Consider the following 70793-nt stretch of genomic DNA (forward strand, 5'->3'; position numbering starts at 1 on the left):
CGAGAATGGGAGGGAGAGAGAGTAGGGGTCGAGACAGGGGGTGAGAGAGGGCGCGCGAGAGAGAGAATGCGAGAGAGAGAGACTATGGGCGGCGAGAGAGTGAGGGGGGTGGGAGAGAGAGAGGGGTGCGAGAGAGAGAGAGGGGCGAGAGATTAAGGGGGCGAGAGAGGGGGCAAGAGAGGGGGCGACAGAGTTGTCAAGAAAGCGAGGGGTCGAGAGAAAGAGAGTGGGGCGAGAGAGAGGGGGGCGAGAGAGAGAGGGGCAACAGATGGGGGGAACGAGAGAGAGAGAGGGGGGTCGAGAGAGAGAGAGGGGAGAGAGGAAGAGGGGCGAGAGAGATAGGGTCGAGAGATAGGACGAGAGTCAGAGAGAGAGAGGGGGCAAGAGAGGGAGAGGGGGCGGTGGAGAAAGAGAGTGGGTGAGGGAGAGAGAGGCGTGAGAGAGAGAGGGGGGCGAGAGAGAGATGTGGTTAGAGAGAGGGGGCGAGAGAGGGATAGTGGGGGCGAGACGGGGAGAGAGAGACAAAGGGGGCGAGTGAGAGAAAGAGGGGGCGAGAGAGAGAGGGGGCAAGAGAGAGAGATCGCGAGAGAGGCAGGAGGTGGGGTGAGAGAGAGCGATGGGGCAAAAGGGAGAGAGGGGAGCGAGAGAGAGAGAGGAGCGAGAGAGAGAGGGGGCCAGAGAGAGGGCGGCAGAAAATGAGAGACATAGAGGGCGAGAGAGAGGGAGGGAGAGAGAGAGGGCGATAAAGAGAGAGGGATGAGAGAGAAGCAGAGGGGGCGAGAGAGAGTGGGGGCGAGAGAGAGTGGGGTGAGAGAGGGATTCAAGAGAGAGGGAGTCAAGAGAGAAAGAGGGATGGGTGACAGAGAGAGGGGTAGGTACGACAGAGAACTGGAGGTGCTGTGTGGACAGCACTAAGGATCAGTTTGGGGGCGGTGTTGGACTGTGTTGAGATTCAGGCTGAGGGCGGGGTTGCCGGTGTTCGGGGTCAGGCTGGGGGCGGTGTGTGGACGACGGTGAGGGTCAGCCTGAGGGAGCTGTGTGAACGCTGGTGAGGGCCAGGCTGGGGGAGGTGTTGGATGGCAGTGAGGGTACGGCTGGGTGTGCTGATGGATGGTGGTGAGGGTCTGGCTGGGGGCTTTGTGCGGACGTCGATGAAGGTCAGGCTGGGGGCAGTATGTGGACAGCTGTGTGATTCAGGCTGAGGGCGGTGTTGGACGGTGGTGCGGGTTAGGCTGGATGTGGGGTGTGGACAACAGTCAGGGTCAGACTGGGTGCACTGTTGGACGCCGGTGAGGGTCATGCTGGCGACAGTGTGTGGATGGCAGTGAGGGTCAGGTTGGAGGCGCTGTTGGATGGCAGAGGGCAAGGCTGGGGGCTGGTGTTGGACGGCGGTGAGGGTCAGGCTGGAGTCGGTGTGTGGACGGCGATGAGGGTAAGGCTGGTGTCGGTGTGTGGATGGTGGTGAAGGTCATGGTGTGGATGGTTTTGGACTGCCGTGTGGGTCAGGTTGGGGGCGGTGTGTGAATGGTGGTGAGGGTCAGGCTGAGGGCAGTGTTGAACGGCAGTGATGTTCAGTCTGGGGGCTGTGTGTGGATGGCAGTGAAGTTCAGGCTGGGGGCGGTGCCTGGACGGCGGTCAGGGTCAGGCTTGGGGCTGTGTGTGGGCGGTGGTGAGTGTCAGTCTGGGGTGCTGTATAGACGGGAGTGAGGATCAGGATGGGGGTGGGTTTGAGCGGTGGTGAGGGTCAGACTGGGGTGGTGTGTGGATGGTAATGAGGGTCTGGCTGGGTGCGGGGTGTGGACAGCAGTGAGGGTCAGGCTGGGGCCGGTGTGTGGACGGCGGTGAGGTTCAGACTGGGGGTGGTGCCTAGATTGTGGTGAGGGTCAGGCTTGGGGCTGTGTGTGGGCGGTGGTGAGTGTCAGTCTGGGGTGCTGTATAGACGGCAGTGAGGATCAGGATGGGGGTGGGTTTGAGCGGTGGTGAGGGTCAGTCTGGGGTGGTGTGTGGATGGTAATGAGGGTCTGGCTGGGTGCGGGTGTGGACAGCAGTGAGGGTCAGGCTGGGGCCGGTGTGTAGACGGCGGTGAGGTTCAAACAGCGGACGGTGTGTGGATGGCGGTGAGGTTCAGGCTGGGGGCGGTGCCTGGATTGTGGTGAGGGTCAGGCTTGGGGCTGTATGTGGGCGGTGCTGCGCGTCAGTCTGGGGTGCTGAGTGGATGGCAGTGAGGATCAGGATGGGGGTGTGTTTGAGCTGTGGTGAGGGTCAATCTGGGGTGGTGTGTGGAAGGCGGTGAGGGTTTGGCTGGGTGCGGTGTGTGGATGGAGGTGAGGGTCAGGCTGGGGGCAGTGTGTGGACGGCGGTGTGGGTCAGGCTGGGGGCAGTGATGGATGGTGGTGTGTATCAGGCTGGGGGCGGTTTTAGACGGTGGTGCGGGTCAGGCTGGGGGCAGTGTGTGGACGGCGGCGAGGGTCATGTTGGGTGTGGTGTGTGGATAGCAGTGAGTTTCAAGCTGGGGCGGTATTGGACGGCGGTGAGTGTCAGGTTAGGGGCGTTGTGTGGACGTCGGTGAGGTTCAGGTTGCGTGTGGTATGTGATTGGCGGTGAGGGTCAGTCTGGGGGTGGTGATGAATAGTGGTGAAGGTCAGTCTGGTGCAGTGACGGGACAGCGGTGAGGGTCAGCCTTCAGACGGTTCATGGATGGCAGTGAGGGTCAGGCTGGGGGTGTGTGTGGACGGCGGTGTGGGTCAGGCTGGGGGCAGTGATGGATGGTGGTGTGTATCAGGCTGGGGGCGGTTTTAGACGGTGGTGCGGGTCAGGCTGGGGGCAGTGTGTGGACGGCGGCGAGGGTCATGTTGGGTGTGGTGTGTGGATAGCAGTGAGTTTCAAGCTGGGGCGGTATTGGACGGCGGTGAGTGTCAGGTTAGGGGCGTTGTGTGGACGTCGGTGAGGTTCAGGTTGCGTGTGGTATGTGATTGGCGGTGAGGGTCAGTCTGGGGGTGGTGAGGAATAGTGGTGAAGGTCAGTCTGGTGCAGTGACGGGACAGCGGTGAGGGTCAGCCTTCAGACGGTTCATGGATGGCAGTGAGGGTCAGGCTGGGGGTGTGTGTGGGCGATGGTGAGGGTCAGTCTGGGGGCAGTGTTGTATTTCGGTGTGGGCCAGTCAGGGGATGGTGTGTGGGTGGCAGTGCGGGTCAATCTGGGGTCAGTGTTGGGCGGCTGTTGGCGGTTTTTGGGCGGCAGTGAGGGTGAGGTTGGGGGAGATGTGTGTATGGCAGTGAGGGAACGGCTGGGGGCTGGTGTTGGACGGCGGTGATGGAAAGGCTGGGGTCAGTGTGTGGATGGCGGTGATGGTAAGGTTGGGGTCCGTGTGTGGACGGTGGTGAGGGTCAGGCTGGGGGTGTTGTTGGACTGCATTGTGGGTCACGGCGGAGGGCGGCGTGTGGACTGTGGTGAACGTAAGGCTTGGGGCGGTGTGTGGACGGCGCTGAAAGTAAGGCTGGGGGCAGTGTGTGGACGGCGGTGAGGGTTATGCTGGGGTGATGTTGGATGGCAGTGAAGCTCAGGCGGGGGGCGGTGTGTGGATGTCAGTGAGGTTCAGGCTTGGTGCTGTGTGTGGGCAGTGGTGAGCGTCAGTCTGGGGTAGTGTGTGGATGGCGGTGAGGGTCTGGCTGGTTGAGGTGTGTGGGTGGCAGTGAGGGTTAGGCTGGGGGCAGTATGTGGACGGTGGTTGAGTCAGGCTGGGGACGGTGATGGATCTTGGCGAGGGTCAGGTTGGGGGCAGTGTGTGGACGGCGGTGAGGGGCAGGCTGGGGCAGTGTGTGGACAGCGATGAGGGTCAGGCTGAGGGCGGTGTGTGGACGGTGGTGAGGGTCAGGCTGGGGGCGGTGACGGTCAGGCTGGGGGCAGTGTGTGAACTGCAGTGAGGTTTAGACTGCGGGTGGAGAAGACTGAGGTGACGGTCAGATTGAGGGTGGTGTTGGACGGCGATGAGAGTCAGGCTGGGGGCAGTATGTGGACGGTGGTGAGGGTCAGGCTGAGGGCGGTGTGTGGGCGGCAGTGAGCTTCAAGCTGGGGCAGTATCGGGCGGCTGTGAGTGTCACATTGGGGGCGTTGCGTGGTTGGCGGTAAGGGTCAGGTTGGGGATGGTGTTGAATGGCGGTGAAAGTCAGTCTGGTGGTGGTGATGGGACGGTGGTGAGGGTCAGGCTGGAGGAGGTGTGTATACAGTGGTGAGGGTCAGGCTTTGGACGGTTCGTGGAAGCAGTGAAGGCCAGGCTGGGGGAGGTGCATAAGCGACGGTGAGGGTTAGTCTGTGGGCAGTGTTGGATGACGGTGTGGGTGAGGCTGGTGCCGGTGTGTGGACGACGGTGAGGGTCACTCCAGGGCCAGTGTTGCATTACGGTGTGGGCCAGTCAGGGGATGGTGTGTGGGTGGCGGTGCGGGTCAAGCTGGCGTCGGTGTTGGACGGGTGTGGGCGGTTTTTGGACAGCAGTGAGGGTCGGTTTGGGGGAGGTGCACAGACGGAGGTGGATGTCAGCCTGTTGGGCGGTGGTGGTGGGTCAGGCTGGGGCGGTTTTGGATGGCGGTCAAGGACAGGCTAGGGGCGCTGTGTGGACGGTGCTGAGGGTCAGGGTGAGGGCGGTGTGTGGACGGCAGTGAGGGTCAGTCTGGGGGCGATGTTGGATGGCAGTGAGGGTACGGGTGATTGTGCTGTTGGATGGTGGTGAGGGTCAGGCTCGGGGCATTGTGTGGACGTCGATGAGGGGCAGGCTAGGGGCGGTGTGTGGATGTCTGTGAGCGTTAGGCTGGAGGTGGGGTGTGGACAGCAGTCAGGGTCAGACTGGGTGAACTGTTGGACGTTGGTGAGGGTCATGCTGGGAGCAGTGGTTTGGATGGCAGTGAGGGTCAGGCTGGGGGCAGTGTTGAATGGCGTGAGGGCAAGGCTGTGGCCTGGTATTGGATGGCGGTGAGGGTAAGGCAGGGGTCGGTGTGTGGGCAGCGATGTGGGTAAGGCTGGTGTCGGTGTGTGGATGGCGGTGACGGTCATGTTGGGGGTGGTGTTGGACTGCAGTGTGGGTCAGGTGGGCGGTGGTGTGTGGATGGCGGTGAGGGTCAGGCTGTGGGTGGTGCGTGGACTGTGGTGAGGGTCTGGCTGTGGGCACTCTTGGATAGCAGTGAGGTTCAGGCTGGGGGCGGTGTGTGAATGTGGTGAGGGTCAGGCTGGGGCGGTGTTGGACAGCAGCGATGTTCAGGCTGGGGCGGTGTGTGGATGGCGGTGAGGTTCAGGCTGGGGGCTGTGTGTGGGCGGTGGTGAGTGTCTGTCTGGGGTGCTCTGTGGACGACAGTGTGGATCAGGATGGAGGTGGGTTTGAGCGGTGGTGCGTGTCAGTCTGTGGTGGTGTGTGGACGGCGATGAGGTTAAGGCTGGAGTCGGTGTATGGATGGCGGTGAGGATCATGCTGGGGGTGCTGTTGGATGCTAGTGTGTGTCAGGCTAGGGCGGTGTATGGATGGCGCCATACTGGGGATAGTGTGTGGACTGTGGTGAAAGTAAGGCTGGGGACTGTGTGCGGACAGCGGTGAGGGTTAGGCTTGGGGCAGTGTGTGAATGGCGATGAAGGTCAGGCTGGTGGCGGTGTGGGACAGCAGTGATGTTCAGGCTGGGGGCGGTGCGGGGATGGCAGTGAGGTTCAGGCTGGGGGTGGTGCCTGGACGGCGGTCAGGGTCAGGCATGGGGCTGTGTATGGGCGGTGGTGAGTGTCAGTCTGGGGTGCAATGTAGACTGCAGTGAGGATCAGGATGAGGTGTGGGTTTGAGCGGTGGTGAGGGTCAGTCTGGGGTGGTGTGTGGATGGCGATGAGGGGCAGTCTGGGGTGGTGTGTGGACGGCAGTGAGGGGCAGGCTGGGGCCGGTGCGGAGATGGTGGTGAGGTTCAGGCTGGGGGCGGTGCCTGGATGGTGGTGAAGGTGAGGCTTGGGGCTGTATGTGAGCGGTGGTGAGGGTCAGTCTAGGGAGGTGTGTGGACGGCGGTGAGGGTCTGGCTGGGTGCGGTGTGTGGATGGCAGTGAGGTTCAGGCTGGAAGCAGTGAGTCGACGGCAGTGAGGGTCAGTCTGGGGCGGTTTTAGACGGTGGTGAGTGTCAGGTTGGGGGTGGTGTGTGGATGGCGGTGAGGTTCAGGCTGGAGGAGGTGCCTGGATGGTGGTGAGGGTCAGGCATGGGGCCGTGTATGGGCGGTGGTGAGCGTCAGTCTGGGGTACTGTGTGGAAAGCAGTGAGGATCAGGATGAGGGTGGGTTTGAGCGGTGGTGAGGGTCAGTCTGTGGTGGTGTGTGGTCGGTGGAGAGAGCCTGGCTAAGTGCGGTGTATGGATGGCGGTGAGGGTCTGGCTGGGGGTGGTGATGGATGGAGGTGAGGATCAGGCTGGGGTCGGTGTGTGGACGGCGGCGAGGGTCAGGCTGGGGGCGGTTTGTGGACGGCAGTGAGAGTCAGGCTGGTGCCGGCGTTTGGACGGCAGCGAGGGTCAGGCTGGGGTCGGTTTTGGACGGCGGTGAGGGTCATCCTGTGGGAGGTGTATGGACGGCAGTGAGTTTCAAGCTGGGGTAGTATTGGACGGCGGTGAGTGTCAGGTTAGGGGTGTTGCATGGACAGCGGTGAGCATCAGGCTACAGATGGTGTGTGATTGGCGGTGAGGGTCAGGCTGGGGCTGGTGATGAATAGTGATGAAGGTCAGTCTGGTGGCAGTGACGGGACAGCGGTGAGGATCAGGCAGGAGGCGGTGTTGAACGGCGGTAAGTATCAGGCTGGAGGCAGTGTGTGGACGGTGGTGAAGGTCAGGCTTCGGACGGTTCTTCGATGGCAGTGAGGGTCAGGCTGGGGGTGGTGTGTGGGCGATGGTGAGGGTCAGTCTGGGGGCAGTGTTGGATGACGGTGTGGGTGAGGCTGTGGTCGGTTTGTGGATGACGATGAGGGTCAGTCTGGGGGCAGTGTTGTATTACGCTGTGGACCAGTAACGGGATGGTGAGCGGGTGGCGGTGCGGGTCAAGTTGGGGTCAGTTTTGGACGCCTGTGTGCGGTTATTGATCGGCAGTGAGGGTCAGCTTGAGGGAGGTGTGTGGATGGCAGTGAGGGCAATGCTGGGGGTAGTTTTGGATGGCGGTGAGGTTCAGGCTGGGGGCGCTGCTTGGACGGTGGTGGGGGTCAGGCTTGGGCTGCGTCGGGGCGATGGCGAGCGTCAGTCTGGGGTGCTGTGTGGACAGCAGTGAGGATCAGGATGGGAATGGTTTTGAGCGGTGGTGAGGGTCACTCTGGGATGGTGTGATGATGGCGGTGAGGGTCAGGATGGGGATGGTTTGAGCGGTGGTGAGGGTCAGTCTGGGGTGGTGTGAAGATGGCAGTGAGGGTCTGGCTGGGCGTGGTGTGTGGATGGCGGTGAGGGTCAGGCTGGAAGTGGTGAGTGGACGGAAGTGAGGATCAGACTGGGTGCGGTGTGTTGATAGTGGTGAGGTTCAGGCTGGGGGCGGTGCCTGGACGGCGGTGAGGGCCAGGCTTGGGGCTGTGTGTGGGCGGTGGTGAGCGCCAGTCTGGGGTGCTGTGTGGACAGCAGTGAGGATCAGGATAGTCGTGGGTTTGAGCGGAGGTGAGGGTCAGCCTGGACTTGTGTGTGGAAGGTGGTGAGAGTATGGCTGGGTGCGGTGTGTGGAGGGCGGTGAGGGTCAGGCTGAAGGCAGTGTGTGGACGGCGGCGTGGGTCAGCTGGGGTCAGTGAGGATCAGGCTGGGGCGGTGTGTGGACGGTGGCGAGGGTCAGGATGGCGGCGGTGTGTGGAAGGCAGTGAGGGTCAGGCTGGTGCAGGAGTCTGGATGGCAGCGAGGGTCCGGCTGGAGGCGGTTTTAGACGGCGGTGAGGGTAATGCTAGGGGAGTTGTGTGGACGGCAGTGAGGGTCAGGCTGGGGGCGGTGTGTGGACGGTGGCGAGGGTCAGGATGGCGGTGGTGTGTGGACGGCAGTGTGGGTCAGGCTGGTGCAGGAGTCTGGATGGCAGCGAGGGTCCAGCTGGAGGCGGTTTTAGACGGCGGTGAGGGTAAATCTAGGGGAGTTGTCTGGACGGCAGCGAGGGTCCGGCTGGCGGCGGTTTTAGACGGCGGTGAGGGTCATGCTGGGGGAGGTGTGTGGATGGTGGTGAGGGTCAGGCTGCGGGCAGTGTGTGGGCGGTGGTGAGGGTCAGGCTGAAGCGGTGTGTGGACGGCAGTGAGTGTTAGGCTGGTGCAAGAGTGTAGACGGCGGCGATGGTCCGGCTGGGGGCGTTTTTGATGGCGGTGAGGGTTATGCTGAGGGTGGTGTGTGGACGGCAGTGAGTTTCAAGCTGGGGCGGTATTGGACAGCGGTGAGTGTCAGTTTAGGGGCGTTGCGTGGACGGCGGTGAAAGTCAGGCTGCAGATGGTGAGTGTGTGGCGGTGATGGTCATGCTGGGGTGGTGATGAATAGTGGTGAACGTCAGTTTGGTGGCAGTGTCGGGACGGCGGTGGGGATCAGGCTGGAGGCAGTGTGTAGACGGTGGTGAGTGTCAGGATTCGGATGGCTCATGGATGGCAGTGAGGGTCAGGCTGGCAGCGGTGTTGCACGGCGGTGATGGTAAGTCTGGGGTCAGTGTGTGGACAGCGCTGAGAGTCAGACTGGGGATGGTGTTGGCCTGCAGTGTGGGTCAGCCTGAGGACGTTGTGTGGATGGCGGTGAGGGTCAGGCTGGGGGCGGTGTGTGGACTGCGGTGAAAGTAAGGCTGGGGGTGTTGTGTGGATGGCAGTGAGGGTCAGCCTGAGGGCGGTGTGTGGATGGCGGTGATGGTCAGGCTGGGGGGATGTGCAGACTGCGGTGAAGGTAAGGCTGGGAATGAGGTGTTGACGGCAGTGCGGGTCAGCCTGGAGGCGGTGTTGGATAGTGGTGTGTGCAAAGCTGGGGGCTGGTGTTGGATGGCAGTGAGGGTCATGCTGTGGGTGGTGTTGGACTGCAGTGTGGGTCAGGTTGGGGGCGGTGTGTGGACTGTGATGAAAGTAAGGCTTGGGAGGAGTGTGGATTGTGGTGAGGGTCAAACTGGGGGCGGTGTGTGGATGGCAGTGAGGTTCTGGCAGGGGGCGGTGTGTGGACGGGAATGAGGGTCAGACTGGGGATGGTGTTGGCCTGCGATGTGGGTCAGGCTGAGGATGGTGTATGGATAGCGGTGAGAGTTAGGCTGGGGGCGGTGTGTGGACTGCGGTGAAAGTAATGCTGGGGGTGATGTGTGGACGGCATTGAGGATCAGGCTGAGGGCGGTGTGTGGACGGCAGTGAGGGTCAGACTGGGGATGGAGTTGGCCTGAAAAGTGGGTCAGGCTGAGGATTTTGTGTGGATGGCGGTGAGAGTTAGGCTGGTGGCGTTGTGTGGACTGCAGTGAAGGTAAGGCTGGGGGTGTTGTGCGGACGGCAGTGATGGTCAGGCTGGGGCGGTATTGGATAGTGGTGTGGGCAAGGCTAGGGGCTGGTGTTGGATGGCAGTGAGGGTCATGCTGGGGGTGGTGTTGGATTGCAGTGTGGGTCAGGCTGGAGACGGTGTTGAACAGTGGTGAGAGTCAGGCTGGGGACAGTGTATGTATGGCAGTGAGGGTCAGGCTGGGGGCGTTTTGTGAACGGCGGTGAGGGTCAGGTTGAGGCGGTGTGTTTGCGGTAGTGAGGATCAGGTTGGGGGTGGTGTGTGGATGGCAATGAGGTCGAGGCTGGAGTCGGTGCATGTGTGGCAGTGAGGTTCAGGCTGGGGGCGGTGTGTGGGCGGTGGTGAGGATCAGGCTGGAGCGGTGTGTAGACGGCGGTGAGTGTTAGGCTGGTGCAAGAGTGCGGACGGCGGCGAGGGTCAGGCTGGGGTGAGTTTTTGATGGCGGTGACGGTTATGCTGAGGGTGGTGTGTGGACGGCATCGATTTTCAAGCTGGGGCGGTATTGGACGACGGTGAGTGTCGGTTTAGGGGCGTTGCGTGGACGTCGGTGAAAGTCAGGTTGCAGATGGTGTGTGTGTGGCGGTGATGGTCATGCTGGGGTGGTGATGAATAGTGGTGAACGTCAGTTTGGTGGCAGTGTCGGGACGGCGGTGGGGATCAGGCTGGAGGCAGTGTGTAGACGGTGGTGATTGTCAGGATTCGGATGGCTCATGGATGGCAATGAGGGTCAGGCTGGCAGCGGTGTTGCACGGCGGTGATGGTAAGTCTGGGGTCAGTGTTTGGACAGCGCTGAGGGTCAGACTGGGGATGGTGTTGGCCTGCAGTGTGGGTCAGCCTGAGGACGTTGTGTGGGTGGAGGTGCGGGTCAAGCTGTGTGCGCAGTTGGACGGTTTTGGGCGGTTTTTGAACGGCATTGAGGGTCAGGCTGGTGGCGGAATGTGGGTGACAGTGAGGGTAAGACTGGGGGCGGTGTGAGATGGCGGTGATGGTAAGACTGGGGTCAGTGTGTGGACAGCGCTGAGGGTCAGACTGGGGATGGTGTTGGCCTGCAGTATGGGTCAGCCTGAGGACGGTGTGTGGATGGCGGTGAGGGTCAGGCGGGGGGCGGTGTGTAGACTGCGGTGAAAGTAAGGCTGGGGGTGTTGTGTGGATGGCAGTGAGTGTTAGCCTGAGGGCGGTGTGTGGATGGCAGTGATGGTCAGGCTGGGGGTGTGTGTAGACTGCGGTGAAGGTAAGGCTGGGAGTGATGTGAGGACGGCAGTGCGGGTCAGGCTGGAGGCGGTGTTGGATAGTGGTGTGTGCAAAGCTGGGGGCTGGTGTTGGATGGCAGTGAGGGTCATGCTGTGGGTGGTGTTGGACTGCCGTGTGGGTCAGGTTGGGGGCGGTGTGTGGACTGTGATGAAAGTAAGGCTGGGGAGGTGTGTGGACTGTGGTGAGGGTCAAACTGGGGGCGGTGTGTGGATGGCAGTGAGGTTCATAAAGGCGGGCGGTGTGTGGACGGCAATGAGAGTCAGACTGGGGATGGTGTTGGCCTGCAATGTGGGTCAGGCTGAGGATGGTGTGTGGATAGCGGTGAGAGTTAGGCTGGGGGCGGTGTGTGAACTGCGGTGAAAGTAAGGCTGGGGGTGATGTGTGGACGGCATTGAGGATCAGGTTGAGGGCGGTGTGTGGACGGCAGTGAGGGTCAGACTGGGAATGGAGTTGGCCTGCAAGGTGGGTCAGGCTGAGGATAGTGTGTGGATGGCGGTGAGATTTAGGCTGGGGCGGTGTGTGGACTGTGGTGAAAGTAATGCTGGGGGTGTTGTTCGGACGGCAGTGAGGTTCAGGCTGGGGCGGTATTGGATAGCGGTGTGGGCAAGGCTAGGGGCTGGTGTAGGATGGCAGTGAGGGTCATGCTGGGGGTGGTGTTGGATTGCAGTGTGGGTCAGGCTGGAGACGGTGTTGAACAGTGGTGAGGGTCAGGCTGCGGACAGTGTATGTATGGCAGTGAGGGTCAGGCTGGGGGCGTTTTGTGAACGGCGGTGAGGGTCAGGTTGAGGCGGTGTTTTTGCGGTAGTAAGGGTCAGGTTGGGGGTGGTGTGTGGATGGCAATGAGGTCGAGGCTGGAGTCGGTGCATGTGTGGCAGTGAGGGTCAGGCTGGGGGCGGTGTGTGGGCGGTGGTGAGGGTCAGGCTGGAGCGGTGTGTGGACGGCGGTGAGTGTTAGGCTGGTGCAAGAGTGTGGACGGCGGCGAGGGTCTGGCTGGTGTGAGTTTTTGATGGCGGTGACGGTTCTGCTGAGGGTGGTGTGTGGACGGCCGCGATTTTCAAGCTGGGGCGGTAATGGACGGCGGTGAGTGTCAGTTTAGGGGCGTTGCGTGGACGTCGGTGAAAGTCAGGTTGCAGATGGTGTGTGTGTGGCGGTGATGGTCATGCTGGGGTGGTGATGAATAGTGGTGAACGTCAGTTTGGTGGCAGTGTCGGGACGGCGGTGGGGATCAGGATGGAGGCAGTGTTGGATAGTGGTGTGGGCAAGGCTGGGGTCTGGTGTTGGATGGCAGTGAGGGTCATGCTGTGGGTTGTGTTGGACTGTTGTCTGGGTCAGTTTGGGGACAGTGATGAAAGTAAGGCTGGGGAGGTTTGTAGACTGTGGTGAGCGTCAAACTGGGTGCGGTGTGTGGTTGGCAGTGAGGTTCAGGCTGTGGAGGTTTGTGGAAAGCGGTGAAAGTAAGGCTGGGGGTGATGTGTGGATGGCAGTGAGGATCAGGCTGATGGCGGTGTGTGGACGGCAGTGAGGGTCAGACTGGGTATGGTGTGTGAATGACGGTGTAGTTTAGGCAGGGGGCGGTGTGTGGACTGCGGTGAAAGTAAGGCTGGGGTGAGGTGCTGACCGCTGTTAAGTTCAGGCTGGGGGCGGTGTTGGATAGTGGTTTGGGCAAGGCTAGAGGCTGGTGTTGTATGGCAGTGAGGGGCATGCTGGGGGTGGTGTTGGACTGCAGTGTGGGTTAGGCTGTAGACGGTGTTGAACAGTGGTGAGGGTCAGGCTGGGGACAGTGTGTGGACAGCGCTGAGGGTCAGTTAGGGGATGGTGTTGGCCTGCAGTGTGGGTCCGCCTGAGGACGGTGTGTGGATGGCGGTGAGGGTCAGGCTGGGGGCGGTGTGTGGACTGTTGTGAAAATAAGGCTGAGGGTGGTGTGTGGATGGCAGTGAGGGTCAGGCTGAGGGCGGTGTGTCGATGCCGGTGATGGTCAGGCTGGGGCCGTGTGTAGACTGCGGTGAAAGTAAGGCTGGGAATGATGTGTGGACTGCAGAGAGGGTCAGGCTGGAGGCGGTGTTGGATAACGGTGTGTGTGAGGCTGGGGCGGTTGTGGATGGCGGTGGGGGTGAGGCTGGGAGCGGTGTTTGGACGTTGGTAAGGGTCAGGCTGAGATGAGTGTTGGTTGACGGTGTGTGTGAGGCCAGGAGCAGTCGTGGACAGCAGTGAGTGTCAGACTGGGGACGGTCTTTCGGCTTTGGTGAGAGTCAGGCTGTGGGATGTGTTGGATGACGGCGTGGGTGAGGCTAGGGCCAGTGTGTTTACGGCGGTGAAGGTCAGGCTGTCGCGGTGTGTGGACGGCAGTGAGCGTCAGGCTTGGGGCAGTTGGTGGCCAGCGGTGAGTGTCAGGTGGGAGGCAGTGTATGGACGGCGGTGAGGGTCATGCTAAGGGCGGTTTGTGTACGGCGGTGAGTTTCAGGCTGGGGACTGTGAGTGGAAGGCAGTGAGTGTCAGGATGGGGTGGTGAGTCGACGGCGGAGATGGGTCAGGCTATGGGCAGTGTGTGGATGGCGGTGAGGGTCATGCTGGGGGCGGTGTGTGCACGGCGAGGACGGTAAGGCTGGGGCGGTGTGTAGATGTCGGTGATGGTCAGGCTGGGGCGGTGTGTAGACTGCGGTGAAAGTAAGGCTGGGAGTGATGTGAGGACGGCAGTGAGGGTCAGACTGGAGACGGTGTTGGAAAGTGGTGTGGGCAAGGCTGGGGGCTAGTGTTGGATGGCAGTGAGGGTCATGCTTGGGTGGTGTTGGACTGAAGTGTGGGTCAGGTTGGGGGCGGTGTGTGGACTGTGATGAAAGTAAGGCTGGCGAGGTGTGTGGACTGTGGTGAGGGTCAAACTGGGGGGCGGTGTGTGGATGGCAGTGAGGTTCAGGCTGGGGGCGGTGTGTGGACAGCGGTGAAAGTAAGGCTGGGGGTGATGTGTGGACGGCAGTGAGGGTCAGACTGGGGATGGTGTTGGCCTGCAATGTGGGTCAGGCTGAGGATGGTGTGTGGATAGCGGTGAGAGTTATGCTGGGGGCGGTGTGTGGACTGCGGTGAAAGTAAGGCTGGGGGTGATGTGTGGAAGGCAGTGAGGGTCAGACTGGGGATGGTGTTGGCCTGCAATGTGGGTCAGGCTGAGGATGGTGTGTGGATAGCGGTGAGAGTTATGCTGGGGGCGGTGTGTGGACTGCGGTGAAAGTAAGGCTGGGGGTGATGTGTGGACGGCATTGAGGATCAGGCTGAGGGCGGTGTGTGGACGGCTGTGAGAGTCAGACTGGGGATGGTGTTGGGTTGCAAGGTGGGTCAGGCTGAGGATGGTGTGTGGATGGCGGTGAGAGTTAGGCTGGGGGCGGGGTGTGGACTGCAGTGTGGGTCAGGCTGGAGACAGTGTTGAATGGTGGTGAGGGTCAGGCTGGGGACAGTGTATGTATGGCAGTGAGTGTCAGGCTGGGGACGCTGTGTGGGCGGCAGTGAGGGTCAGGCTGGGGGCGGTGTGTGGAAGGCAGTGAGGGTCAGGCCGGAGGCGGTGTTGCACGGTGTTGAGGGTCAGGCTGGGGACAGTGTACGGATGGCAGTGAGGGTCAGGCTGGGGGCGTTTTGTAAACGGCGGTAAGGGTCAGGTTGAGGCGGTGTGTGTGCGGCAGTGAGTGTTAGGCTGCGGGTGGTGTGTGGATGGCAATGAGGTCCAGGCTGGATGCGGTGCGTGTGCGGCAGTGAGGGTTAGGTTGGGGGCAGTGTGTGGGCGGTGGTGAGGGTCAGGCTGGAGCGGTGTGTGGACGGCGGTGAGTGTTACGCTGGTGCAAGAGTGTGGACGGCGGCGAGGGTCAGGCTGGGGGCAGTTTTTGTTGGTGGTGAGGGTTATGCTGAGGGTGGTGTGTGGACGGCAGTGAGTTTCAAGCTGAGGCGGTATTGGCCAGCGGTGAGTGTCAGTTTAGAAGCGTTCCGTGGACGGCGGTGAAAGTCAGGCTGCAGATGGTGTGTGTGTGGCGGTGATGGTCATGCTGGGGTGGTGATGAATAGTGGTGAACGTCAGTTTGGTGGCAGTGTCGGGACGGCGGTGGGGATCAGGCTGGAGGCAGTGTGTAGACGGTGGTGAGTGTCAGGATTCGGATGGCTCATGGATGGCAGTGAGGGTCAGGCTGAGGGCGGTGTGTGGATGGCAGTGTGGTTCAGACTGGGGGAGGTGTTGGATCGTGGTGTGGGCAAGGCTAGGGGCTGGTGTTGGATGGCAGTGAGGGGCACGCTGTGGGTGGTGTTGGACTGCAGTGTGGGTCAGGCTTGAGACAGTGTTGAACGGTGGTGAGGGTCAGGCTGGGGAAAGTGTATGTATGGCAGTGAGTGTCAGGCTGGGGACGGTGTGTGGGCGGCAGTGAGGGTCAGGCTGGGTGTGATGTGCGGTCGGCAGTGAGGTTCAAGCTGGGGGCGGTGTTGAACGGTGGTGAGGGTCAGGCTGAGGGTAGTGTTGGATGACGGTGTGGGTGAGGCTGGGAGCGATTGTGGATGGCGATGAGGGTCAGGCTGGGGGCAGTGTTTGGACGTTGGTAAAGGTTAAGCTGGGAGCAGTGTTGATTGACGGTGTGTGTGAGGCTGGGGCGGTTGTGGATGGCGGTGGGGGTGAGGCTGGGAGCGGTGTTTGGACGTTGGTAAGGGTCAGGCTGAGATGAGTGTTGGTTGACGGTGTGTGTGAGGCCAGGAGCAGTCGTGGACAGCAGTGAGTGTCAGACTGGGGACGGTCTTTCGGCTTTGGTGAGAGTCAGGCTGTGGGATGTGTTGGATGACGGCGTGGGTGAGGCTAGGGCCAGTGTGTTTACGGCGGTGAAGGTCAGGCTGTCGCGGTGTGTGGACGGCAGTGAGCGTCAGGCTTGGGGCAGTTGGTGGCCAGCGGTGAGTGTCAGGCGGGAGGCAGTGTATGGACGGCGGTGAGGGTCATGCTAAGGGCGGTTTGTGTACGGCGGTGAGTTTCAGGCTGGGGGCTGTGAGTGGAAGGCAGTGAGTGTCAGGATGGGGTGGTGAGTCGACGGCGGAGATGGGTCAGGCTATGGGCAGTGTGTGGATGGCGGTGAGGGTCATGCTGGGGGCGGTGTGTGCACGGCGAGGACGGTAAGGCTGGGGCGGTGTGTAGATGTCGGTGATGGTCAGGCTGGGGCGGTGTGTAGACTGCGGTGAAAGTAAGGCTGGGAGTGATGTGAGGACGGCAGTGAGGGTCAGACTGGAGACGGTGTTGGAAAGTGGTGTGGGCAAGGCTGGGGGCTAGTGTTGGATGGCAGTGAGGGTCATGCTTGGGTGGTGTTGGACTGAAGTGTGGGTCAGGTTGGGGGCGGTGTGTGGACTGTGATGAAAGTAAGGCTGGCGAGGTGTGTGGACTGTGGTGAGGGTCAAACTGGGGGGCGGTGTGTGGATGGCAGTGAGGTTCAGGCTGGGGGCGGTGTGTGGACAGCGGTGAAAGTAAGGCTGGGGGTGATGTGTGGACGGCAGTGAGGGTCAGACTGGGGATGGTGTTGGCCTGCAATGTGGGTCAGGCTGAGGATGGTGTGTGGATAGCGGTGAGAGTTATGCTGGGGGCGGTGTGTGGACTGCGGTGAAAGTAAGGCTGGGGGTGATGTGTGGAAGGCAGTGAGGGTCAGACTGGGGATGGTGTTGGCCTGCAATGTGGGTCAGGCTGAGGATGGTGTGTGGATAGCGGTGAGAGTTATGCTGGGGGCGGTGTGTGGACTGCGGTGAAAGTAAGGCTGGGGGTGATGTGTGGACGGCATTGAGGATCAGGCTGAGGGCGGTGTGTGGACGGCTGTGAGAGTCAGACTGGGGATGGTGTTGGGTTGCAAGGTGGGTCAGGCTGAGGATGGTGTGTGGATGGCGGTGAGAGTTAGGCTGGGGGCGGGGTGTGGACTGCAGTGTGGGTCAGGCTGGAGACAGTGTTGAACGGTGGTGAGGGTCAGGCTGGGGACAGTGTATGTATGGCAGTGAGTGTCAGGCTGGGGACGCTGTGTGGGCGGCAGTGAGGGTCAGGCTGGGGGCGGTGTGTGGAAGGCAGTGAGGGTCAGGCCGGAGGCGGTGTTGCACGGTGTTGAGGGTCAGGCTGGGGACAGTGTACGGATGGCAGTGAGGGTCAGGCTGGGGGAGTTTTGTAAACGGCGGTAAGGGTCAGGTTGAGGCGGTGTGTGTGCGGCAGTGAGTGTTAGGCTGCGGGTGGTGTGTGGATGGCAATGAGGTCCAGGCTGGATGCGGTGCGTGTGCGGCAGTGAGGGTTAGGTTGGGGGCAGTGTGTGGGCGGTGGTGAGGGTCAGGCTGGAGCGGTGTGTGGACGGCGGTGAGTGTTACGCTGGTGCAAGAGTGTGGACGGCGGCGAGGGTCAGGCTGGGGGCAGTTTTTGTTGGTGGTGAGGGTTATGCTGAGGGTGGTGTGTGGACGGCAGTGAGTTTCAAGCTGAGGCGGTATTGGACAGCGGTGAGTGTCAGTTTAGAAGCGTTCCGTGGACGGCGGTGAAAGTCAGGCTGCAGATGGTGTGTGTGTGGCGGTGATGGTCATGCTGGGGTGGTGATGAATAGTGGTGAACGTCAGTTTGGTGGCAGTGTCGGGACGGCGGTGGGGATCAGGCTGGAGGCAGTGTGTAGACGGTGGTGAGTGTCAGGATTCGGATGGCTCATGGATGGCAGTGAGGGTCAGGCTGAGGGCGGTGTGTGGATGGCAGTGTGGTTCAGACTGGGGGAGGTGTTGGATCGTGGTGTGGGCAAGGCTAGGGGCTGGTGTTGGATGGCAGTGAGGGGCACGCTGTGGGTGGTGTTGGACTGCAGTGTGGGTCAGGCTTGAGACAGTGTTGAACGGTGGTGAGGGTCAGGCTGGGGAAAGTGTATGTATGGCAGTGAGTGTCAGGCTGGGGACGGTGTGTGGGCGGCAGTGAGGGTCAGGCTGGGTGTGATGTGCGGTCGGCAGTGAGGTTCAAGCTGGGGGCGGTGTTGAACGGTGGTGAGGGTCAGGCTGAGGGTAGTGTTGGATGACGGTGTGGGTGAGGCTGGGAGCGATTGTGGATGGCGATGAGGGTCAGGCTGGGGGCAGTGTTTGGACGTTGGTAAAGGTTAAGCTGGGAGCAGTGTTGATTGACGGTGTGTGTGAGGCTGGGGGCAGTCGTGGACAGCAGTGTCTGTAAGACTGGCGACGGTCTGTCGGCGTTGGTGAGAGTCAGGCTGTGGGAAGTGTTGGATGACGGCGTAGGTGAGGCTAGGGCCAGTGTGTGGATGGTGATGAAGGTCATGCTTGGCGACGGTGTGTGAACGGCAGTGAGGGTCAGACTGGGGATGGTGTTGGCCTGCAATTTTGGTCAGGCTGAGGATGGTGTGTGGATGGTGGTGAAGGTTAGGCAGGGGACGGTGTGTGGACTGCGGTGAAAGTAAGGCTGAGGTGAGGTGCTGACCGCTGTAAGGTTCAGGCTGGGGGCGGTGTTGGATAGTGGTGTGGGCAAGGCTAGAGTCTGGTGTTGATGGCAGTGAGGGACATGCTGGGGGTGGTGTTGGACTGCAGTGTGGGTCAGGCTGTAGACGGTGTTGAACAGTGGTGAGGGTCAGGCAGGGGACAGTGTATGTATGGCAGTGAGTGACAGGCTGGGGACGGTGTGTGGGCGGCAGTGAGGGGCAGGCTGGGGGCGGTGTGTGGATGGCAGTGAGGGTCAGGCCGGAGGCGGTGTTGCACGGTGTTGAGGGTCAGGCTGGGGACAGTGTATGGCAGTGGTGTGTGGGCGATGGTGAGGGTCAGTCTTGGAGCATTGTAGTAATACGGTCTGGGCCAGTCAGGGGATGGAGTGTGGGTGGAGGTGCGGGTCAAGCTGCGTGCGGTGTTGGACGGGTGTGGGCGGTTTTTGAACGGCAGTGAGGGTCAGGCTGGTGGCGGAGTGTGGATGGCAGTTAGGGTAAGGCTGGGGTGGTGTTGGACGGTGGTGATGGTAAGGCTGGGTTCAGTGTGTGGACAGCGCTGAGGGTCAGTTAGGGGATGGTGTTGGCCTGCAGTGTGGGTCCGCCTGAGGACGGTGTGTGGATGGCGGTGAGGGTCAGGCTGGGGGCGGTGTGTGGACTATTGTGAAAGTAAGGCTGCGGGTGGTGTGTGGATGGCAGTGAGGGTCAGGCTGAGGGCGGTGTGTCGATGCCGGTGATGGTCAGGCTGGGGCCGTGTGTAGACTGCGGTGAAAGTAAGGTTGGGAATGATGTGTGGACTGCAGAGAGGGTCAGGCTGGAGGCGGTGTTGGATAACGGTGTGTGTGAGGCTGGGGCGGTTGTGGATGGCGGTGGGGGTGAGGCTGGGAGCGGTGTTTGGACGTTGGTAAGGGTCAGGCTGAGATGAGTGTTGGTTGACGGTGTGTGTGAGGCTAGGAGCAGTCGTGGACAGCAGTGAGTGTCAGACTGGGGACGGTCTTTCGGCTTTGGTGAGAGTCAGGCTGTGGGATGTGTTGGATGACGGCGTGGGTGAGGCTAGGGCCAGTGTGTTTACGGCGGTGAAGGTCAGGCTGTCGCGGTGTGTGGACGGCAGTGAGCGTCAGGCTTGGGGCAGTTGGTGGCCAGCGGTGAGTGTCAGGCGGGAGGCAGTGTATGGACGGCGGTGAGGGTCATGCTAAGGGCGGTTTGTGTACGGCGGTGAGTTTCAGGCTGGTGGCTGTGAGTGGAAGGCAGTGAGTGTCAGGATGGGGTGGTGAGTCGACGGCGGAGATGGGTCAGGCTATGGGCAGTGTGTGGATGGCGGTGAGGGTCATGCTGGGGGCGGTGTGTGCACGGCGAGGACGGTAAGGCTGGGGCGGTGTGTAGATGGCGGTGATGGTCAGGCTGGGTCGGTGTGTAGACTGCGGTGAAAGTAAGGCTGGGAGTGATGTGAGGACGGCAGTGAGGGTCAGACTGGAGACGGTGTTGGAAAGTGGTGTGGGCAAGGCAGGGGGCTAGTGTTGGCTGGCAGTGAGGGTCATGCTTGGGTGGTGTTGGACTGAAGTGTGGGTAAGGTTGGGGGCGGTGTGTGGACTGTGATGAAAGTAAGGCTGGCGAGGTGTGTGGACTGTGGTGAGGGTCAAACTGGGGGGCGGTGTGTGGATGGCAGTGAGGTTCAGGCTGGGGGCGGTGTGTGGACAGCGGTGAAAGTAAGGCTGGGGGTGATGTGTGGACGGCAGTGAGGGTCAGACTGGGGATGGTGTTGGCCTGCAATGTGGGTCAGGCTGAGGATGGTGTGTGGATAGCGGTGAGAGTTAGGCTGGGGGCGGTGTGTGGACTGCGGTGAAAGTAAGGCTGGGGGTGATGTGTGGACGGCATTGAGGATCAGGCTGAGGGCGGTGTGTGGACGGCTGTGAGGGTCAGACTGGGATGGTGTTGGGTTGCAAGGTGGGTCAGGCTGAGGATGGTGTGTGGATGGCGGTGAGAGTTAGGCTGGGGGCGGGGTGTGGACTGCAGTGTGGGTCAGGCTGGAGACAGTGTTGAACGGTGGTGAGGGTCAGGCTGGGGACAGTGTATGTATGGCAGTGAGGGTCAGGCTGGGGGCGTTTTGTGAACGGCAGTGAGGGTCAGGTTGAAGCGGCGTGTGTGCGGCAGTGAGGGTCAGGCTGGGGGTGGTGTGTGGATGGCAATGAGATCCAGGATGGAGGCGGTGCGTGTGCGGCAGTGAGGGTCAGGCTGCGGGCGGTGTGTGGGCGGTGGTGAGGGTCAGGCCGGAGCGGTTTGTGGACGGCGGTGAGTGTTAGGCTGGTGCAAGAGTGTGGACGGCGCCGAGTGTCAGGCTGGGGTGAGTTTTTGATGGCGGTGAGGGTTATGCTGAGGGTAGTGTGTGTACGGCAGTGAGTGTCAAGCTGGTGCGGTATTTGACGACTTTGAGCGTCAGTTTAGGGGCGTTGCGTGGACGGCGGTGAAAGTCAGGCTGCAGATGGTGTGTGTGTGGCGGTGATGATCATGCTGGGGTGGTGATGAATAGTGGTGAACGTCAGTTTGGTCGCAGTGTCGAGACGGCGGTGGGGATCAGGCTGGAGGCAGTGTGTAGACGGTGGTGAGTGTCAGGATTCGGATGGCTCATGGATGGCAGTGAGGGTCAGGCTGGCAGCGGTGTGTGGGTGATGATGGGGTTCAGTCTGGGAGCAGTGTTGTATTACGGTGTGGGCCAGTCAAGGGATGGTGTGTGGGTGGAGGTGCGGGTCAAGCTGCGTGCGCAGTTGGACGGTTTTCGGCGGTTTTTGAACGGCATTGAGGGTCAGGCTGGTGGCGGAATGTGGGTGACAGTGAGGGTAAGGCTGGGGGCGGTGTGAGATGGCGGTGATGGTAAGGCTGGGGTCAGTGTGTGGACAGCGCTGAGGGTCAGACTGGGGATGGTGTTGGCCTACAGTGTGGGTCAGCCTGAGGACGGTGTGTGGATGGCCGTGAGGGTCAGGCTGTGGACGGTGTGTGGACTGTGGTGAAAGTAAGGCTGAGGGTGGTGTGTGGATGGCAGTGAGGGTCAGGCCATGGGCGGTGTGTGGATGGCAGTGAGGGTCAGGCCGTGGCGGTGTGTAGACTGCGGTGAAAATAAGGCTGGGAGTGATGTGTGGACGGCAGTGTGGGTCAGGATGGAGGCGGTGTTGGATAGTGGTGTGGGCAAGACAGGGGTCTGGTGTTGGATGGCAGTGAGGGTCATGCTGTGGGTGGTGTTGGACTGCATTGTGGGTCAGGCTTGGGGCGGTGTGTGCACTGTGATGAAAGTAAGGCTGGGGAGGTGTGGGACTGTGGTGAGGATCAAACGGGGGGCGGTGTGTGGATGGCAGTGAGGTCCAGGCTGGGGGAGGTTTGTGGAAAGCGGTGAAAGTAAGGCTGGGGGTGATGTGTGGACGGCAGTGAGGATCTGGCTGTGTAGGGTGTGTGGATCAGCCTGAGGACGGTGTGGATGGCGGTGAGGTTCAGATTGGGGGTGGTTTTTCAGCGTTCGTGAAAGTCAGGCTGGGGGCAGTGTTGAATGACGGTTTGTGTGAGGCTAGGTGTTATATGTGGAGGTCGATTAGGGTCAGGTTGGGGCAGTGTTGGAAGACGGAGTGGGTGAGGCTGGGGATGGTGCGTGGACGACGGTCAGGGTCAGGTTGGGGACAGTGTTGGATGACGGTTTGTGTGAAGCTCGGTGCGGTGTGTGGAGGTCGGTTAGGTTCCTGCTGGGGTCAGTGTTGAATGACGGTGTGGGTGAGGCTTGGGACGGTGTGGGTTCGACAGTAAGGGTCAGGCTGGGGGCAGCGTTGAATGACGGTTTGTTGGAGGCTGGGTGCGTTGTGTGGAGGTCGGTTGGTGTCAGGCTAGTGGCACTGCTGTATAACGTTGTGGGCCAGGCAGGGGACGGTGTGTGGGAGGCGATGAGGGTCAATCTGGGTGCGGTGTTGGACGTCTGTGGACGGTTTTTGGTCGGCAGTGAGGGTCAGCGTTTGGGCGATGTATGGACAGAGGTGAGGTTCAGACTGGGGGCAGTGTTGGACGTCGGTGAAGGTCAGGCTGGTGGCGGGGTGTGGACGGCAGTGATGGCCAGGCTGGGGGCGTTTTGTGACGGCTGGTGAGGGTCAGGCTGGGTCGGTGTGTGTGCAGCAGTGAGGGTCGGTCTGGGGGCGGTGTGTGGACGGAAGTGAGGGTCAGGCTAGGGGCATTGTGTCGATGCAGTGAAGGACAGGCTGGGGGTAGTGCGTGGACGGTGGTGAGTGTCTGTTTTGGGGCAGTGCGTGGACGGCAGTGTGGGCCAAGTAGGGGGCAGTGTTGCACGGTGGTGAGGGTCAGGCTGGGGACAGTGTATGTATGGCAGTGAGTGTCAGGCTGTGGGCGGTGTGTGGACAAAAGTGAGGGTCAGGCTGGGGGCGGTGTGTGGATGGCAGTGAGGGTCATGCTGTGGGTGGTGTTGGACTGCATTGTGGGTCAGGCTTGGGGCGGTGTGTGCACTGTGATGAAAGTAAGGCTGGGGAGGTGTGGGACTGTGGTGAGGATCAAATAGGGCCCGTGTGTGGATGGCAGTGAGGTTCAGGCTGGGGGCGGTGTGTGGACAACGGTGAAAGTAAGGCTGGGGGTGATGTGTGGACGGTAGTGAGGATCAGGCTGAGGGCGGTGTGTGAACGGCAGTGAGGGTCAGGCTGGGGATGGTGTTTGCCTGCAATGTGGGTCAGGCTGAGAATGGTGTGTGGATGGCGGTGAGAGTTAGGCTGGGGGCGGTGTGTGGACTGCGGTGAAAAAAGGCTGGGGGTGATGTGCGGACGGCAGTGAGGTTCAGGCTGGGGGCGGTGTTGGATAGTGGTGTGGGCAAGGCTCGGGGCTGGTGTTGTATGGCAGTGAGGGTCATGCTGGGGGTGGTGTTGGACTGCAGTGTGGGTCAGGCTGGAGTCGGTGTTGAACAGTGGTGAGGGTCAGGCTGAGGGCAGTGTTGGATGACGGTGTGGGTGAGGCTGGGAGCGGTTGTGGATGGCGATGAGGGTCAGGCTGGGGGCGGTGTTTGGACGTTGGTAAGGGTCAGGCTGGGAGCAGTGTTGGTTGACGGTGTGTGTGAGGCTGGGGGCAGTCGTGGACAGCAGTGACTGTCAGACTGGCGACGGTCTTTCATCGTTGGTGAGAGTCAGGCTGTGGGATGTGTTGAATGACGGCGTAGGTGAGGCTGGGACCAGTGTGTGGATGGCGATGAAGGTTAGGCTTGGCGGCGATGTGTGGATGGCGGAGAGGTTCAGATTGGGGGTGGTTTTTCAGCGTTCGTGAGAGTCAGGCTGGGGGCAGTGTTGAATAACGGTTTGTGTGAGGCTGGGTGTTATATGTGGAGGTCGATTAGGGTCAGGTTGGGAGAGTGTTTGAAGACGGTTTGTGTAGCTCGTTGGGATGTGTGGAGGTCGGTTAGGTTCATGCTGGGGCAGTGTTGAATGACGGTATGGGTGAGGCTGGGGACGGTGTGTGGTCGACAGTGACGGTCAGGGTGGGGGCAGCGTTGAATGACGGTTTGTGGCAGGCTGGGTGCATTGTGTGGAGGTCGGTTGATGTCAGGCTGGTGGCACTGCTGTATAACGTTGTGGGCCAGGCAGGGGACGGTGTGTGGGAGGCAATGAGGGTCAATCTGGGTGCGGTGTTGGACGTCTGTGGACAGTTTTTGGTCGGCAGTGAGGGTCAGCGTTTGGGCGGTGTATGGACAGAGGTGAGGTTCAGACTGGGGGCGGGTGTTGGACGGCGATGAGGTTCAGGATGGGGTCAGTGTTGGACGTCAGTGAAGGTTAGGCTGGGGGCTGGGTGTGGACGGCAGTGATGGTCAGGTTGGGGGCGTTTTGTGACCGGTGGTGAGGGTCAGGCTGGGTCGGTGTGTGTGCAGCAGTGAGGGTCAGTCTGGGGGCAGTTTGTGGATGGCCCTGAGGGGCAGGCATGGGACGGTGATGCACGGTGGTGAGGGTCAGGCTGGGGAAAGTGTATGGATGGCAATGTGGGTCAGGCTGGGGGCGTTTTGTGGACGGCGGTGAGGGTCAGATTGAGGCGGTGTGTGTGCGGCAGTGAGGGTCCGGTTGGGGGTGGTGTGTGGATGGCAATGAGGACCAGACTGGAGGCTGTGCGTGTGCGGCAGTGAGGGTCAGGCTGGGGGCGGTGTGTTGGCGGTGGTGAGGGTCAGGTCGGGGACGTGTTTAGACAGTGGTGATGGTCAGGCTGTGGGCGATGTGTGGACGGCAGTGCGGGACAGGCTGGGGTTGGTGTTTGAGCGGCGTTTTAGTTCAGGCTGGGGCTGGTGTGTGGGCCTGGGTGAGTGTCAGTCTGGGGTGGACGGCAGTGAGGGTCAGGCTGTGGATTGTGTTGAACGGCGGTGAAGGTAAGGCTGTGGATGGTGTGTGGATGGCAGTGAGTGTGAGGCAGGGAGTGGTGTGTGGACAGCAGTGAGGGTCAAGCTGTGGCAGTATTGGAAGGCATTGAGTGTCAGACTGGGGGTTGTGTGTGGACGGCGGTGAGTGTCAGGCTGGAGACGGTGTCGAATGGTGGTGAGGGTCAGGCTGGATTGGTGTGTGGCCGGCAGTGAGGGTAAGACAGGGCGGTGTGTGGGCGGCAGTGAGGGTAAGACTGGGGTACAGTTGGATGGCGGTGAGGTCATACGGGGGGCGGTATGTAAATGGCAGTGATGTTCAAGCTGGAGCACATTGGACGGCAGCGAGTGTCAGGCTGGGGATGGTGCGTTTGTGTGGCAGTGAGGGTCATCCTGGGCTGGGGTTGAATGGCGGTGAAGGTCAGTCGGGGAGCGGTGACGGGACGGCGGTAAGGGTCAGGATGGAAGCGGTGTAGAACAGCGGTGAGTGTCAGGCTGGGGGTGGTGTGTGGATGGCAGTGAGGCTCAGCCTAGGGACGGTGTTGCGGTGTGGGCGCGAGTCAGGTTGGCGATGGTGGGTGGACGCCGGTGTGAGTCAGGTTCTGGGTGGTGTGTGGACGGCAGTGAGGGTCAGGCTGGGGACGGAATTTCTTGGCAGTGAGTGTCAGGCTGGGGGTGATGTATGGACGGTGGTTAGGGTCAGGCTGGGGACAGTGTTTAACGGCGGTGAGTGTCAGGCTCGAGGCAGTGTGTAGACAGTGGTGAGTGACGGGGTGGTTGTGTGTGGATGGTAGTGAGCGTCAGACTGGGGGCGGTGTGTCGACCGCAGTGAGGGTCAGGTTTGGGCGGTGAATGGACAGCGGTGAGGGTCAGGCTAGGATCGTTGTTTCGGAGTTGGTGAGGGTCACGCTGTCGGCAGTGTTGATTGACGGTGTGGGTGAGGCTGGGGGCGGTGTGTGGGCGGTAGTGACGGTCAGGCTGGGGCGGTGTGTAGATGGCAGTGAGGGTCAGGCTGGGTTGGTGTGTGGACGGTCGTGATTGTCAGGCTGGGACAGTGTTGGATGGTGTGAGGGTCAGCTGGGGGCAGTGGTGAGACTCAGGCTGGGGGCAGTGTTGGACAGCAGTGAGGGTCAGGCTATGGGCGGTGAGGGTCAGTTTGGAGGCAGTGATGGACAGTTTGGGGGCAGTGTGTGGACAACGGTGATAGTCAGGCTGGGGGCAGTGTGTGGACAGTGGTCGAGGTCAGTCTGGGGGCAGTGTGTGGACGGCAGTTAGGGCAAGGCTGGGAGCAGTGTGTGAATGGCGGTGAGCGTCAAGTTGGAGGTGGTGAGTTGATGGCAGTGAGGGACAGGCTGGGGATGGTGTGTGGATGACAGTGAGGGTCAGGGTGGGGATGGTGAGTGGACGGCGGTGAGGTTCAGATTGTTGTTCGTGTGTGGATGGCGGTGAGTGGCAGGTTGGGTGCGGTGTATGGACGGCGGTGAGGTTCAGGCTGGGGACGGAGAGTGGAGGACGGTGAGTCTCAGGCTGTGGGTGTTGTGTTGATGGCAATGAGTGTCAGGTTGTGGGTGGTGTGTGGACGGCGGTGAGGGTCAGGCTGGGTCCGGTGTTGTGGATGGCAGTGAGGATCGGACTGGGGTGGTGTGTGGACGGCGGTGAGGTTCAGGCTGGGGACGGAGTGTGGATGACGGTGAGAGTCAGGCTGTAGGTGGTGTGTGGATGGCGGTGAGTGTCAGGTTGGGGGTGATGTGTGGACAGTGGTGAGGGTCAGGCTGGGTACGGTGTGTGGACGGTGGTGAGGGTCAGGCTGGAGGCAGTGTGTGGATGGCGGTGAGGTTCATGCTGGAGATGGTGTTGTACGGCGGTGGGGGTACGGGTGGGGGCCGTGTGTGAACGGCGGTGACTTTCATGCTGGGGCGGTGTTGGACAGTGGTGTGGGTCAGGCTGGAGGCCGTGTTGGATGACGGTGAGTGTCAGGATGGGGTCAGTGTGTGGACGGTGATGAAGGTCAGGCTGGGGGCAGTGTGTGAGTGGTGGTGAGCGTCAGGCTGGCAATTGCGTAGAACGGTGGTGAGGTCAAGCTGGGGGTGGTGACGGCAGGCTGGGGTCATTGTTGAGCAACGGTGAGGTCAGGCTCGGTACCGTGTAGGACGTCAGTGACGGTCAGGCTAAGGGCAGTGAGGGTCAGGTTGGGAGTGGTGAGGGACAGGTTGAGGGCAGTGTGTGGACAGTGGTGATAGTCAGGCTGGGGGCAGTAGGTGGACGGCGGTGAGGGTCAGGCTGAGGCGGTGTGTGGACAATGGTGAGGGTCAGGCTGGGGGCGGTGCGTGGACGGCGGTGAGGGCAAGGCTGGGAACAGTATGTGGACGGCAGAGTGGGTCAGGCTGTGGACGGAGTGCTGAACAGCAGTGAGGGACAGGTTGGGGGCAGTGTGAGAATGGTGGTGCGGGTCAGGCTGGGAGCCATGGTTTGCCGGCGGTGAGGGTCAGGCTGGTGTAGTGTGTGCACGGCGGCGATCGTCAGGTTGGGGGCGGTGTGTAGATGGCGGTGAGGGTCAGGTTGGGAACGGTGTGTGGATGGCAGAGTGGGTCAGGCTGTGAGCAGAGTGTGGACGGTGGTGAGGGTCAGGCTGTGGGTAGTGTATGAACGGCGGTGAGGGTCAGGCTGGGGGTGTGCTTTGAACAGCAGTGAGGGTCAGGCTGGGGGCGGTGTGTGAACAGTGGTGAGGGTCAGTCTGACGGCGGAATTTGGACGACAGTGAGGGTCAGGCTGTGGGTGGTGTGTGGAGCGTGGTGAAGGTCAGGCTGGGGGCGTGTGTGGAGGGCAGTGAGGTTCATGCTTGTGGCAGCGTTGCACAGCGGTGGGGCAACGGGTGGGGGCAGTGTGTGGACGGCGTTGAGTTCCATGCTGTGGGCGATGTTCGACGTTGGTGTTGGTTGGTGGTGTTGGTCAGTCTGGGACGTTGTGTGGATGGCGGTGAGAGTCAGGCTGAGGAATGGTGAGGTTCAGGCTGGGGGCAATGAGGGTCAGACTGGGGCGTTGCTGGGCAGCGTTGAGGGACTGTCTGGGTGCGGTGTGTGAACAGCAGTGAAAGTCGAAGTTGGGGGCGGTGTGTGGATAGTAGTGAGGGTCAGGCTAGGGTGTGTTGGACGGTGGTTGGAATCAGTCTGTTGGCGGGAGTGGGTGTCGGTGAGGCTCAGACTGGAGACAGTGCGTGGATGTCGGTGATGATCAGGCTGGGGCTGTATGTGGACTGAGGTGTGGGTCAATCTGGAGGCGGTGTGTGGACGGTGGTGAGGGTCAGGTTGGAGGCGGTGTGTGGATGGTCATGAGGGTCAGGCTGGGGGCAGTGTGTGAAGAGCGGTGAGGGTCAGTCTGAGGGCGGTATTTGGACGACAGTGACGGTCAGGCTGGGGGTGGTGTGTGGAGGGTGGTGAAGTTCAGGCTGGGGGCATGTGTGGAGGGCGGTGAGGTTAATGCTTATGGCGGCGTTGTAGGGCGGTGGGGCAACGGGTGGGGGCAGTGTGTGGACGGCGTTGAGTGTCATGCTGTGGGCGATTTCAGACGTTGGTGTTAGTTGGTGGTGTTGGTCAGTCTGGGGGCGTTGTGTGGACGGCGGTGAGCGTCAGGCTGGGAGTGGTGAGGTTCAGGCTGAGGGCAGTGAGGGTCAGACTGGGGGCATGCTGGGCAGCGTTGAGGGTCAGGCTTGGTGCGGTGAGTGAACAGCAGTGAGGGTCGAGGTTGGGGGCGGTGTGTGGGTAGCAGTGAGGGTCAGTCTAGGGGGTGTCGGACGGTGGTAGGAGTCAGTCTGGGGGCGGGATTCAGCGTCAGTGAGGCTCAGGCTGGGGACAGTGCGTGGATGTCGGTGAGGGTCAGACTGAGGGTGGTGTGTGGATGGCGATGAGGGTCAGGCTGTGGGCAATATGTGGACAGCGTTGAGAATCAGATTGGGGCGCTGTGTAGTCCGCAGTGAGGGCCAGCTGGGGGCGGTGTTGAATGGTGGTGAGGGTCAGGCTGGGTGCTGTATTGCGTGGTGGTGGGGCTCAGGCTGGGGGCACTGTGTGGACGGCGGTGAGGGTCAGGCTGGGGACAGTGCGTGGATGTCAGTGAGGATCAAGCTGGGGCGGTGTGTGGACTGGGGTGTGGGTCAATCTGGAGGCAGTGTGTGGACGGTGGTGAGGATCAGGTTGGAGGCGGTGTGTGGATCTTGGTGAGGGTCAGGTTTGGGGCAGTGTTGGACGGCGGTGAGTGTCAGGCTGGGAATGGTGAGTTGATGGTGGTGAGGGTCAGACTGAGGGTGGTGTGTGGATGGCGGTGAGGGTCAGGCTGTGGGCAGTATGTAGACAGCGTTGAGGGTCAGATTGGGGGCAGCGTGTAGTCAGCTGTGAGGGCCAGCTGAGGCGGTGTTGAATGTTGGTGAGGGTCAGGCTGGGTGCAGTGCTGGGTAGTGGTGGGGCTCAGGTCCGGGGCAGTGGGTGGACGGCGGTGAGAGTCAGGCAGGGGGCGGTGTGTGCATGGCAGTGCGGGTCATGCTGGGGTGGTGATGAATGGTTCTGAAGGTCAAGTTGGGGTCAGCGTGGGTCAGGCGGGGGCCGTGAAGTTCAGACTGGGGGCGTTGTTGGGCAAAAGTGAGCGTAAGGCTGGGGGGCAGTGTGTGAACGGCGGTGAAGGTCAGGCTGGGTGCGGTGTGTGGACAATGGTGAGGGTCAGGCTGGGTGTGGTGTGTGGATGGCAGTGAGGATCGGGCTCGGAGCGGTGTGTGGATGGCGGTGAGGTTCAGGCTGGGGACGGAGTGTGGATGACGGTGAGAGTCAGGCTGTGGGTGGTGTGTGGATGGCGGTGAGTGTCAGGTTGGGGGTGGTGTGTGGACGGCGGTGAGGGTCAGGCTGGGGACGGCGTGTGGACGGCGGTGAGGGTCAGGCTGGGTGTGGTGTGCGGATGGCAGTGAGGATCGGGCTGGGGGCAGTGTGTGGATGGCGGTGAGGATCAGGTTGGGGGCAGTGTGTGGATGGCGGTGAGGTTCATGCTGGAGATGGTGTTGTACGGCGGTGGGGGTATGGGTGGGGGCCATGTGTGAACGGCGGTGAGTTTCATGCTGGGGCGGTGTTGGACCGTGGTGTGGGTCAGGCTGGAGGCCGTGTTGGATGACGGTGAGTGTCAGGATGGGGGCAGTGTGTGGACGGTGATGAAGGTCAGGCTGGGGGCAGTGTGTGTGTGGTGGTGAGGGTCAGGCTGACGATTGTGTAGAACGGTGGTGAGGTCAAGCTGGGTGTGGTGACGGCAGGCTGGGTTCATTGTTGGGCAACGGTGAGGGTCAGGCTGGGGGCAGTGTTGGACGGCAGTGAGGGTCAGGCGAAGGGCAGTGAGGGTCAGGTTGGCGGTGGTCAGGGACAGGTTGGGGGCAGTGTGTCGACAGTGGTGATAGTCAGGCTGGGGGCAGTAGGTGGACGGGAGTGAGGGTCAGGCTGGGTCCGGTGTTGTGGATGGCAGTGAGGATCGGACTGGTGTGGTGTGTGGACGGCGGTGAGGTTCAGGCTGGGGACGGAGTGTGGATGACGGTGAGAGTCAGGCTGTAGGTGGTGTGTGGATGGCGGTGAGTGTCAGGTTGGAGATGGTGTTGTACGGCGGTGGGGGTACGGGTGGGGGCCGTGTGTGAACGGCGGTGAGTTTCATGCTGGGGCGGTGTTGGACAGTGGTGTTGGTCAGGCTGGAGGCCGTGTTGGATGACGGTGAGTGTCAGGATGGGGTCAGTGTGTGGACGGTGACGAAGGTCAGGCTGGGGGCAGTGTGTGAGTGGTGGTGAGCGTCAGGCTGGCAATTGCGTAGAACGGTGGTGAGGTCAAGCTGGGGGTGGTGACGGCAGGCTGGGGTCATTGTTGAGCAACGGTGAGGTCAGGCTCGGTACCGTGTAGGACGTCAGTGACGGTCAGGCTAAGGGCAGTGAGGGTCAGGTTGGGAGTGGTGAGGGACAGGTTGAGGGCAGTGTGTGGACAGTGGTGATAGTCAGGCTGGGGGCAGTAGGTGGACGGCGGTGAGGGTCAGGCTGAGGCGGTGTGTGGACAATGGTGAGGGTCAGGCTGGGGGCGGTGCGTGGACGGCGGTGAGGGCAAGGCTGGGAACAGTATGTGGACGGCAGAGTGGGTCAGGCTGTGGACGGAGTGCTGAACAGCAGTGAGGGACAGGTTGGGGGCAGTGTGAGAATGGTGGTGAGGGTCACGCTGGGAGCCATGGGTTGCCGGCGGTGAGGGTCAGGCTGGTGTAGTGTGTGCAGGGCGGCGATCGTCAGGTTGGGGGCGGTGTGTAGATGGCGGTGAGGGTCAGGTTGGGAAATGTGTGTGGATGGCAGATTGGGTCAGGCTGTGAGCAGAGTGTGGACGGTGGTGAGGGTCAGGCTGTGGGTAGTTAATGAACGGCGGTGAGAGTCAGGCTGCTGACGGTGTATGGACAGCAGTGAGGGTTAAGCTGGGGACGGTGTTGAACGGCGGTGCGGGTCAGGCTGGGGGTGTGCTTTGAACAGCAGTGAGGGTCAGGCTGGGGGCGGTGTGTGAACAGTGGTGAGGGTCAGTCTGACGGCGGAATTTGGACGACAGTGAGGGTCAGGCTGTGGGTGGTGTGTGGAGCGTGGTGAAGGTCAGGCTGGGGGCCTGTGTGGAGGGCAGTGAGGTTCATGCTTATGGCAGCGTTGCACAGCGGTGGGGCAACGGGTGGGGGCAGTGTGTGGACGGCGTTGAGTTCCATGCTGTGGGCGATGTTCGACGTTGGTGTTGGTTGGTGGTGTTGGTCAGTCTGGGACGTTGTGTGGATGGCGGTGAGAGTCAGGCTGAGGAATGGTGAGGTTCAGGCTGGGGGCAATGAGGGTCAGACTGGGGCGTTGCTGGGCAGCGTTGAGGGACTGTCTGGGTGCGGTGTGTGAACAGCAGTGAAAGTCGAAGTTGGGGCGGTGTGTGGATAGTAGTGAGGGTCAGGCTAGGGGGTGTTGGACGGTGGTTGGAATCAGTCTGTTGGCGGGAGTGGGTGTCGGTGAGGCTCAGACTGGAGACAGTGCGTGGATGTCGGTGATGATCAGGCTGGGGCTGTATGTGGACTGAGGTGTGGGTCAATCTGGAGGCGGTGTGTGGACGGTGGTGAGGGTCAGGTTGGAGGCGGTGTGTGGATGGTCATGAGGGTCAGGCTGGGGGCAGTGTGTGAACAGCGGTGAGGGTCAGTCTGAGGGCGGTATTTGGACGACAGTGACGGTCAGGCTGGGGGTGGTGTGTGGAGGGTGGTGAAGTTCAGGCTGGGGGCATGTGTGGAGGGCGGTGAGGTTAATGCTTATGGCGGCGTTGTAGGGCGGTGGGGCAACGGGTGGGGGCAGTGTGTGGACGGCGTTGAGTGTCATGCTGTGGGCGATTTCAGACGTTGGTGTTGGTTGGTGGTGTTGGTCAGTCTGGGGGCGTTGTGTGGACGGCGGTGAGCGTCAGGCTGGGAGTGGTGAGGTTCAGGCTGAGGGCAGTGAGGGTCAGACTGGGGGCTTGCTGGGCAGCGTTGAGGATCAGGCTTGGTGCGGTGAGTGAACAGCAGTGAGGGTCGAGGTTGGGGGCGGTGTGTGGGTAGCAGTGAGGGTCAGTCTAGGGGGTGTCGGACGGTGGTAGGAGTCAGTCTGGGGGCGAGATTGAGCGTCAGTGAGGCTCAGGCTGGGGACAGTGCGTGAATGTCGGTGAGGGTCAGACTGAGGGTGGTGTGTGGATGGCGATGAGGGTCAGGCTGTGGGCAATATGTGGACAGCGTTGAGAATCAGATTGGGGCGGTGTGTAGTCCGCGGTGAGGGCCAGCTGGGGGCGGTGTTGAATGGTGGTGAGGGTTAGGCTGGGTGCAGCATTGCGTGGTGGTGGGGCTCAGGCTGGGGGCACTGTGTGGACGGCGGTGAGGGTCAGGCTGGGGACAGTGCGTGGATGTCAGTGAGGATCAAGCTGGGGCGGTGTGTGGACTGGGGTGTGGGTCAATCTGGAGGCAGTGTGTGGACGGTGGTGAGGATCAGGTTGGAGGCGGTGTGTGGATCTTGGTGAGGGTCAGGTTTGGGGCAGTGTTGGACGGCGGTGAGTGTCAGGCTGGGAATGGTGAGTTGATGGTGGTGAGGGTCAGACTGAAGGTGGTGTGTGGATGGCGGTGAGGGTCAGGCTGTGGGCAGTATGTAGACAGCGTTGAGGGTCAGATTGGGGGCAGCGTGTAGTCAGCGGTGAGGGCCAGCTGAGGCGGTGTTGAATGGTGGTGAGGGTCAGGCTGGGTGCAGCGCTGGGTAGTGGTGGGGCTCAGGTCCGGGGCAGTGGGTGGACGGCGGTGAGAGTCAGGCAGGGGGCGGTGTGTGCATGGCGGTGCGGGTCATGCTGGGGTGGTGATGAATGGTTCTGGATGTCAAGTTGGGGTCAGCGAGGGTCAGGCGGGGGCCGTGAAGTTCAGACTGGGGGCGTTGTTGGGCAAAAGTGAGAGTAAGGCTGGGGGGCAGTGTGTGAACGGCGGTGAGGGTCAGGCTGGGTGCGGTGTGTGGACAATGGTGAGGGTCAGGCTGGGTGTGGTGGGTGGATGGCAGTGAGGATCGGGCTCGGAGCGGTGTGTGGATGGCGGTGAGGTTCAGGCTGGGGACGGAGTGTGGTTGACGGTGAGAGTCAGGCTGTGGGTGGTGTGTGGATGGCAGTAAGTGTCAGGTTGGGGGTGGTGTGTGGACGTCGGTGAGGGTCAGGCTGGGGACGGCGTGTGGACGGCGGTGAGGGTCAGGCTGGGTGTGGTGTGTGGATGGCAGTGAGGATCGGGCTGGGGGCAGTGTGTGGATGGCGGTGAGGATCAGGTTGGGGGCAGTGTGTGGATGGCGGTGAGGTTCATGCTGGAGATGGTGTTGTACGGCGGTGGGGGTATGGGTGGGGGCCATGTGTGAACGGCGGTGAGTTTCATGCTGGGGCGGTGTTGGACCGTGGTGTGGGTCAGGCTGGAGGCCGTGTTGGATGACGGTGAGTGTCAGGATGGGGGCAGTGTGTGGACGGTGATGAAGGTCAGGCTGGGGGCAGTGTGTGTGTGGTGGTGAGGGTCAGGCTGGCGATTGTGTAGAACGGTGGTGAGGTCAAGCTGGGTGTGGTGACGGCAGGCTGGGTTCATTGTTGGGCAACGGTGAGGGTCAGGCTGGGGGCAGTGTTTGACGGCAGTGAGGGTCAGGCTAAGGGCAGTGAGGGTCAGGTTGTGGGTGGTCAGGGACATGTTGGGGGCAGTGTGTCGACAGTAGTGATAGTCAGGCTGGGGGCAGTAGTTAGACGGGAGTGAGGGTCAGGCTGAGGCGATGTGTGGAACATGGTGAGGGTCAGGCTGGGGGTGGAGCATGGACGGCGGTGAGGGCAAGTCTGTGAACAGTGTGTGGACGGCAGAGTGGGTCAGACTGTGCGCGGAGTGTTGGACGGCAGTGAGGGACAGGTTGGGGGCAATGTGTGAATGGTGGTGAGGGTCAGGCTGGGAGCCGTGGGTTGCCGGTGGTGTGGGTCAGGCTGGTGTGTTGTGTGCACGGCGGCGAACGTCAGGTTGCGGGCGGTGTGTGGATAGTAGAGTGGGTCAGGCTGTGAGCAGAGTGTGTACGGCGGTGAGGGTCATTCTGGGGGCGGTGTGTGGACAGCATTGAGGGTTTCCCTGGGGACGGTGTTGATCGGCAGTACAGGTCAGGCTGGGGGCGTGCTTTTTCGACAGCAGTGAGGGTCAGGCCGTGGGCCGTGTGTGAACAGCGGTGAAGGTCAGACTGAGGGCGGTATTTGGACGATAGTGAGGGTCAGGCTGGGGGTGGAGTGTGGAGGGTAGTGAAGATCAGGATGGGGGCATGTGTAGATGGCGGTGAGGTTCATGATTGTGGCGGCGTTGTACAGCGGTGGGGCAACGGATGGGGGCAGTGTGTGGACGGCGTTGAGTTTCAATCTGTGGGCAATGTTAGACGTTGGTGTTGGTTGGTGGTGTTGGTCAGTCTGGCGGCGTTGTGTGGACGGCGGTGAGCCTCAGGCTGGGAGTGGTGATGCACAGGCTGGGGGCAGTGAGGGTCCGACTGGGCGTTGCTGGGCAGGGTTGAGGGTCAGGCTGGGTGCGGTGTGTGAACAGCAGTGAGGGTCGAGGTGGGGGGCAGTGTGTGGGTAGCAGTGACGGTCAGGCTAGGGGAGTGTTGGACGGTGGTAGGAGTCAGTCTGGGGGCGGGACTGGGCATCGGTGAGGCTCAGGCTGGGGACAGTGCGTGGATGTCAGTGAGGATCAGGCTCGGGCGGTGTGTGGACTGAGGTGTGGGTCAATCTGGAGGCGGTGTGTGGACGGTGGTGAGGGTCAGGTTGGAGGCGGTGTGTGGATGGTCGTGAGGGTCAGGCTGGGTGCAGTGTGTGGATAGCGGTGAGTGTCAGGCTAGGAGTGGTGAGTGGATGATGGTGAGCGTCAGAATGGAGGTGGCGTGTGGGTGGCGGTGAGGGTCAGGGTGCAGGCAGTGTGTGGACAGTGTTGAGGGTCAGATTGGGGGCGGTGTGTAGTCGGCGATGAGGGCCAGCTGGGGCGGTGTTGAATGGTGGTCAGGGTCAGGCTGGGTGCAGCGTTAGGTGGTGGTGGGGCTCAGTCTGGGGGCAGTGTGTGGACGGCGGTGAGGGTCAGGCTGGGGACAGTGCGTGGATGTCAGTGAGGATCAGGCAGGGGCAGTGTGTGGACTGAGGTGTGGGTCAATCTGAAGGCGGTGTGTGGATCGTAGTGAGGGTCAGGCTGGGGGCAGTGTATGGATGGCGGTGAGTGTCAGGCTGGGAGTGGTGAGTGGATGGTAGTGAGAGTCAGACTGAGGGTGGTGTGTGGATGGCAGTGAGGGTCAGGCTGTGGGCAGTGTGTGGGCAGCGTTGAGGGTCTGGTTGGGGGCGGTGTGTAGTCGGCGGTGAAGGCCATCTGGGGGCGGTGTTGAATGGTGGTGAGGGTCAGGCTGGGTGCAGCGCTGGGTGGTGGTGGGGCTCAGGTCGGGGGCCGTCTGTGGACGGAGTTGAGGGTCAGTCTGGGGGCGGTGTTTGTATGGCGGTGAGGGTCATGCTGTGGGTTGTGATGAATGTTGCTGAAGGTCAAGTTGAGGGCAGCGAGGGTCAGGCATGGGGCAGTGAAGGTCAGACTGTGAGCGTTGTTGGGCAGCAGCGAGCGTAAGGCTGGGGGGCAGTGTGTGAACGGCGGTGAGGGGCAGGCTGGGGACGGTGTTGAACGGCGGTTAGGGTCAGGCTGGGTGTGGTGTGTGGATGGCGGTGTTTGTCAGGCTAGTGGCGGTGTTTGGGCAGCGGAGGATTAGGCTGGGGTTAGTGTGTGGACTGCGGTGAGGATCAGGCTGTGGGCGGTGTTGGACGGATGGTCCGGGTCAGGCTGGGGGTGCGCTGGGGATGGCGGTGACGGTCAGACTTCGGGTGGTACGTGGAAGAGAGTGAAGATCAGGCTGAGGGCGGTGTGTGGACGTGGTGGTGGTCAGGCTGAGGGTGGTGTGTAGATGGCGGTGAGCGGGAGGCTGGGGGCCGTGTGTTCGACGTCGATGAGGGTCAGGCTTAGGGCGGTGTGTTAGACGGCGGTGAGGGTTAGGCTGAGGGTGGTGTGTGGACAGCCATGGGGTCATGCTGGGGTTTGTGTGTGTTCGGAGGTGAGGGTCAGGCTGGGGGCAATGCGCGATCAGGCGGATGGCGGTGTGTTGGACGGCAGTGAGGGTCAGGCTGTGGACAGTGTTGGATGGCAGTGAGGGTCAGGCTGGGGGCGGTGTGTGGACGGTGGCAGGGGTCAGGCTTGGGGCAGTGTGTGGATGGCGGTGGGGTTCAGGCTTAGGGCAGTGTGTTGATGGCAGTTAGGGTCAGGCTGGGTGCAGTGATGGACAGCAATGAGGGTCAGGATGGAGGCGGTGTGTGTACAGCAGTGAGGGTCAGGCTGAGGGTGGTGTGTGGATGGAGGTGAGGGCCAGACTGGTGGTGGCATGTAGACGGCAGTGGTGGTCAGGCTGGGGGCGGTATGTGGACTGTGGTGTGGGTCAGGCTGGGGGAGGTGTTGAACAGTGTGAAGGTGGTTTTGGACGGCGGTGAGGGTGAATATTGGGGCGGTCTGTGGACGGCGGTGGGGTACAGACTGAGGGCGGTGTGTGGACGGCGGTGGTGGTCAGGCTTGGATCAGTGATAGACAGTGGCGTGGGTCAGGCTGGGGGTGGTGAGTGGACGGCGGTGATGGTCAGGCTTGAGGCAGTGTGAAGACGGCAGTGATGGTCAGGCTGGGGGTGGTGTTGGATGGCGGTGCAGGTCAGGCTAGTGGTGGTGTGTGGACGGCAGTGAGGGTCAGGCTGGTGTTGGTGTATGGACGGTGGTGAGGGTCAGGCTGGGGGCGGTGTGTGGACGGCAGTGGTGGTCAGGCTTAGGTCAGTGCTAGACGGTGGCGTGGGTCAGGCTGGGGGTGGTGAGAGTACGGCGGTGATGGTCAGGCTTGGGGCAGTGTGTAGACGGCAGTGATGGTCAGGCTGGGGGCGGTGTTGGATGGCGGTGCAGATCAGGCTAGTGGTGGTGTGTGGACGGCAGTGAGGGTCAGGCTGGTGTTGGTGTATGGACGGTGGTGAGGGTCAGGCTGGGGGCGGTATGTGGATGGCGTTTGGGGTCAGGCTTGGGCGGTGTTGGACGGTGGTGGAGGTCAGGCTGGGAGCGGTGTGTGGATGGTCATGAGGGACAGGCCGTGGGCATATCGTGGACGGTATTGAGGGTCAGACTGGGGCCGGTGCGTGGGCGGCGGTAAGGGTCAGGCTGGGTGCATTGTTGGACAGTAGTGAGGGCCAGGCTGGGGGTGGTGTGCAGACGGCGGTGAGGGTCAGGCTGGTGGCGGTGTTGAACAGCGGTGCAGGTCAGGCTGGACGTGGTGTGTGGATGGCGCCGGTGAGGATCAGACTGGTGGCGGTGTTGGGCAGCGGTGATGCTCAGTCTAGGTGCTGTGTGTGACCAGCAGTGAGGGTCAGGCTGTGGACGGTTCGTGGACGGTAGTGAGGGTCAGGCTGGGGCTGGTGTGTGGCCGATGGTGAGGGTCAGGCTGGGGGTGGTGTGTGGTCAGAGAGGAGGGTCAGGATGTGGGCAGTATTGGATGGCAGTGAGGGTCAGTGTATGAACGGCGATGGGGGTCAGGCTAAGGGCGATATGTGGACGCTGGTGGGGTCACGTTGGCTATGGTGTGTGTTCAGAGGGGAGGGTCAGGCTGTGGGCAGCATTGGATGGCAGTGAGGGTCAGGCTGGTGGCGGTATGTGGACGATGGTGAGGGTCAGGCTGGTGGCTGAATGCGAACGGCGGTGGGGGTAAGGCTTGGGGCAGTGAGTGGACAGCGGTGAGGGTCAGGCTTCGGGCGGTATGTGGATGGTGGTGGGGGTCAGGTTTAGAGCGGTGTGTGGACGGCGGTGATGGTCAAGCTGGAGGCGGTGTTGGACAGCAATGATGGTCAGGCTTGGGTCAGTGTGGAGGGTGTTGAGGGTCAGGTTGGGAGCAGTGTCTCGACGGCGGTGACGGTCAGGCTTAATGTAGTGTGTAGACGGTGGTGAGGGGCAGCATGGGTCGGTGTTGAAGGAAGTGCGGGTCTGACTGGTGGTTGTGTGTGGACGGCGGTGAGGGTCAATCTGGGGTGATGCATGGATGGCGGTGAGGGTCAGACTAGGGGCGGTGTGTGGGCGGTGTTGGGTGTCAGGCTGGGGTGGTGTTGAATGGTGGTGAAGGTCAGGCTGGGGGTGATGTTGGACTGTGGTGAGGGGCAGGCTGGGAGTGGTGTGTGGACACTGGTGTGGGTCAGGCAGGGGGCTGTGTGTGGACGGCATAGGGGGTCACGCTGGGGGCGGTGTCTGGATGGCGGTGAGGGTCAGGCTGGGGGCGGTGTTTGAACAGCGAGGAGGGTCAGGCATGGGTCAGTGTTGGGCGGCACTGAGGGTCAGGCTGGGGCCGGTGAGGGTCAGGCTGGTGGCAGTGTTATGCAGCGGTGAGGGGCAGGCTATGGGCAGTTCGTGGATGGTGTTGAGGTTTCAGGCAAGAGGCAGTGTGTGGATGGCAGTGATGGTCAGTCTGGGGGCAGTCTTGGATGGCAGTGAGGGTGATGCTGGCGGCAGTGTGTGGTCAGTGGTGAGGGTAAGGCTGGTGGCGGTGTGTGAACGGCTGTGAGGGTCAGGCTGGGGGCAGTGTGTTGACGGTGGTGAGGGTCAGGTTGGGGGCGGTGTGTGAACGGTGTTGAGGGTCCATCTGGGAGCGGTGTGTGGACGGCGGTGATGGTCAGGCTGGGGGGAGTGTTTTGACGGTGGTAAGGGTCAGGTTTGGGGCAGTGTGTGGACGGCTGTGAGGGTCAGACTAGGAGTGGTGATTGGATGGCGGTGAGGGTCAGACTAGGGGTGGTGTGTGGGCGGCGGTGAGGGTCAGTCTGGGGGTGGTGTGTTGATGGCGGTGGGGGTCAGGCTGGGGGTGGTGTTAAATGGCGGTGAAGGCCAGGCTGGGGGCGGTGTTAGTCGGTGGTGAGGGCCAGGGTGGGATCGGTGTGTGGACGGTGGTGGGGTTCAGGCTGGGGGCGGTGTTGGACGGCAGTGAGGGTCAGGCTGGTGTCGCTGTTAGACCCAGTGAGAGGCAGGCTGTGGGTGAATGGTGCACGGTGGTGAGGGTCACGCTGCGGGCGGTGGTGGGCAGTCGCGCGGGTCAGGCTGGGGGTGGTGTGTAGAGAGCGGTGAGGGTCAGGCTGGGTGGGGTGTTGGAAAGCGGTGAGGGTCAGTATGGGGACGGTGTGTGGACGGTCTGAGGTTCAGTCTGGGGGTGTTGTGTGACGGCGGTGAGGGTCAGCCTGGCGGCAGTGTGTGAACGGCAATCAGGGTCAGGTTGGGGCTGGTGAGGGTCAGGCTGGTGCCATTGAGGGTCAGACTGGTGGCGGTTCTGGGCAGCAGTGAGGTTCAGTCTAGGGGCCGTGTGTGAACGGCGGTGAGGGACAGGCTGTGGGAAGCTTGTGGACGGTAATGAGAGCCAGGCCTGGGGACAGAGTCTGGATGGTGGTGAGGGTCAGGCTGGGGGTGGTGTGTCTATGGCAGTGAGAGTCAAGCTGGGGGCGATGTGTGAATGGCGGTGAGCTCAGCCTGGGGGCAGTGTGTTGGACAGCGGGGAGGATCGAGCTGAGGGTGGTGTGTGTACGGCTGTGGGGGTCAGGCTGGAGGCGGTGTGTAGACAGCATGAGAATCAGGCTGCGGGCGGTATGTGGATGGCAGTGGGAGTCAGGCTGAGGGCAGTGTGTGGACGGCAGTGAGGGTCAAAATGTGGGACGAGTGTTCGATGGCAATGAGTGTCAGGCTGGGGGTGGTGTGTGCTCAGAGGGGAGTGGCAGGCTGTGAGCAGTGTTGGACGGTTGTGAGGGCCAGGCTGAGGGCGTTGTGTGGACGGTGGTGAGGGTCAGGCTGGTGGGGGTGTGTGAACGGCGATGGGGGTCAGGCTTGGGGTGGTGTGTAGACGGCAGTGGGGGACAGGCTTGGGGCGCTGTGTGGATGGCAGTGAGGGTCAGGCTGGGGGTGGTGTTGGATGGCAGTGAGGGTCAGGCTGGGGGTGGTATGTGGACGGTGGTGTGGGTCAGGGTGGGGGCAGTGTGTGGACGGTGTTGAGTGTCAGGCTGGGGCCGGTGTGTGGATGGCAGTGGAGTTCAGGCTTGGGGTAGTGTATGGACGATGGTGGGTGTGAGGCTTTGGGCGGTGTGTGGACGGCAGTGGGGGTCAGGCTTGGTGCGGAGTGTGGACACAATGTGATACTTTCTGACTCTCTCTGACACACTTTAAAACAGACTGTGACACCCTATGACACTCGCCAACACACTGTGACATCTCTGACCGACTGTGACACTCTCTGACACATGGTGACATGCTCTGAGACACGATGTGACGCTTTCTGAATCTCTATGACTCTCTGAGACACACTGTTGCACTCTCTGACCCCCTCTGACACTCTCTAACTGACGGTGACCCTCTCTGAGACAAACGCTGACCCTCTCTGACACTCTCTGAGAAATAGTATGACTCAATGTGACACGCTTTGACTCTCTCTGACACCCTCTGAAATACGCTGTAACCCTCTCTGACAGAATGTGACATACAGTGACACTCTCTGACAAACTATGACACACTGTGACATCCTATGACTTTGTCTGACTCTCTCAGCGGCACACTGTGACTCTCTCTGACAGAGTGTGACACACTCTGACCCTCTCTGAGACAGACTGTGACACTCTATGACCCTCTCTTAGATACACTGTGACACTCTCTGACAGACTGTGACCTTCTCTGAAACAAACTCTGACACTCTCTGAGACACACTGTGACACTCTCTCACTCTTTCTGTCAGTCTCTGAGACACACTGTAACACACTGTGACAGACTGTGACCGTCTCTGAAACAAACTCTAACCATCTCTGACTCTCTCTGAGACATACTATGACACTCTCTGATTCTCTCTGAGGCACAATAGGATACACTGTGACGCTCTCTGACGATTTCTGACTGTCTCGGAGACACACAGTGCCACTCTCTGACAGACTGTGACACACTGTGACACTCGCTGACTCTCTCTGGCACTCTCTGAGACACACAGCGACAATCTCTAACTCTCTCTGAGACACACACTGATACTTTCTGACTCTCTGAGACACACAGTGATACGCTCTGACACACTGTCACACTCTCTGACACACTGTGACAACCTCTGATACACTGTGACACTCTGAGACAAACTGTGACACTCTCTGACTCTTTCTGACACACTATAAGAAACACTGCCAAACTCTCTGGCTCTCTCTGACACTCTGAGACACACTGTGAAACAGTGACCATTTCTGACACTCTCTGAAACACACTGCGACACTCTCTGACAAACTGTGACACTCGCTGACTCTCTATGACACTCTCTAAAACACACTGTGACACGGTATGACACTTCTTGACTCTCTCTGACATTCTCTGAGACCCACGTTACACTCTCTGTCTCTCTCTGAGACACATTGTGACTCTCTCTGACAGACTATGACACACTGCGACACTCTCTGACAATCTCTGAGACACTGCCGGGGACGCACAATGACACCCTCTGAGGCACACTGTGACACTCTCTGTCTCTCTCTGACCGATGGTGAGACACTGAGACACACTGTGACACACTCTGACCAACAGTAACACACTGTAACGCTCCTTGACAGACAGTGACACACTGCGACTCTCTCTGAAACAGACTGTGACACTTTCTGACACTCTCTGAGGCACACTGTGACACCCTCTGACAGATTGTGACACACTGTAACAATCTCTGACATTCTCTGACACTCTCTTGGACACATTGCGACACTCTGACTCTCTATGACACTGTCTGAGACACACTGTGACACTCTCTGACTCTCTCTGACACTGTCTGAGACAAATTATGACACTCTCTGACACTCTCTTACCGACTTGAAACACTAAGACACACCATGACACACTCTGACCCTCTTTGACACTCTCTGAAACACACCGTGACACTCACTGATCGATTGTGACACAGTGTGACACTTTGTGTCTCTCTCTCTGACACTCTCTGAGACCCCCGTGACACTCTTTGACGCTCTCTGAGACACACTGTGACACTCTCTGACAAACTCTGACACCCTCTGTCTCCCTCGCTCTGAGACACTGTGGACACTCTCTGGCTCTCGCTGAGACACTGTGCCACTCTCTGAGACAGACCGTGACACTCTCTGAGACACACCGTGAAAAACTTCTCTGACACTCTGTGACACAGTCTGACAGACTGTGACAAACTGTGACATTCTTTGACACTCTCTGAGACACACTGTGACACACTCTGACTCTCTCTGACATTCTCTGTCCGACTGTGAGACGCTGAGACACACTGACACTCTCTGACATTCTCTGAGACATACTGTGCCACTCTCTAACACACTGTAACGCTCTATGACTTTCTCTGAGACACGCTGTGACACTCTCTGACAGACTGTGATGCCCTGTGACACATTCTGACAATCTCTGAGACATGCTGTGACACTCTCGGCCTCTCTCTGACACTGCCTGAGACACAGTGTGACACCCTCTAACATTCTCTGACACTGTCTGACCGACTGTGAGAGACTGAGACACACTGTGACACTCTCTGAGACAGACGGTGACACTCTCTGAGACACACCGTGAAAAACTTCTCTGACACTCTGTGACACAGTCTGACAGACTGTGACAAACTGTGACATTCTTTGACACTCTCTGAGACACACTGTGACACACTCTGACTCTCTCTGACATTCTCTGTCCGACTGTGAGACGCTGAGACACACTGACACTCTCTGACATTCTCTGAGACATACTGTGCCACTCTCTAACACACTGTAACGCTCTATGACTTTCTCTGAGACACGCTGTGACACTCTCTGACAGACTGTGATGCCCTGTGACACATTCTGACAATCTCTGAGACATGCTGTGACACTCTCGGCCTCTCTCTGACACTGCCTGAGACACAGTGTGACACCCTCTGACATTCTCTGACACTGTCTGACCGACTGTGAGAGACTGAGACACACTGTGACACTCTCTGAGACATACCGTGACACACTCTGACCTTCTTTGGCGCTCTCTGAGACAGACTGTGACACTCTCTGAGATACACTGTGACACTCTCTGACACTCTGAGACACGCATTGATACTCTCTAACTCTCTCTGAGACATACAGTGATGCTCTCTGTCTCTTTTTGAGACACACTGTGACACTTTCTGACACACTGTGACACTCTGAGACACACTATGACACTCTCTGACTCTTTCTGACACACTATGAGAAACATTGCCAAACTCTCTGACTCTCTCTGACACTCTTTGAGACACGCGGTGACACACTCTGACGCTCTCTGACACTCTCTGAAACACACTGTGACACTATCTGACAGACTGTGACATTCTCTGACTCTCTCTGACACTGTCTGAGATATACTATGACACTTTCTGATAGACTGTGACACAGTGTGACACATTTCGACTCTCTCTGACCCTCTCTGAGACTTACGTGACACTCTCTGACACTCTTTAAGACCCATGTAACTCTCTCTGACACTCTCTGAGACTCACATGACACTCTCTGACACTCTATGAGATATACTGTGCAATTCTCGAACACACTGAAACACTTTTTGACCCTCTCGGAGACACACTGTGACACTGTCCGACAGACTGTGACAGACTGTGACAATCTCTGACATTCTCTGACACTGTCTGAGACATACTGTGACACTCGCTGACTCTCTCTGACACTCTCTGACCGACTGTTAGACAGTGAGACACACTGTGACACTCTCTGACCGACACTGACAACTGTGACACTCTCTGAGACATACTGTGACACACTCTGACCCTCTTTGACACTCTCTGAAACACACTGTGGCACTCTCTGATATACTGTGACACATTGTGACACTTTCTGACACTCTCTGACACACTCTGAGACCCACGTGACACTCTCTGACACTCTCTGAGACATACTGTGCCACTCTCGAACACACGGTGACACTTTATGACCCTCTCCAAGATACACTGTGGCACTCTCTGACTGTCTCTGAGACACACTGTGACATTCTCTGACCCTCTCTGACACTCGCTGAAACACACTGTGACACTCTCTGACACTCCCGTACACTGTCTGAAACACACTGTGACACTCTCTGACAGACAGTGACACACTGGGACACTCTGACACTCTAACTGTCTCTGAGACACACTGTGACATTCTCTGACCCTCTCTGACACTCGCTGAAATACACTGTGACACTCTCTGACTCTCTATGACAGTCTCCGACACTCCCTTACACTGTCTGAGACACACTGTGACTCTCTCTGACAGACTGTGACACAGTGAGACACTCTCTCTGTGACTCTCTCTGACACTCTCTGAGACACACTGTGATACTCTCTGACTCTCTCTGAGACAGTGTGACACTCTCTGGCACATTCTGACACTGTCTGACTCTCTCTCTCTCTGACACACTGTGACAATCTCTGACACACTGTAACAATCTCTGACACACTGTGACAGTCTCTGTCTCTCGGAGACACACTGTGACACTCTCTGACAGACTGTTACACACGTGACACTCTCTGACTCTCTCTGACCCTCTCTGCCACCCTCTGACTCTATCTGAGACAGACTGTGACACGCTCCGACAGACTGTGACACACCATGACACTCTCTGACTCTCTCTGACACTCTCTGAGACACACAGTGATACTCTCTGACTCTGTCTGAGACACAGTGTGACGCTCTCTGACACACTGTGACAATCTCTGACACACTGTAACACTCTCTGGCACTCTGTAACACACTGTGACACTCTCTGACACTCTCTGGCCGACTGTGAGATACTGTGACACTCTCTGCGACACACTGTGACATACTCTGCCCCTCTCTGACACTTTCTGAAACACAATGTGGCACTCTCTGACTCTCTGACTCTCTTTGAAGCACACTGTGACACCCTCTCACAGACTGTGACACAGTGAGACACTTTGTGACTCTCTCTGACACTCTCTGAGACCCACGTGACACTCTCTGACTCTCTCTGAGACATACTGTGACTCTCTCTGACAGACTGTGACACACTGCGACACTCTCTGACAATCTCTGACACTCTCTGAGACACACAGTGATACTCTCTGACTCTGTCTGAGACACAGTGTGACGCTCTCTGACACACTGTGACAACCTCTTACACACTCTGAAACACACTGTGACACTCTCTGACTCTCTCTGACAGTCTGTAACACACTGGGACACTCTCTGGCCGACTGTGAGACATTGTGACACTCTCTGAGACACACTGTGACATACTCTGTCCCTCTCTGACACTTTCTGAAACAAAATATGGCACTCTCTGACTCTCTCTGACATTCTCTGAAGCACAGTGTGACACCCTCTCACAGACTGTGACACAGTGTGACACTTTTTGACTCTCTCTGATAATGTCTGAGACCCACGTGACACTCTCTGACTCTCTCTGAGACATACTGTGCCACTCTTACACACTTTGACACTCTGTGACAGGCTGTGACATACTGTGACACTTTTTGACTCTCTGAGACACACCGTGACACTCTGACACACTGTGACATTCTCTAACTCAATCCCTGACACACTGTGACAATCTCTGACACACTGTGACACCCAGTGAGACCCTGTGACACTTTCCGACACTGTGAGTCACACTGTGACACTCTCTGAACACACTGTGACTGTAATAGAAAGTTGTCAATTTTCTGTGAAGTTAATTATCCATTTATTTTGAAGTTTAAAGAGAATGCTTTGTTTAAATCAATGCTGTGCTGAGCTTTGTAAACGATGCTTTGATGAAGGGTTGCAGTTAACTTCTCTCTGTTTGAATTCTGTAAGCATTCAACTCAACCTTGTGATAGTCGAACTCAGTGAAAGCTGAAGAACTGTTGTGTCTAGCACCAGGGGATAACAGGACAACAACTTGAGGTTTCCCAGTCCTGCCCTTGAGAGTGTGATAAGGACCGTTATAAGGCAGGTGTCTGTGTAAATGTTTCGGTACTCATTGCATTGAGGCATCTGACTCGGTGTAATGGGTCAAACATTCAAAAATTTTTAATGAAAACACTTGCTTTGCTCTTGCTAATTATTGAGTAAAGTCGATTTAATTTCCTCGACAGTAAACTGAGGGGCTCGTCCTGGGACCCCACGACTGGGTGAGTTTCTGAAGATTCCCAGGAGGCGCAGGCGCCAGCGCATAGAAGGTCTTTCACTTCATCCCTAGCGCAGAATTGGTCTTTTTGCGTGAGACGACTGGAAATCTGTGGATTGTCCTAGCACCAGGGTTTCATTCAAATAAGGTCGGGTAAAAGTCGTGGGATACGTATTCCTACATAGGGAGTCATTCTAAGAGAATACAGACAGCAGGTTCAGTGAACTCTCGCATGGTATTAGAGTAACACCCCAAGGGAAGGGGATTGCTGTCTCAAGAGTGTTTAGGAGACAGCAAGGTTAAGGCTGGTTTTAGACTTGGAACCATCACTGGCTGCGTTGGACTCGCCTAAGACGTACCAGATTGCTTTGTTTACGAAAACCAAGGCCTTGAGGTGGCCGCGCTCAATGCGAGAGGGGACCTCCGGAGGTAAAAGCAAGTCAAAAGGGAATAGATAATGGTGGCGTGAGAGAGAGACAGAGAGAAAGAGAGAGAGAGAGAGAGAGAGAGAGAGAGATTAACACTTTTCCAGTTACACTAAAAACAGGCTCCAACAAGAGAAAGCAAAGGGAGAGTCCACACAGGATTTGAAATGGCCAACCAAAAATACAAACATGCTAAATAATTATTGCCCAGAATGTGTAAATCAGTTAGAATTTTGGTTTATGGAACGTGGTTTTCCGGAGGGAGGAAGTTTTAGTAAAAGACAGCTGGAAATATTAAGGTCGAGGTAGGAGGAGACAGAGAAGGAGAAAATGAAGGGAAAAAATAAAACCTGTGAATGGGAGTGCTTATAGTATGTGGAAGACCGAGGCTGATATCAGAGAAAGGAAATCTGAAGTAAAGGATAGATCAAATACACGTACAACCACCAGTGCACATGCAGACTCGTGCGGAAAACAACCTAACAAAGCTGTACAGTGTCGTAAGTCTGTTTCAGACACTGACCTTGATCACTGTCCTCCGAGACATGCAGCCCCCTACGAGATTCACCTGGTGAAAGTTCCACGTCAGCGGCCACCGCCTCTGCGCCTGCTGGATCACCGATAGAACACCATGCCCGCAACAGACTGAAGCAAGAAGCCCAAAAGAAGGACGACCACTCCAAGATGGAACGGCATCCAAGGCCTGTCCGCGATCAACCCCCGATGGATGATGAGTCAGATGGTGATGGTACTGGAGTACGATAATCTAACCAGGTCGTTCGGCAAGCCCCAATGCTTGAAGTTGCAGGTCCAGAAGGGCGCCCAGCGTTGGCCCACCAGCCATGGACCATGATGGACCTGGAAAGTGCCTGTGGGCATTTACCTGACCCACGCGAAGTTGGAGCTAATAAGAACTGACAAAGTTCTGGACTGAGTTCCGTCTCACGTCACAAGAGATGAGACATCTCCTGAGATTAAAACTAGGTGCCAATGTCACCAAAATCAAGTATACATGGCCAGCTGCAAACGTCCGTGCCAGAGCAGCCAAGCCGCAAGTGGAAGAGAAGGGAGACTTTAATGTTTTTGTTGCAGCACTGGCAACGGCCTGTGAAAACAATAGGAGTGTGAGAGAGTGTCCCAGTACCTTCCGCACCTCACTGAAGTCCATAACGCCCATAGTGCACTGACACCACCCGACGATATAACGGTGGCAGAAATCACACTGTATGAGGCACACATGAGGAACAGCTTCATCAATGGAATGAACGACGAAATAGTGAAAAAGGTAAAAGACACTCGTATTACCTGGGACACGGGAAAGCTGAACGTGATAGAACAAGCTGAAATATTGCTTACCCAAGATCAGGATAAGCAGAAACAAAAGTTGGAACAATAAGCACATAAAGCTCAGCTTACTATGACGTAAATGGTCGCCCAGCTATTGGAAGTAGGTGTTGCAGGAAGAGAGAGAGGCAGAAGGAGAGGTCACGGAAGAGGAAGAGGTAGTGGAAGGGGTCGTGGAAGAGGCACAGGCAGAGGTAGATCTGGTGGGTGATTTGGTTGCGGAGCAATGGACCACTGGGCGAGACAGTCCCCGCACGGACAGCCCCAATCGGCCGTGGAGGCTGAGTAACAGGGTGACTGACAGGGGAAGGCTGAGGTGGAGATGGGAAGCCCACACAAGGTACAGGTAAGCCTCTTTCCTTTATGCTTGGCAACGAAGACTCACTTATGCTAATCTCTTCTACTAACCTTTCGCGCACTGAGACATGTCACACCTCAATTTTGAGCACTGAGATTTAAAAGTGTGGACGATATGTCCAATATCACAATGATGCATATAAGGTGATGCCCACCTCTACGTTGGCCCTGACGAACCATATGAGAAGGAGTAGTTCAGGAATTTGGTTATATCAGATCAGTTGTTATTGTGCGAATTTTATTGGAGTGATCACAGATGTGCGGTCAGTATGAACTTATCTAAAGTATCTGTGACGGCAAGAAGACCGTATATTTTTTGATGTGGAAGGCTCTGCTCCCACGTGTCACTGGCGAAGGTGTCCAATGACAGCGGGCAGGATGTTTGACCATGGGTGCTAAAGGCACAAAAAAATGAAAGGTTGGGTCTTACGGGAAGATGTGGGTATCTTCTTCAATGCAGATATGCGGACATATAAGAAGGAACTAATTTGGCTAAGTCAGGCAGATCGGACAGTCCAGGTAACCCTCGCTAGCCCTGAAGAGCCTAGGAGGGTAGCCGAGCGTTTCCCTAAGTTAGAAATCTAGGACCCAAAATTAAAAATGGTCCCGACTGAGTTGTGGACAAAGGTCAAACATCATGTCGGGCTCATACGGGGCTGTGAACCCAAAAGAATAACCCCGAAGTCTGAGTATCGTCCTTGTAGAGCACAATACCCGTTAAAACCCGAGGCCATAAAAGGAATCTTTCCAGTCTTTGAATCCGTCCTAAAGGCTGGAGGGAAAATTCCCTGTGAAAACTCACCGGTGAGAACCCCCATTTATCCAGTCAAAAAGGCAAGCATTTCCGGTGAACCGGAGGAATAGAGATTTGTTCAAGACCTGCAGGCAGAAATAACGCTGTTGTTCCACGTGCCCCAAAAATTCCCAACCCCTATAGTATATTGGCTCAAATTCCACCGGACAGGAAATGGTTCTCTGTTGTGGATTTAGCAAATGCCTTCTTTAGTGTACCGGTACACCCAGATAGTCAATTCTGGTTTGCTTTTTCATTCAAAGGGAAATCATATACCTTCACGCGAGGTTATTGTGAGTCCCCCACCATATATAATGGGGCTCTGCGCAGGAGTCTGGAGACTCTTGTTCAAACCCAGGGGTCAGTGCTTCTGCAGTATGTAGATGATTGCTTGAGAGCGGCACCAAACACGGAACAATGTGGAAGGAGACCCTTGCGTTGCTCTGCCATCTAGCGCAGGAAGGGCACAAAGCCAGTCTCGCAAAGCTACAATTTGTGCAACAACAGGTGAAGTTCTTAGGTCACCTAATATCTGAATAAGGGAAGGCTATTGGTCAGGACAGAGTTCAAGCAATCCAGCAAATTCCAAAGCCTCACACGAAGATACAATTGTTCTCCTTTTTGGGCATGTGCTCCTACTGTAGGATGTTTAACGCATATTATGCAATCCTTGAGGCTCCCCTAAGTGACGTAGCCCATGGCAAATGGTTGCAAAACCAGAGTCCATTACAGTGGACCCAAGAGGCCGAGAATGCCTTTGTTGAATTAAAAAGGGGCGCTCCAAAGTACACCTACGCTGGGGATTCCGAACCCAAACCAGTCTTTTGTACAAATGGTAGATAAGAAGCATGGCTGCATGACATCTGTGCTGTTGCAGGATCATGAAGGAAGATTGAGGCCGGAAGCATATTTTTCAGCGAGACGAGACCCTGTTGCAGCAGGATTGCCTAAAAGCCTGTGAACTGTGGCTACAGCTGAAAAGGTTGTTGTAGCTTTCAGCGATATAGTCAGCTATGGTGAATTAACCCTTCTCGTCCCACATGCAGTTACCTGACTGCTTTCCGAGCATGTCAGCAGCACGTTGGCTCCGATACGATACTGTGTTATTGGAGATACCTCACATTACAATAAAGCGATGTAACATCCTTAACCCTGCTAGCCTTCTCCCCACAGAAGGAGATAGAGACCCACAACACTGTGTTCTGTAACTCATGAAATTTGCAGCCCCAACTCAAATTTGGCTAATTCACAATTTCTGAATCCAGATATGGAGTGTTTTGTGGATGGGTCAGCATTCAGAAGCAAGGAGACAGGCCAGATTTGTGTTGGGTATGCTGCAGTGACTACCTACGAGGTAGTCAAAGTGGGATCACTCCCTTCTCATCTGCCAGCGCCAGCAGTGGAGCTGATTGCCTTGACTGAGGCCTGTACATTGGCTGAGGGAAGGACAGCATAGGGGCTTCTTGACCTCCACCGGAATGCCCATCACACACCACGACCTCCTGGAACGGTCCTGTTGCCTAAATCATTCGCTGTGTGTAAGTGTGAAGCCCACACAAAATATAATGATCTTATTTCCCAAGGCAATTCAAGGGTAGAATCAGTAGCAAGAACGGCAGCCCAGAAGCCGCCAACTGAGCAGATTGACATGTGTATGACAAAACTTTGTACCCCAACAGCAGACGTACGGGAGGTACAGTCACAGGCCACACCGGAAGAAAAAAACGTCAGTGGACGAAAGCATGATGCAGTGTAACGGAAGGAGTATGGTGAGGTCCCAACGGGAAACCCTGTCTACCACCATCATTAATTGCATTATATGCCAAACTGACACACGGTAAGGACCATGTGTCAAAAGGAGTGGGGGTGGGGGAGTATGACAGTATCTTGGTACACTGGTAGACTAAGGGATTTACTCATTACTCCCACAAATATTGTGAGTGTTGTGTTATCTGTGCCACTAATAATGTGGGGAGGGGAATAAAGTTGAGTCAGGCAGTGCACCCCCAACCCCAAAAATCTTTTGAACATTTCATTGAGCTAACGCCCAGCGAAGGGAAAAGGTATAGTCTGATCATAGTTGATATGTTTTCCAAATGGGTGGAAACATTCCCCACGTCTAAACAGGATGCCAGTGCAATAGCCAAGGCTTTCCTAACTGAGATAATCTCGAGATGGGGCATCCTTGAAGGATCAGTAGCGACAATGGGACACCATTTCTCAATAATGTCTTACAGCAGATCAGTGATTATTTGGGAATAAACACGAGACAACACTGTGCCTACCATCCAGCGTGTTGTGGGGCAGTGGAAAGAGAAAAAGCTGCTCTAAAAAATCAATTGACAAAATGATGTGAGGAACTAGGGCTGACATGGACAAAGGCACTCCCGATTGTGCTAATGTATATGAGATCGAGGAGGAGAGGAAGAACTAATCCTAGCCAGTTTGACATTTTGTTTGGTAGACCGCCCAATACAAGAATTGGTTCAAGACATAAGGTAAGACAGATAACAGGCCACTATGAGGATGAGATGTTGTGTTACTGTATAAAACTCTCTACACTTTTATCTCAAATACAGAATCAAGTGAAAGCAGCACTACACCAACTAGCAGGAGGGAAGCTTCACGATCCAGAACCTGGAGACTGGATAGTGGTGAATGACGTCAGGAGGAAAAGCTGGAAGGCGAAGAGATGGCTGGGACTGTTTCAAGTGCTCCTCACAACACAGACAGCAGTTAAGATCGCAGAAAGAGCCACATGGATACACACCAGCCATTACAAGCGTGTAGCTGGGCCTGAGGAGATATCGGACAGTCCCAAAACCAATTAAGTGCAAGTAGTGACTAGAAGCCTCGTACGAATATGGGGCTGCCGCAGCTCACACATGGGCTGTATACGGGACACACCAGAGCAAGTGAAGATACCACCACAAAGATGTGGTTCGGGTAGGTGGTATCTGAGGAAAGGCCCGATGTTTCCTAAACATTTATTGATTTCTAGCTATTACGGTTCTGTATTTCTTTGTAGTTGTTGCTGTAGTTAGCATTGTTGTCAAAAAAATAACAATAAGGGGGGAAAATGTAATGGAAAAATGTTCATTTACTGTGAAATTAATTATCCATTTACTGTGAAATTTAAAGAGAATGCTTTTCTTTAATTCAACGCTGTACTGAGCTTTGTAAACGATTCTTTGATGAAGGGTTGCAGTCAGCTTAACTCTGTGTGAATTCTGTAAACATTCTACTTGACCTTGCGATAGTCGAACTCAGCGAAGGCTGAAGATCTCTTATGTTTGAAAGACCAGGGCGTTGCTATTGAGAGTGTGATAAGGAACACTATATGGCAAGCATCTGTACAATGTTTCAGTGCTCTTTGCATTAAGGCATCTGGCGCAGCGGAGTGAGTCAGTCCTGCAGGGTTCAAAATAAAGATCCTTTCTTTGCTCCTGCTAATAGTTGAGTAGATTTAATTTCCACGACAATGACCCTTGATTGTATTTTAGTTGAGAAAATCTACAGCACCATCTTCATTGATCTGCTCTGATACTAGCTTAATAAACTGACCTTTCTTGTCTTTTCATGTCTTCTCCATTTGCATCTCTATTCTAGTTGATTCTTTTAAATCAAATGTTTCTGAGGAACAAATTATTCTCCCCAAATGGTAGACTCTAGAAGTATCCTCAATATTTTAATTATATTATATTGGCTGTTCTATATTACAGGGTTTGTCTCAGTCTCGCTGCTGAATAAACCATCATCTGCACCTTTGTTATATCCAGATTCAACTGTTCCTATTCTCTTCCTGCCACAAATAATTTGACCAGAAATGGTTCTGTTCGCCGAGCTGGGAATTTGTGTTGCAAACGTTTCGTCCCCTGTCTAGGTGACATCCTCAGTGCTTGAGAGCCTCCTGTGAAGCGCTTCTGTGATCTTTCCTCCGGCATTTATAGTGGTTTGTATCTGCCGATTCCGGTTGTCAGTTCCAGCTGTCCGCTGCAGTGGTCGGTATATTGAGTCCAGGTCAATGTGCTTATTGATTGAATCTGTGGATGAGTGCCATGCCTCTAGGAATTCCCTGGCTGCGCTCTGTTTGGCTTGTCCTATAATAGTAGTTATACTGACAACCGGAAGCGACAGATTCAAACCACAGTAAATGACAGAGGAAACATCACAGAAGCGCTTCACAGGAGGCTCCCAAGCTCTGAGGATATCACCTAGACAGGGGACGAAACGTCTGCAACACAGATTCCCAGCTCGGCGAACAGAACCACAACAAAGAGCACCCGAGCTACAAATCTTCTCATAAACTTTGACCAGAAATGTTAAGTGTTCTCCCTGAAAGGTGCTGACTTCAGGAGAGTCAGTAGGATTGTGATAATATCACTATACTTGCAATCAGAGCCCCGGGCTATTACTGTGGATAGTCAGAGCCTTTTTTCCAGGATACTAATCTCAATTACAAGGGGACATAGTTTTAAGGTAAGAAGGGAAAGTTTAAAGGAGATGTGAGACAGCTTTTTTACACCGATGATGATAAGTACCTGAAATGTGCTTCTGGAAGGATACAATAGCAATTTCTTGAATAGGTAGGGAATCAAGGGATATGGACCATGAAAAGATAAAAGGTTTTTCATTTGGAAAGGCATCAAGTGTGAGCACAGTCTTAGTGGGCCGAAGGGCCTGTTCCTGTGCTGTACTGTTGTTTATTCATTACTCTCTGTTTCCTCTATAGTTTAGATTAGATTAGATTACTTACAGTGTGGAAACAGGCCCTTCGGCCCAAAGTTCCACACCAACCCATTCCCCTACATTTACCCCTTCACCTGTTTGAGGTTTGGTAGTTATTTAAAGACGAGCAACAACTGCCAATTTCCGAGCACCGTCCTACAACCCATCCAATTTATCCTCAATTACAATGTCGTAACCTTTGTCAACAGGTTCTTCATCCAGACACATGGTTCAAACACGGGGACCACATTTGCATCCCAATATGCCAACCTCTTTAGGCACATGTCTGAACAAGATATCTTCGATATGCAGGACCTCCAACCAAGACTAAACACCAGGTACATCAACGACATTTTCTTCCTCTGGACCCATGGCGAGGAGTCACTAATAAAACTACACAGTGATATCAACAAGTTTTATCCCACCATCAAACTCAAAATGGATTACTCTCTACTGTTTCATTCTTGGACACATGTATCTCCATCAAGGATGGGCACCTCACTCTACCTCAAACCCACAGATAACTTCACAATGCAACACTTCTCCAGCTTCCACCCAAAACATATTAAAACAGCCAGCCCCGAAGGACAGGCCCTGCACATACACAGAATCTGTTCAGGAGAGGAGGAGTTGTTTAAAAGAGTTGCATCACCTCCTTAGTACACTGTGCAGTACGCTCTAAGTGCTGAATGCAAGTTCCTATGCAACTCTTTAGAGGGGCTGAATGGGTTATTCCTGTGCCTCAGTAATAGCCTTGAGGAATTCTGTCAGAGACGTGTTGTGTGACATTACACGGGAGGTCGGAGCACCAGTTGGCCATTCGGTCTCTGATACACCATTCAGACAGATTAGAGTTGGTCTGACTGTGACTGAACTCCCTGTCCATCTCTGTTCCCAATAAACATGGGCTTCCTTGACCATCAAGGAGCTACTGAGCTCAGCCTTGAATATCTTCACTGCTCCCTGCAGATGAGAATGCCACGGTTGGCACATCCCTCAGGACAAAAGAGCATCCTCACCTCAATCTGAAGTGGGAGCACCCTTACATTTAAAATGATTGTCCTGGCACCAAACCACATCCTACTTATGACATGATGCACAACAAAGAAGAACAGACGGAGACCATTCAACCCCATCAAACCTGACCCACATAAGCACTGGCTCTCTAGTTGATCAAATATCTATCAAAGTCAGCCTTCACTGCTCTCTGGACTACACATTATCAGATACATCCTTATCTCAGTCTGAAATGGAAGAGGCCACATTTTCAAACATTCTACAGTTCCCGAGTTCGACACATCTGCACGTGGGCATCCATCCTCTCACCATCCACCCTGTCAATTCCCCTCAGGGTTAGTTATGTCTCAACATGATCATGCCTATTTCTGCTGAACTTCAAAAGGTATACATCCAAACTGCGCAACATTTGCACATGGGATGAACTGGTCATCCCAGGAATCAATTGAGTGAGCTGTGTGCATACACCTTCTCGTGTAATTAAATTCTTTCTGAAGTAAAGAGATTTTAAAAATCCCCATATAGTCCTCCAACTGTGGTCTCAGTAAAACTGGGAACAGCTGCAGCAACGCTTCCTTCATGGGTGACTCCTTGCAAGAAACACTAAAATTGAGACAAGAGATGGAGGACACTTGATTTTTTTAAGTCTTAAATAAGGCATCATTGATTGGTTGCAGAGAAGAAGAGATTTTTCTCCTTTTCTCAGAATGCTGTGAGGCATAGAATTACAGAATAGAACCCTTACAGTGCACAAGATGCCATGATGCTCCTCAAGTCTGCACTGACCCTAGGCCCAATACTCCCACCCGATTCCTGCATTTCCCAGAGCTAATCCAATGAACCTACACAATCCTGGCCACTCTGGGGCAAATTACCATGGTCAACCATCTAACCTGCACATTTTGGGCTAGACTACAGAGTAGAAACCTATGTAGACACAGGGAGTATGTGCATACTCCGCACAGACTGTTGACCCAGACTGGAATCAAGCCCATATCCCTGGCACTGTGAGGCAGCAGTACTAACCATTAAGGTACTGTAACCTTACCTCCAAATTAATGTATAATTTCTTTGCTTGCCTTCCTCACAGTTAATGTAGTGACGATCTTCATGCTTCTTGATAAAGATTGTGGATTGTCTCCATGTGATACCCGTTACCTGGTGGCCATGGTAGTGGCAGGTCTACTGGGTCGTTATTCTCAACCTGATATTGAGACACTTTCTGATTGTTTATTGAGAACACGACAGTTTCCTGTGGGACATCCGCATGTATAATATTTATGCTGTACTGCTTTCTATTGGTCAGACAGTAATGTCTGGTTTGCTGTCACTTACACCTTCGATTGATTTGTGGCCATTTGTTGCCAGAAGCTGAATTTAAATATTGCAGTTAGAAAACTGCTCTGGGAGCAGTGATTTTGCTGAACTGTTTAAAGAACATCTTCTGGTATTCTATTCTCACAGCTCGATATTGCCTGTATAACGCCCCCTGGCTTTGTGATATAACAATCGGTGTTTATTACTCTTGAGTCTGTATTATAATTGGGTTCCTCCACCACTTTCTAACCTGAATTTCCAATTTCCCCTGATTCTGCTGCTCAATGTTTTCATCATCAGACACATGTTAATGACCAGCAGAGCCCACAGGAGACCAGTGGAGAGTCTCACAGGGACACCGAAATGCAAAGCTGAAGTAAATCAATCTTGTTACTGTTCGTGTTAACAATGTATTCAATATGGAGCCAAATGTTTGAGTTAGGCTATTGGTCTACGTATCAACATGAGTTGTGCTGGAATCCGGATTCATGATGCAGTTTCTCAGTTGCTGCATGGCATTTTTGCCACGACCCTGACAAAGTTCAGGCAGCAACTGAAGAAGGTGCTGAAAAATCCCTTCACTCTAATCAATTAGAGAATCAATCAAATTCATTTGGTGTGTACTTAATGGGCCGAACGGCCTGTTTCCACACTGTCGGGATTCTATGAGAACACAGATGTGTCAGTGTTGGACTGGCCAAAGTTAAAAATCGCACAACACCTGGTTATAGTCCAACTGGTTTATTTGGAAGTACACTAGCTTTCGAGAGCTTCATTGGGTAGTTAGTGGGGCAAGATCATGGAACACAGAATTTTCTATAAATTCGGAGTCCTGTGATCCTGCCCCACTAGCTACCTGATGGAGGAGCAGCGTCCAGTCAGTCCAGGTTTTTCTCATTTTCATACAAATTCACAGCAATGAAGCAGTCTATCGCAATGATAACAGACTGAGGACAGGTGACTGATGTGTCAGTGGGGGAACACTTTGTGGCCAGTGACCAAAGATTAATTAATTTTAAAGTAGCAATGGTTTTGTGTGTGGGAAATCATGTCACACGAACTTGACTGATTTTTTTGAAGAAGTAACAAAGAGGATTGATGAGGGTAGAGCAGTGAACAGGATCCGTATGGACCTCTTTAAGGTGTTTGACAAGGTTCCCCATGGGATAGTGGTTATCAAGGTTTCGTCATATGGAATACAGGGAGAATTACCCATTTGAATTGACTCGAAGGCAAGAGGTGGTGTTGTAAGGTTGCTTTTCAGACTGGACCCTATGCCCAGTGATGTGCTCCAAGAATCGGTGTTGAGTCAACTGCTTTTCATCATTTATATAAATGATTTGGATGCAAACATAGGAAGTATAGTTAATAAGTTTGCAGATGGCAACAAAATTGGAGGTGCAGTGGACAGTGAAGGAGGTTACCTCAGAGGACAATGGGATCTTGATCAGATGGGCCAATGGGCTGAGAAGTGGCAGTTGGAGTTTAATTTAGATAAATACGATCTGCTGCATTTAGGAAAAGGAAATCAGAGCATGTAATATCCATTTAATGGTAAGGGTGTGTTGCTGAACAAGGAGACATTGGAGTGCAGGTTCATAGTTCTTTGCAAGTAGAGTTGCAGGCAGATAGGCTAGCGAAGAAGGCATTTGGCATGCTTTCCTTTATTGGTCAGATGATTGAGTATCGGAATTAGGAGGTCATGTTGTGGCTGTACAGGACGTTGGTTAGGCCACGTGCAATTCTGGTCTCCTTCCTAACGAAGAATGTTGTGAATCTTGAAATGGTTCAGAAAATATTTACAAAGATATTGCCAGGGTGGAGGATTTGAGCTATAGTGAGAGGCAGAAATAGGCTGGGGCTGTTTTCCCTGGAGCATCGGAGGCTTCTCAAGTTTCATAAAATCACGAGGGGCATGGATCGGACGAAGTCTTTTCCCTGGGGTGAGAGAGTCCCAAATTGGAGGGCATAGGCTTAGAGTAAGAGCGAAAGATACAAAATGGACCTAAGGAGACAACGTTTTCACATAGAGGATGGTGTGTGTTTGGAATGAGCTACCAGAGGAAGTAGTGGAGATTGGTACAATTATAGCATTTAAAAGGCATCTGGACGGGTATATGAATAGTAAAGTTTAGAGGGATAAAGGTCAGATGCTGGAAAAACAGACTAGGCTAGGTTAGGATATCTGGTTGGCATGAATGAGTTGGACCAAAGGGCTTGTTTCCATGCTGTACATCTCTATGACTAAGTGCATTATAACAGAGCATTTCGGGCTCCCTTCGTGACAACAAGGGAGTGTTTGCACTATGGTGATATTTGTACTCTAAATCTACACATCTGTACATGACAAACACCTCAACGTACAGGGACCATGAGGGCAATCTGTCAAGACTTGAATTCTCTAACCAGAGACTGTGAGAACGAGAACATTTCTGGGAGGCATGGTAGATGGATGCAGCTTCACAAATCAAAACACGTGTATCCTTCAGTTCCTTTGTTTAAAAAAAACTTCCTCATTTAAACTGACCTACAGTTCCAGTATCCACTGTCATTTGTGGAAGAGAGTTCCAAACCTCTCCCATCCTTTGTGTGTAGATGTGCATCCTAACATTTCTCCTGAACGCTCTGGCTTTCATTCTCAGTTTGTGCCCCCTCGTTAGAGAATTGCCAGCCAATGGAAATCATTTATCTTTTTCTGTTAATGTCTTGGAGGACTTCACTCAGATCAGCCCTTAACCTTCAAGATTCTTGCGAACACAGGCTTCATTTGTATATAAAAAAACAGAAATTTTTCAGCAGGTCTGGCAAGCATCTGTGAGAGAGAAGCAGAGTTAGTGTTTCAAGTCCGGAGACCCTTCTTTAGAACTAAGTTGCATGATCTCTCTTCATACCTCCAGGACATATGAAACCAGAACAGATGACAGAATACTAAAATCAGGAAATTCTGCAGCAGCAGTGACTTTGGGAGTCTCTGTCAATGGAAAATCGTACCATGAATGCTGCTCACTGGATTGTTATCACTGTTCTGGGGTCTGGATATGGCTGACCAATCAATGAGATGGCGACGTTGTTGTTCAAAAGGTAAAACCAGAGAGCAGATCAGCAGCAGATTAAAGTAAGTCCAAAGTGTCCAGGAACGCCAATAAAAGCAAGGATGGTGTTGAACACCTTCCCCACCCGCTGAGGTGGTGGATGCATTTTTCCATGTGAGGTGATCTGTCCCTTCAGGCAGCTGACAAGCTCCTTGTTTAAAACACTCGGCTGATGCATTCCCAGAGATGCAGCCTTCTACTGTCTGAAAGCTCCTTTGGGAGATTGACATGACAGCATTGCTCAGCTTTGTGTCAAAACTCTGACAATGAACAAACTAATTACAATAACAAGTTTAATCCCAATTATGAAGGAGCGTTGCTGTTTAGTATATCATAGTGAAATAACAAAAAAACAGAACCTGGGATCTCTCAGCAATAATGCTGCCCACACAAATACCATGAGGCCCATCACAAGATCACAAATAATTTCAACCAATGCTACATCGGGCCAGTTTATTCCATGTGTGAAAATATATCTCAGAGCTGGTCTTCTGTTCTCTAGAGTAGGAGCGGCCCTCTTTAAACAAGAGCACTGATGGAAATGTGATTCTTCTTACACACTGAATATATGCATTACTGCCGAGGTCAGCATTTATTCCACATCACTTATGGCCCAGGTTCTGGAGGTACATGAAGCGCTTTTCTGGAGGAAGGGACTGAGTAAATAAGATGGGTTTCCAACAATGGAGGTATCACTGATGTCACTCTTATTGTCATTCTTCATCCTTCCCAAAGGGCAACTAGGGACGAGTAATATACACTGGCCCAGTCAGTGATGCCCACATCCCATCAATCGATAAGAATAAAGTGATAACCCTGGAGGTTCCATCTACCTTATAGCCCCTGGTCTGTATTCACCAGGATCATACGCATGTGTGGGGATATGTGCCTTTTCCAAACTGCAATCGTAACCACCATTATCCCAAGATATATCATGGTGAGTGCGGTTAGGACCACACCTTGATGTGAGAGGAGCCAAATTCATGGATAACAGGCTATGAGCATGTGATCATATGGCCTGTTCCTTCACATTTACTTAAGTGTGGTCCCTGTCAATGTCCCCTCTATCTCCACATTATGTTGGAGGAAGATACGATAAGCCATCTAAATATATTTTTAAAAATATAATTACGTTAATTTGGACATCATCCTAACTTCGTCACTTGGAATAATTGGAAACCCTAGCACTGAGAGTGAGTTTGCAGTTGCTATTAAACCAGATCTTGGTGAGCTGCTGTAATTGGGGTAGATGGTGGCTCAGTGGTCAGCATTGCTGCCTCACAGCACCAGGGAAATGGCTTCATTTCCAGCCTTGGGCGACTGTCTGTGTGGAGTTTGCACATTCTCCCCGTGTCTGCATGGGTTTCCACCCACAGGCCAAATATGTGCAGATTAAGAATTGGCCGTGCTAAATTGCCCACAGTGATAGGTGCTTTGTCAGGGGTAAATATAGGGTAGGGAAATGGGTCTGAGTGGGTTCCTTTTTAGAGGGTCGGTGTGGACTTGTTGGGCTGAAGAGCCTGTTTCCATATTGTAGGGAATGTAATTGAAACTGACAGTGAGAGATATTGGGGTGGGTCTTCAACTGGAACAAATGTTTACACTGCTTGTCACAAATTTGCTGTGGGGTTTTCCCTTGTCTGGCCCGTCTGAACTCCTCCCTCATCCTGTTCCTGCAGATACTGCACAGGTGTCCCAGCAATAATGACGGTGGGCAACAAAACTGCATTCTGTGCAGTATCTACAGCACAGAGACCCAGAGATGGAGAGCAGAAGGAAGTCTGTGATTTTGCTCCTCACCATTTCTTGGAGCTTCATCCTCCTGTTGTTCATCTATGTTTTAAGTTTCTTACATTATGTTATTCAAGGAGTCCATCCTGAAGAATACTCGCTTTTCCTGCATAACTTCACAAAACTTGGTTATATGCTGCAGACCCTAAGTTGGTGCACAAACAAGTTTATTTATCCAGCAACATTATCTCGTTTCAGAGTGAAGATCACGAAAACAGCAAAGTAACGACTTACACAAATTCCTTGCATAATGAATAAATAAACCTCCTTAGTGAAGCAACAGGAGGGTCCTGTTGTTCCAGACATGAAACAATTTTTCAAATTCATTCATGGGATGTTGGCATCACTGTCCAGGCCCAGCAATTATTACCCATCCCTAGTTGCCCCTTGAGAAGTTGGTGGTGAACTGCCTTCTTGAACCGCTATTGTCCATGTAGGTCAACCCATAACGTTGTTAGGGAAGGAATTCCAGGAATTTGACACAGGGATATATTTCTTCTTCAAGATGGTGAGAAGCTTGGAAGGCAATTTGCATAAGGTGGTGTTCCCATGTATTTGTTGCCATTGTCCTAAATGGAAGTGGCTGTGGGTTTGGAAGGTGCTGTCTGAGGATCTTTGGTGAATATCTGCACTGCATTTGTAGGTGGTGCACACTGCTGCTACTGAGCATCTTTGATGGAGGGAGTGGATATTTGTGGTCGGGGTGCCAGTCAAGCAGGTTGCTTTGTCCTGGATGGTGTCAAGTTTCTTGAGTGTTTATTGGAGCTGCACTCATACAGGCAAGTGGAACATATTCCATCACATCCTACAGAGAGTCTTTATCCCAGTGCAGAGACAGGGTTGAGCTGGGAACCTGCAGATTCCCCATCTTCGCATAATCTAAAGGAATTGTCCAGGAAAGTGGAATTTCCTATTGGGTAAGTCCTATCAGCTTGGAACCCTCTACGTGTCCATCAAAAATCAAATTCTTCAGCGCGTTCTGGTACAGTAAAGCAGACCAATCTGTAAATATTCCATGTCAACCAACCTTATGCTAATGTCTCAAATAGCTACCTATGAGCTATTTTGAAGTGAGAAATCGTGGCAGGTGATTACATGATATTATTAGAAGCCACTCACTAAAGAAATGGCTGGCCTCTATTTTTCAGCATCAAGCTTCCAGTTTCTTTGGGCTGCTTATCCATTGCAGTCTCATCAGAAATTTCCTGCCATTGATTACGATGCAGAGGTCGAACCTCTCTGTTAATTAAACCAAATACCCAGAGAGTCTTGGTTCACTCTGTAATCTGTTAAAATAATAAAGACAGAGAACTCTAAAATTCCAATACATAAAGAAAATTATAATTATTTTCTTAACTCTAATAGTGAACACTAAACAACTGCTCACAAATCCACGTCCCTTTTTTTTTAACCTATTTAGTATCTGACTCCAACTCAACAAAAGTACACTGTTCCAATTATTAAACTGGGCACTTAGTCAGCAATGCATTAACTTAATCTCAAGACCAAACAGGTTCCTCTGAATTCAATCCTCTGGCTGCTCATCTCGCTGGGCCGTCTTGTTTCTTTTTTTTCACTGTGAGAATGTTTTACATGAAAAGATACCATTGCTTGAAATTTTTTCCCCTTTCTTTGAGAGGAAGATGCGAGATGGGCATTTAGCTCTCGGGCTCTACAGCAGTTGCTCGCTATTCGATGGCAGTTGCTCTCCCTCAGACTTTCAAAATACCGGGTTTAGAGAACACCCACGACTCAAGAAACACTTCTAATCAGTTTCAAGGCGTCAAAACAATCAAACAAATGCCATTGGTTTCTGGTATCCTGGGCATAACTTAAACTAATTGGGTAATTTGGAATTTTGGCCAAAACAGCAGCCAAACCTCAGGTAATTGGAACATGTATCGATTTTGGAACAGCTCCTCTCTCAGCTGGTAGCTGTTGCTGTGCTTTAATTTCAAAAAGCACTTTCGATCTTGCAGCCAACATACACTTTGTTGACTTTGGAACAATATGGATTCGTTGATTACAATTCCAGATACAGACTGTACATCCATCTGTACTGTAACCAACAAATAACAGATGCACCGACATTGCAGTCACCGCCCCCACCCGACTGATCCCGAATCAACACTGCAATGTCCACGTCCCTGACAGATCCCTACCCAACACTGCAGTCTCCCCCTCCCTGACTGATACCTCCTCAACACTGCAATCTCCCCCTCCCTGACTGATACCTCCTCAACACTGCAATCTCACCCTCCCTGACTGATCCCAACTCAACACTGCAATCTCCCCTTCCTTGACTGATCCCTATCCAACACTGCAATCTCCCCCTCCCTGACTGATCCCTACCCAACACTGCAATCTCCCCCTCCCTGACTGATCCCTACCCAACACTGCAATCTCCCCCTCCCTGACTGATCCCTACCCAACACTGCACTCTCCCCCTCCCTGACTGATCCCTACCCAACACTGCAATCTCCCCCTCCCTGACTGATCCCTACCCAACACTGCACTCACCCCCTCCCTGACTGATCCCTACCCAACACTGCAATCTCACCCTCCCTGACTGATCCCTACCCAACACTGAAATCTCCCCCTCCCTCACTGATCCCTCCCCAACACTGCAATCTCCCCCTCCCTGACTGATCCCTACCCAACACTGCAATCACCCCCTCCCTGACTGATCCCTACCCAACACTGCACTCACCCCCTCCCTGACTGATCCCTACCCAATACTGCAATCTCACCCTCCCTGACTGATCCCTACCCAACACTGCAATCTCCCCCTCCCTGACTGATCCCTACCCAACACTGCAATCACCCCCTCCCTGACTGATCCCTACCCAACACTGCACTCACCCCCTCCCTGACTGATCCCTACCCAACCCTGCAATCTCCCCTCCCTTTGTGATGCCTACCCAACACTGCAATCAACCCCTCCCTGATTTACCCAGACCCCAACAATGCACTCACCCCCTCCCTTACTTATCCCAACCCAACACTGCAATCAACCCCTCCCTGATTTACCCAGACCCAACACTGCACTCACCCCTCCCTGACTGATCCCTACACAACACTGCAATCACCCCTCCCTGACTGATCCCTACACAACACTGCAGTGGATCCCACCCTGACTGATCCATACCCAACACTGCAATGTCCACCTCCTGGCTGATCCCTACACAAGACTGCACTCACCACTTCCCTGATTGATCCTGACCCAATACTGCAATCACCCCCTCCCTGACTGATCCCCATCCAAAACTGCAATCATGCTCTCCCTGACTAATTCCCAGACAACACAGCAATCACCAAATCCATGACCGAAACAGATCCAAAACTGCAATCACCCCCTCCCTGACTGATCCTTACACAACACTGTATCGCCCCTTCCCTGACTGATCCCTTCCAAACATTACAATAATGCTCTTCCAGATTAATCCAGACCCAACACGGTAATCTGCTCCTCCGTGACTGATCGCTAACCACTGTGTAATCTCCCTCTCCCTGACTGATTCCAAATCAATTATGAAATCTGCAACTTCCTGACGGATCTCTGCACAACACTGCAATTATCCACTCCCTTACAGATCCCGACCCAACACTGAAATAAACATGCCCCTTTGCTGATCCCTACCCAAAACTGCAATCACCCGTTCCCTGACTATCCCATACACAACACTGCAATCACCCCCTCCCTGACTGATCACTACTTAACACTACAATCCCATACTCCCTGACTGATCCCTACCCAACACTGCAATCTCCCCCCGACTGATCCCTAGCCAACACCGCAATATCCCCCTCCCTTACTGATCCCTAACCAACACTGTAATCTCGCCAACCCTGACTGATGTCTACCCAATACTACAATCTCCCCTCCCTTACTGATCCCTACCCAACACTGCAATATCCCCCCGACTTATCCCTAGCCAACACTGCAATCTCCCCCTCCCTGACTGATCCCCACCCAAAACTGCAATTCCCCCTCCCTGACTGATGCCTACCCAACACTGCAATCTCCCCATCCCTGACTGATCCGTACTCAACATTGCACACATCCCCTCCCTGACTGATCCCTACCCAACACTACAATCTCGCTCTCCCTGACTGATCCCTACCGAACATTGCAATCTCCCCCTCCCTGACTGATCCCTACCCAACACTGCACCCACCCCCTCCCTGACTGATCCCTACCCAACACTGCAATCACCCCCTTCCTGACTGATCCCTACCCAACACTGCAATCTCCTCCCCAAGGAAAAAGAATAGCTCGAGAGAAAATAGGACCAAAGTGGACATGTGTGTTCAGAATCGTAGGAGATATTTTTCCACTATGTAGACCATGGTGAAGGACATGATGGCTTGGGAACTTGGGGAAGTTAGTGATGATCTCTTGGGGTCGGTCCATATCACAGGAGAGGAAGTGTTGAATGCGTTAGAATATATGAAGGTGGATAAATCTCCTTGACCTGACCAAGCATATCCAACAGCACCTCAAGAGGTGAGAGAAGTAATTGTGGGGTCCCAGCTGATCTTTTTGCCTCACCGTTAGCCATGGGTGAGGTCCCGGAAGACTGGAGGACAGCAAATGTTGTGCCTTTATTCATGAATGGCTGCAAAGATAAACCTGGGAACAATAGATCAGTAAACCTAAGATCCACAGTAAGTAAGGTACTTGAGAAGATGCTGAGAGATTAGATAGACATGCATTTGGAAATACAACATTTGATTAGGAGAATTCAGCAAAATTTTGTACATGGGAGACCACGCCTCACAAATTTTTTCGCGTTTTTTGATGAAGTGATCAGGAAGTTTGACGAGTGGAGGCCAGTACATATAGACTTTAGAGATTTTAGTAAGGCCCTTGATAAGGTTCCACATGGTAGCTTTCTCTGGAAGGTTAGATCGCATGGAATCCAGGGGGCGTTGCAAACTGAGTACACAATTGGCTTGATGGTAGGAAGCAGAGGGTAACAGTCAGACTGGAGGCCTGTGACTCGTGAAGTGCCTCAGCGGTCATAGAATCATAGAATCCCTCCTCTGTGGAAACAGGCCCTTCAGCCCAACAAATCCACTGGCCCCCTGCAGATTATTCCACCCAAACCCATTCCCCTACTTTATTCCTCTATATTTACTCCTGACTAACGCAAATTACTTACACATCCATGAACATTCTCGGCAATTGAGCATTGCCAATTTACCTGACCTGCAGATCTTTGGATTGTGTGAGGAAACCGGAGCACCCAGACGAAACCCACGCAGACATGGGGAGAACGCGCAAACTCAGTTGGTGTGGCATTGTGGCTCAGTGGTTTGCACTGCTGCCTCACAGCGCCAGGTACCTGGGTTCGACCCCAGCCTCGGGTGACTGTGTGGAGTTTGCACATGCTCCCTGTGTCTGCGTGGGTTTTCTTCGGGTGCTCCGGTTTCCTCCCCATTCCAAAAATGCGCAGGTCAGATGAATTGGCCAGGCTAAATTGCCCATAGTGCTAGGTGCATTCGTCAACTGTAAATATTGGTTAGGGAGAATGGCTCTGGGTGGGTTACTGTTCGGCAGGTCGGTGTGGACTTGTTGGGACAAATGGCCTGTTTCCATACTGTAGGAAATCTAACCCTAACAGGATGTAACCCACCCAGACCATCCTGTGAGGTTATAATTGAACCCAGATCCACGGTGCTGTAAGGCAGCAGTGCTAACCACTGAGCTGGTCAGTGCTAGGCCCATTACTGCTTGTTATCGATATCAATGATTTGGATGAGGATGTTTAAGGCATGATTAGAAAGTTTTCATATTACACTATAATAAGCGAGGAAGGTTCTCAGCAATTGTATCAGGCCCTTATCAGCTGGGGAATTGGGCTGAGAAATGGCAAATGGAGTTTAATATAGACAAGTGCGAGATCTTGCATTTTGGAAAGTCACCTCAAGACAGGGGTTTCATGGTGAATGGTAGGGCCTGAAGGAGTGTAGTGGGACAGAGGGACCTTGGATTCCAGGAGCACGGCTCTCTGAACTCAGGGAGACAGGGCAGTGAAGAAGGTTTTTGGCACATTGGGCCCTTCATCAGTCAGGGCATGGAATATTGAAGTTGGGCAGTTCTGTTGTAGTTGTGCAGAATGTTGGTGAGGCCGCACTTGGAATATTATGCTCAGTTTTGCCCACTTTGCTGTAGGAAGGATGTTATTAAACTGGAAAGAGTACAGAAAAGATTTTTTAGGATGTTGCCAGAACTCAACTAGAGGTATAGAGAGATGTTGGACAAGCTAGGACATTTTCTTTAGTGTGTAGGAGACTGAGGGGGTCCTTATAGAGGTGTATAAGATCATGGGATGCATGGATAAGGTGAATACACTCAGTCTTTATCCAAGGCTTGGGTAATCAAGGACGAAATGGCATCAGTTTAAGGTGAAAGGGAAAAGATTAAAAGGGAACCTGAGGGCCAATGTTTTTACCCAGAGGGTGGTAGCCATATGGAATGAAGTAACTGTGGAAGTGGACGAGGAGAATACATTTAATAACAAAGTTTGTGCGAAGATTTGTAGCTCGGGTGCTCGTTGTTGTGGTTCTGTGCGCCGAGCTGGAAGTTTTTGTTGCAAACGTTTCGTCCCCTGGCTAGGCGACATCATCAGTGCTTGGGAGCCTCCTGCGAAGCGCTTCTTTGATGTTTCCTCCGGTGTTTATAGTGGTCTGTCCCTGCCGCTTCCGGTTGTCAGTTTCAGCTGTCCGCTGTAGTGGTTGGTATATTGGGTCCAGGTCGATGTGTTTGTTGATGGAGTTTGTGGATGAATGCCATGCCTCTAGGAATTTCCTGGCTGTTCTCTGTCTGGCTTGCCCTATGATGGTAGTGTTGTCCCAGTCGAATTCATGTTTCTTGTTGTCTGCGTGTGTGGCTACTAAGGATAGCTGGTCGTGTCGTTTCGTGGCTAGTTGATGTTCATGTATGCGGATTGTTAGCTGTCTTCCTGTTTTTCCTATAGTGTTTAGTGCAGTCCTTGCATGGTATTTTGTACACTACATTAGTTTTGCTCATGTTGGGTATCGGGTCCTTCGTTCTGGTGAGTTGTTGTCTGAGCGTAGCTGTTGGTTTTTGTGCCGTTATGAGTCTTAGGGGTCGCAGTAGTCTGGCTGTCAGTTCTGAAATGCTCCTGATGTATGGTAGTGTGGCTAGTCCTTTTGGTTGTGGTATGTCCTCGTTCCGTGGTCTTTCTGTAAGGCATTTATTGATGAAGTTGCGCGGGTATCCGTTTTTGGCGAATATCTTGTATAGGTGTTCCACTTCTTCTTTTTGCAGTTCTGGTGTACTGCAGTGTGTTGTGGCCCTTTTGAATAGTGTCCTGATGCAGCTTCGTTTATGTGTGGTTACTTTCATATTTTAGGACTTGGTCTCTGTGTGTGGCTTTCCTGTATACCCTTGTAGTGAATTCTCCGTCTGGTGTTCTCTGTACCATCACGTCTAGGAATGGGAGTTGGCTACCCTTTTCATCTTCTCTCGTGAATCGGATTCCTGTGAGTGTGGCGTTGATGATCCGGTGTGTTTTTTCTAATTCCGTGTTTTTAATTATTACAAACATGTCATCGACATATCTGACGCAGAGTTTGGGTTGAACCCAGAACCTGGGTCCAATATACTGGCCATTGCAGCGGACAGCTGGAACTGACAACCGGAAGCGGCAGATACAAATCACTACAAATGCCGGAGGAAACATCTCAGAAGCGCTTCACAGGAGGCTCCCAAGCACTGAGGATATCACCTAGATAGGGGACGAAACGTCTGCAACACAAATTCCCAGCTCGGCGAACAGAACCACAACAACGAGCACCCGAGCTACAAATTTAGATTTAGATTAGATTACAGTGTGGAAACAGGCCCTTCGGCCCAACAAGTCCACACCGACCCGCCGAAGCGAAACCCACCCATACCCCGACCCCTACATTTACCCCTTACCTAACACTACAGGCAATTTAGTATGGCCAATTCACCTGACCCTGCACATCTTTGGACTGTGGGAGGAAACCGGAGCACCCGGAGGAAACCCACGCAGACACGGGGAGAATGTGCAAACTCCACACAGTCAGTCGCCTGAGGCGGGAATTGAACCCGCGTCTCTGGCGCTGTGAGGCAAATCTTCTCACAAACGTTGAACACCTCTTCTCCATCCTGTCTCAGATTTTGCGTCTCATGCTGTCCCTCCCTCAATCTCTCTGTCTCTCACAGCAGATCCTCCTTTTTCCACCAACCCCAAAACCCCATCAAACAGCCCCCCGTCTCTGGCTGTCCCACTCCTCTATTGTCTCCCAATCTCCCCCTTCCCATGTAGACCCACAGCTCCTGGGCTGGAGGACATGGTGCAGGGACTAACACACCTTTTGACTGACTGCTGTCATGCACAGAAAGATCCCACTCTGCAACCATTCCCAAGCCACACACACTGCCCTTCTCCCTCCATATGTGTCTTTCTTCCTCTCCCTAGTTTCTCACTGCCCATCTCGCTCTCTCCTCAATGTCTCCATCCCCACTCTCTCCATGTCTCTCGTTCTCTTTTTGTCACCCTCCCCCTCTCTTTTTCTTCATTTCAGACTCAATGAGAAAAGTACTCCCTCCCCACAGTCGGGGTAAAAGCCGGGAGAGACCAGGAAAAGGTTGATTACCCGCATTAACTGACCAGCATCCAGCGACACAGAGACAAACTCTTCTCAATGTCCCATCCCCAGTCACTGGGACAGAGCAGAGGGGTCCAGGGAGAAAGAGGGAGAGAAACTACAAGAGAGAAAGAGAGATGGACAGACAGACAGTGAGAGGGAGGGAGAGAACAAGAGAAAGACGGGCAGGCAGAGTGAGGGAGAGAAAGTGAGAAGAACTGAAAGAGAGCAGGAGAGAGGCAGAGAGAGAAAGGGCGAGAGAGAGAGTAAAACTCCAGGAAGAGAAATACAATGTCAAACAGATACAAGGTGAAAAAGGGGAGGCAAAGTCGTCAGGGAGTAAATGTCAGATAGACAGCAAGAGAGAAAACCCAGGGAGAGATATAGGACAGAGAGAGAGAGAGAGAGAGAGAGAGAGGAGTTGCAGCAGCAGAGAGATAGAACTGAGAGATTGGAGTGGTGAGGGGGGCTGCTGCGATGCAACGAGAATGATTTACAGACAAGAATAGCAAGATCCCACAGAGCTGAGAGAAAGATGCAGGGAGAGATGAGAAAGGTGTTGGTTTTGTGGAAGATTGAATGATTAAGCATTTCTGAAAAACATGATGGGATGACAAAGGGGCTGAGTGTTGTAGGAAGGGAATCTGCAGAGGAATGTCAACAGGGCAGAGATATGATGGATGTTGTGAGGTAGGGATTGAAGGAAAGATGTGGGAGAGACAGCTGGGAACACAGAAATATACATAAGAGCTCTCATGGGAGTGGGAAGCAGTGAGATCGGTGGGATCAGACTGTGCAGCTGCCCCCTCTCTAGCATTTTGCGCCTTTGTCTCTCCTCAGTGTAGAGCCCGCATCTTGTGGTAAAATTCCCACAGACAGCCTGAATCCCACAATGTGTGTGTGTGTTTTTGCTCTCTCTGGTTCCAGCTCCTGTCTGATGATTCCGAATAGCAGAATAATTTGATTCTCTGTCTCTGTACTGTCTGGGTTTCAGCTCCCAAATCAAATGCTAAATCATTCACGATCCTATTGAATAGCAGAGCAGGCTC

Source organism: Chiloscyllium plagiosum, unplaced genomic scaffold (assembly GCF_037043375.1).
Source record: "Chiloscyllium plagiosum isolate Xiang-an unplaced genomic scaffold, Cpla_swu_hap1 HiC_scaffold_44, whole genome shotgun sequence".
In the NCBI taxonomy this organism is placed as follows: domain Eukaryota; kingdom Metazoa; phylum Chordata; class Chondrichthyes; order Orectolobiformes; family Hemiscylliidae; genus Chiloscyllium; species Chiloscyllium plagiosum.